This window comes from Diuraphis noxia, unplaced genomic scaffold (assembly GCF_037042655.1).
Source record: "Diuraphis noxia isolate RWA-SAM2 unplaced genomic scaffold, SU_Dnox_SAM2 contig0004, whole genome shotgun sequence".
Taxonomy (NCBI): Eukaryota; Metazoa; Arthropoda; class Insecta; order Hemiptera; family Aphididae; genus Diuraphis; species Diuraphis noxia.
In genome coordinates, this window is record NW_028301714.1 from 72310008 (window position 1) to 72382096 (window position 72089).

A 72089-nucleotide genomic window follows, 5' to 3' on the forward strand; every position below is an offset into this window, starting at 1 on the left:
CATTTTGTAAGTCACTACTCAGTCAAAACTATTTTTTTTTTACTTTTTTTTTATTTTTTAAGTATCTTTCAATTGAAACATAATGGTTTAATATTGTTAATTCACATTATTTTCCACAGGTATAAAAAGTTACATAGTCATTTAAATAATAAATTGAAAAATCTATGTTTTCATCAATTGTTATGAATTTTGTTCTATAATACATTTTAAATAAAACAAAAGGTATATTCCAAATCCATCTGAAATAAATCCAGAAAATATTAAATACCTCAAAACACCTGGTTTTTAAGAAAACAACAAACACATTGTATCTCAAAAAATAAACTACCTACCTTGTAATAATTTAAAAATAATGCCTATGAATAATATTTTTAAATTACAACAAGAAAACTAAAATCGTTATTCTTGGTTTAAATATGACATTTCGTATCAACTTAAAATAATTGTAAAAAATGTTGTTACCTATATAATTTTTAATCTTTTTTGGTTACAGATATAATTACTTATATAACATTTAATGAAAATATAGTTACACTAAAAACAAAAATCGATTTTGTTGAAAACCGATTTTGTGTAAAAATGCTCATGTTTCCAGACGCTTTTGAAAACTACTGGGAATTTTGAATGTTGACTTCCAGAATGTACCAACTAGATTCACTTTTCCACTAAAAAAAATATTGAAGTTGAATATCTAAGTATTATTTTTATTACTTATCGTGTACACAGATACAAAAAATGAAAATAAAAACACACCAAATCGACCAAATCGAAAATAAATTTTTTTTTATGGTTGTAATTCAAAAACTAATCACTGTAAATTCTTGAAATTTTCACCAAATATTTATGTTAGTGTTATCTATATAGAGTTTAATTTTCAAAATGAATTGATATTTTTTGAGATATTTATAGACCACTGAAGTTTCGATTTTTATGAGAATTTTTTTTTGAAATGTCGGTAAAAAAATTTTAGATGACCAAAAAAACTTCAAACTTTAATACAAGCTTCTAAGAGAAAACTCGAAGCATCAATATAGGAAAAATTTTAAGTGCGTTTGTGTTTTAAATTTTTACGAATTAGCGTAACGATAACGATTTATCCTCAAACGATAATAAGCATTTGTTATTATTCAAAAAGTATAAGTCGTAGATACATGAAAATTTTACCAGTTATTTAGATTGGCATTTCCTTTACATGATTTAATTTTAAAAATATTTTGACTTTTTTTGAGATATTTATAGACAACTGAAATTTTCAATATTTCTGAAAAATTTTTTTTGAAGTGTCGATAAAATTTTTTTGGCCCATTTAAAATACTTGAAAATTTAATACACAGTTCCTCATAATTTATTCTTATAATGATTAAAAAATTATAAGAATACATAAGCTTAATTTTTTTTATTAGCATTTTAAGCTCAAATATTGAATAAAATTCGTTAAAACCATGAATATTTTTTTTGTGTCTGTCATCACGTTTTGGGGCAGTAAAAGTGCTTCAATTTTCGACTTCAGTACCTCGTTCGATCAAAAAGTAAATCTAGTTGGTACCTTGGAGGGTCAAAAGTAAAAAATTCTTAATGTTTTTTTAAATAATTGGGATAAACAAACTAAAAATTAAGGGAAAAATGGGAAATTTTACGCACACTCAGTTTTCGGTTTTGATTTTTGATGTAACTTTAAAACAAATGACAATAGATACATGAAATTTTCACCGAATTTTTATGTAAGTATATTTTATCCACCATAAAATTTTCAAAAATTTTGGACTTAAGTTGAACTATTCATAGGCATTTGAAATTTTTGATCATTATTAGTTTTTTTTTAATTAATATCGATAAAAATTTATTTGTTAGGCAGAAATTTAATACAAGGCTCTTAACATATTGTTACAATAGCAATTGAAAATAAAAGAAATTCATAGTCACAATTTTTTTTTTATAAGCATTCAAAATTTGAATTTTGACAAAATACGTAAAAATCACAAAAATTCGCAAATTGTTTTAAGCTAGAAATTCATAAAAAATTTTCTTTTTAAATCTAAGATTTGAAAATTTAATACAAGATTCCATACAAGTTTTTCAATCTTTATCACAAAAAAAAATATCCACCGGAAATTCAAATTATATTATTATTAGCATTTGAATTTCAAATATTGACAAAAATCTGTCAAAACCATGAATATTTGCAAATTATTTTGTAGTTCAAAATTCATAATATTGTTTGTATTTATATTTAAGGTTATACAATTTAACACCAAGTTTTCCGCAAGTTTTGCTTCAAATAGCTATAGAGAAAATTTGAAGCGTCATTATAGGAAAAATGTTTTGAGCGTTTGAGTTTTAAATTTTTATGAAATCGTGTAATGATAACGATTTATCCTCAAACCAGGTATAATTGTATATCTATGATAATATAAGGTATTATGAATTATGATAACTATATGATAACTACACTAATTGATTAACCATGCCGTATGCAAAATGCGTCTTAATTGAAAAATAAAATATTTGTTTCAAAATAGAATATATGACAATATAATATATCCTAGACTGACAAATCATCTCCGATCAGAATCGTTTTTCGTATACAAGGATACCTATCATTGCATGCTAGTACGCTAGCGTCAAAAATTCTGAAATTTTAAGCCACAACACAAAATATTTATTTGGTATTAAACTTAGTTGTCTTTTAAGTTTTAAATGATGAGTTTACCTGATGGGTACCATTTTCAATTATACACACATTGGTTATGTTAGACTTAATCCATTCCGTAGATGCGGAGAGCATAAAAATGACTATCCACTTATACAGTTTACCAACAGCCGGTTTATCGACTAAAAAACCAGTTTTTATTAATATCTATAAAAATAATAGGTATTATACTGTAACTATTGTGACCAAGTGGATGACACAAAAATAGAGTAAACAGCTTAATAGTCAGAATAATCAATCCTATATCGTATTAAATTTTTTAGGTAAATAAAAATTTGTAATTTCGTCATAGATAGATCATAAATTCAGATCATGATGATAAACTTTATTTTCCTATAATTAAACTGCAGGTATGTTGTGAATATGATATAACTTATGATTATATTATAAGTAACAACATAACTTCAACATTATAATATTCAAAACAATAACAATTAAAACTAATAAATAAATTACAATAATCATTTAGGCCTTCGGAATGTTTATCACTGTGGCTAGATGGGTATAGAGCTATCTATATTTAAATACATTTTAAATATTAAAATAGTATCATTGTCTTGGTATCTTTATATTGACCATCCAATAAGAACGACTCTTAGTTTGAATATTCCTAAGGATATTTCTGAAAATGCAAAACCAAATGATTCCGACGACAGTACACACAGCCGTTACTATGTAATAACCGTCCACTTTACAACACAATCCCCTCCATCAATTTTATATTATAATTTCTGGTATTAATCAACTAATTGTATTTGAATTCCTTACATTTATCAGGCTTCGAGTTGAACAATTATTTTTAAGATCCAAAGAACATTCCTTGAACGTTAGGAAATTTATAATTCCAATAGTGACAAGAGCGGTCTAGGATATTTCGGGGCGTGGCCATTTCGGCGTATGGCCGTAAGTCCATTTTAAGAAATTAGGTAGGTCACTATAAAATATAAATATATAAATAATTTAAAATAAGGAGAATGCTATAAAAATTATATTTATTATATTATTATTTTTGTATAAAAACTGTATATAATAATTAGGTATATAAGAGAATGCTATAAAAATTATGAATAAAAATATTCAGGTCATCATACTTAAATTATGTGCTATTCCTCTTAAAAAACTCATAATATTACGATTATCATAATCGCTGACTAATTTTAAAATAAATTTATCAACGTCGAAGTATTTTTTTATTTTATTTTTTTATGGACTTTTGCCTGTTTCTATCTGCAAAAGAAGGTGTTTCGACCACATTGTATTCTCCTTATTAAAATTTTGATTAACTGTGCCATGGTGACTTCTAACTACTGACTACTTGACTGACTATCTTATATTACTCAATTATCGTCTATCGATACATTGTATAGGTTAACTACCTATATCTTTATTACTTATACCGTAATACAGATTATGATGTGTGACAGTATAATATATATATAATATATTATTATTATTATTATATACAGTTCATACGGAACCGACGAAAGTGAGATAAATGCTAACCTTATATTATTTATATTATCTAAACGCGATTAAAATAATTTTATGAAAAAAATGACTATACGCCGAAATTGACCCACGCCAAAACGGCCGTACGCCGAGATGAGATGGCAACGCCGAAATGTCCGGATTTATCACAGCTGTGCTTTAATTGAAATTATGTTAATTTGAATCAACTATTAATTAATTAATAATTATTACTCACATAATATATTGCTATAGTAAATACTAAAAGTGCAAAGTAGTATACTGGAAAATCAGCAGTACCATCCATTGATATAAAGTTTGGTGTATAATATATAAGTACCACAAATGAAATATTCAATACTTAAATCATTTTAAGAGCACGCTACACAACCATTTGTTGTCTCCGTCTTACAAGTGCATAACATAGCGAATTAGCTAACTACCTAACGCTCAGCAGATCACGTTTAGCTCCGTCAGTTTAAAAATTAGAGTGAATCGACCTATTATGAAAATTGATGTTAAGAACATAATCTACGTTTGTGTGTGGATGTTTCTACGATAGTTCGATCTTGTAGCAAGTTTTGCGTGTATAAAAAAGCGTAAATTAAAAATGCTCATAACTCGCTTAAAAACTAAGTTATCGTAAAAAACACACCTACAAACACAGTTCATGTTCTTACCATCGAGTTTTATAATAGGTCAATTTACTCTATAATTTTTAAGCTAACGAAGCTAAACGTGATCTGCTGAGCGTAAATTCGCTATGTTATACGCACTTGTAAGACGGAGACAACAAATATGTGTGTAGCTCTTAAGACATTTTCGTTGACTTTTAAAAGTGTTTAACTCTTCAATGTTCATGACCGAGATTATTTTCTACGTTTTTTTGTAGGCGGTGTTTTGTTTCTTCATTAACGTCTCAAACCATGATTTATTGTGATGACTTTTTTCTTATACCAAAAAACATTATATTTTACAAATATAAGCCACTATGCCACTATACCATAGTCACTACAGTTAGTGCTGGACGAATAATAGTTTCATCATTGAAACCGTTTAAAAAAAATACACGAATTTGACAACGTGCCAAGAAATTGTAATACATTTTCCAGTTTTAAATATTCATAAAAATTCCTGTTAATAATATTCATGACGTAATGACACTTCAAGGGCATCGCCTGGAATTATGAAGGCAGAAGATTTATTAAATTAATTTAAATTGTTTTTACAATTACCTATACCTATTATATTTTTTTTATAAATTACCTATTCAAATTGAATAAACTTGTATTGCTTATTTATGCAATTAGAGAAGCATAATATTATTTATTGAAATTATTATTATTATTACATATCATTTATGATATAATATATTATACATTTATATTAAAATATTTAGATTTCTTTCAGTTGGTAGAATTTAACCTTATGACTATTGATTATATAATATAGTAGGTATATACAAGTTTTTTGGTCTACACCGTCCACCACTTTTTTGCATTCCTAGGTACAACACGGGTACAAGACAAATCCAGGCATTGCAGCACATCAGTCTGACAAACAATATTTTCATCAAGTGCACACAGATAAAAAGATAGGTCGTTTTATTAGCTGCTTTCATCAACTAATAAACTAATATCTTGAATAAATTTATGATAAATAGTGTAAATTTAAATAATACAAATATATTTTTGTTAATTGTCTATATTTAACATAAAGTTGAAACAATTTTTTAAGTCAGTTTTAAAGAGTTCTGTAACAGTAACAGTGCATTTAGTAGTATTTTTTAGACATTTTTCTTGTTACTATTGGAATATAAAAACTTATGCCCTGTTGAGAAATTATATTTCTAGTTTTTATTGCTGAAATGTTGTTTAAAATGTAGGTACTTGGTAATTTAACTATATTTATTTGTTAATTCAAATATGAACATTGACTAAAGGACATAGATCAATAAAGTCTATCTCTATACAGCATACTGTTAAGCTGTTTTTAAAACAATATTATATATTTATATTTAATTAAATTGGTAAGTATCCAACATATTATATATTACCTTAGAGGTGATTATTTTTATAAAATATTCTATTATATTATAACAAATTAACTGGCATGTAGCCATGTAGGTACATACAGCATACTTATATAATATTTACAGTATTAATATTTCAATTAGGTATAAAATATATTATTTTTTTTATTTATTTGTTTTTGAATTCACTAAGAAACAAGTTACAGTATTATAATTTATTTACTAAAGCCTATATCAAAATTTTTGTAGAAGGCTGTTTCGTTTTTCTTTTGTTGACATAAAGTATAGTCCAGTAGTTTGGTAAAAAGTAACAAGTATATTGATTGCATAACTACATTTAAGGAAATTACATATAAACTCAAAAAGATATATTTATATATTTTTTTAATTAACCACCATTAGGTTGATTAATTTGAGTCGGATCTTCAAATACAGGTGGTTGAGGTCTAAACTGTTCTGCTGACATGTGCATAAAAAATAATCCAAACCCTTCAATCATTGCCAATAGTAAACCTCCAAAAACAGCGCTGGCCGTCATGGCTGGTATTCCATTTCGTGCTGCTAATATTCCACCGGTCAAAGCACCACTGGCTATAGAATTCCACGGGTCTTCTTTTTTTCTAATGGCAACTAATGAACAATCAATGGTTGAAAATAATCCTCCCCATATGGCAAAACTACCACCTATGTTGGGAGCTTTGGTTGCTACAGAATGAAAAGCCCCCTAGAAAATACACAAATATGTACAATTAATAAATATAATTAAATTCATAAAAATAAAAATAATATAAAACAAATTGGCTTATTAATAATAATTAGTCAATATACAAATTGAATATCAAACATTTTTATTAAAAAGATTAAGTTTGACACTTGAATTTTATACTAGACACTAGATGTTTAAATAGTTAGAAAAATAGTGTAGATACAGTTCTACTTTTACATCAAAGAAACATTTAAAAATACATAAATTTTAAGCTTTGAGATTGATTTTTGGAAGTAAATTAGATTTAGTAGGTACTTTGAAAAATCAAAAATCAACATTTATAGTGATTGTGAAAATTTTTTAAAAATAATTAGGAAAAAGGAATATTTAAGCAAACATAACATTAATTTTATTATTACTTATTTCTTTGTTACAATTAAAAAATAACAACAACAGTGAGGCTCTTTTTGAACTATTTAATTTTTTTTAATGCTGATAAAAATATTTATGTTTGGTAAAAAACTTGAAAGCTTAATATAAAGTGTTATTTTAACCAGAATTAAAAAAAGAATTAAATCAATATTAATTTTTTATGAAAATTTTTGCTTTTTGTTAGCATTTTGCCAAAAATATGTTTGAGCTTTTTTAGTCTTATAACTAATCTCCAATCTAAAGTTAATTATTATTGAACATTATAATTTATCAGAAGTTTTTTTTTTTATAATTTATTATAAAAATAAGAATCTTAGATCTTACAGCATATTATTTTGTTGCCGATATTAGCAATGAGTCACTGAATTAGGTGTTCGATATTTACATGTGCAATGTATTTTGTCGCATAATTATCTATAGGCCATAAACAAGGTTAAAATATAAGAATATAATATGTAGATAAACAAGCAACAAATTGCATCGCTCATACGCATATCAAACACCTAATTCAGAGATTCTTCACTAATATTGGCAACATTTTTTTGTATTGATATTATACGCTGTGGCTCCATCCATTGTATATGATCTAAGATATGAATGTATGATTATAAGTAAAACAAAATGGAATACCTACTGCTGAATACTATTATAATTTTTCAAAGATGTATAATACAGTATACTTGAAGTTTTAATTCCAAAATAAATTAAGAAAATAAAAAAATACTCATGTGGCGCTTTTGTCTGGGTGTACTAACCTAACCTACACCGGAGGCCTGTTTGACAGAATTTCTAATGGGGCACTAGTAGGTTTCCGGGATGGCGGCACTTGTTCTCCAGACACCATGACTTGCCCAGAGAAAAATGCCGCCCGATGGTCGAGGATCGAACCCGGTCCGGCAGAGCCACAGCCGATGTGTTAGACAACTTGGCCACCTCGTCCCCCAATAAATAAATTATTTGTATTTATAATATAATTGTGACACTAACAAAATATGAATCATTTTATTTTTCCTGAACCTTGTTTCTAAATCTTATGTAATATTTATTATTGACTGGAAGTTTAAATCTGAAATACTTAATATGAATCTTAGATGTAAGATGTAACATATAGGGATAAACTTAATTTATATATCATAATACATTTTACTAATAAGACACATAAAAAATGTTCCAATTCTTTATAATAATTTTATGCTATTTGCAAAAATGAAAAAACTGAACTTACATTAAAACGTCTGTTAACTCCAGTAGGTGCATTACGGAAGCCTTTTATACCTTGAAAAATACCACCACCAATAAGACCCATGGCGAAAGCTCCGCCAAGATCTTCTAATATTCTCATTGGACAGGGTTCTCTTCCAAATTCTTCCATTGTATTTTTATTGCTGTTCTATAAAACACCTGAAATTCTAAATAAATATTGTATTTATTATTAAAATGTCAATGAAAAAAATCCAATTTTTTTTGTAAATCATTAAATGTTTATTAGAAAGCTTTTAACTCTAAAAAGTAAATGATTAATCTTAAACCTGGCTATCACAAATATGAATGTTAATATAATTGTTTGTAATAAACTTCAGTATGATTAAGAAATCAATTTTTAAAACCATCCATCATATTAACTATTTTATTTGTTATTTAGTTTTAGTAACAATTTTGATAAGTCCTTAATAATAATATGGTATTATATATAATTCAGTGAAAATGATACTCATCATTAAACATACCTACTAAATATCAAAACATTAAATGCTTGTTTTTTTTTTTATATATATGTATACAAATTTGATAGTAATACAAAAATTGTTTATGTAGCATTATACTAAATAAATGATAGCACTTAAAAAAATTAAAATAATTAGGTATAAAATTCATTCTCTTTCAGGAGATTCAAGTCTTGGTCTTTTGTTGAATACTTCTTCTACTTTATTTTGAATATTATGATTGAATTTATATTTGTTGGAGAGTTTTAAAATCACTTTTGTATTTTCATTGACATCTTCTTTAAGCGTTCTAGGAGTCCAATTGTTTTCGGTTAAAACATTATATATCTCTTTAGTTGTTTGATTAACAATCACATTAAAATATAATTTTTCTGGATTCAAGAATTTCACAATTTCTCTTAATTCCTTACAACTAGGATGGCTTGAATAACAAACTCTGGTTATATTATTTTTAACAATTACATGACCAGCGGTGTCTATAACATCCTTAGTAAATGCTAAGGCATTAAGCTGTACACATTTTACATTTTTATTTAATTCCATGCAGTTGATATTATCAGTGTCACATTCACTTTTTGAACATGCATGTATTCTATTGTTGGTAAAAATTGGGGTTACATAGTTGTCCAAATCTGATATTGAACTATACAATTCTTCATACTTTTGTTTATGCACATGAATTGCGCATTTGAAATGTTTGGCAACTTCAACAATGGCATATTCTATGCCCACATATCCAGGCATCCACAAGCAAATTTTATTATTAGAGTCTTGGTCTAACCATTCTTCAACGACTTTTATCAAGTTGACACTACTTTCCTTCCTCGTTGGAAATTCATAATACATTTTGGATGCAAAAGTAGTATCTAAATACAATGCAGATATATTCTTTGGACTACAATTACCATCTTTATCTATCAATAGTGCTTTAAATTGTTTGAAGTCTTGTAATTGTACTCGAAAATCTCCAGTGTATAAAATACGATGTGAACCAGCTTCAATCAAAAACATGACTGATCCTGGACAATGTCCAGCTGGTAAGAGGGTCACACATATGTATTCAAAATTTTCTGAATGAACTTTTAATAAATTAGGAAATCCAATTTCAAGAGATATAAGCTTATCTTCCCTGAGATTAATGGTTTTATTTCGCTTTAAATATGTTATTGTCAATGGTGACGCATAAAGCATCATGTTGTTCTTAGTATTATTGAATGCCACTTGAAAAGATTGATCTTGAATACCACGCATGTGGTCTTTATGAAAATGGGACAACATAAAAGTTGAACAACTCAACAAATGTGATTCAAAAGAATCAATGCCAATGAATGCTAATTCCTTTTCTTCTAGTTTTCCACAAAAAGTAGACATTTTCCTGGAATAACAAAATATTTAAGAAAACCCAAGAAATTATAACACTTCATTTTCAATTCAGTATTTACATCCCTAGAAGAATATTTATAGTCAAATTGATAAACTGATACTTAATTTTCAGACATAAGTAAATCTTAAATTATTTATTGTCCATTATAATTTTCATATATTTAATTGGTATTCACTTTTCAATTTTTAGGACTTTCTGTTACACCCTATGTATGATAAATAAGTTTTAATCACCATATTTTCAAATTACTAACAAGTTTTATATAATCAAACAAAACACAAGCCAACACACCTTGAGAATGTTGGATGAGAACATAGCTCTATGAAACCTTAGTAATCTGAATTATTAAAGAATGACAAAACAGTTGAATACTAATTTTACATTTATGATTTTTTATAGGTACAATCTTAGATTATACAAGTTAATTATAATCAATGGTACAATACTATAAAAGTATCTTATTTTACTCCATAAAGAAAATATGTACCTAGTAATATTAATATTTTACTTACGTTTAGATTAGTGTTATTGAAAATTTCATATGACCGAAGAACGTTGAATTGTTGAAACTTTGAAAAGATCCTTTATTTCTATTTTCTATTCTGTTTCTGTATTTCTGTGTGTTGTATTTAATATTTTATCATATTTTATCAATGTTATTGAAGTTTGATGGTTAGGTTAGAAACTTATATTACCATATACCATAAAATGAATATTACCACATATTACCATAGAACAAAGTATTGCTCAAACCGCAACGATTTCAAAGAGATTATAAGAAATAAATAGTTCCCGCCATGAACTTAAAATTATGAGGTAAATTATTAGAATATAATGATTAATGAATATTTAATCCGAAAATATACTTAAGTGTTCACTCGTTTAATTTTGTATATACCTACAAATAGTTTCAAAATGAGGACAACCTAAGTATTCTATAAAAATTAAAAATATACCACACTTAGATTATTATATGTAAATCAATATAAAATGTTGCTGTTAGTTCCCCAAAAAGGTTATAAATTTACAAAGAAAAACTAGTTGTACCAAGTGTAAGTCCAGATAGAACCAATGAGTTGCCAAGTTTAATTCATTGGACCGGATTATATTTTGGTAGATTTTGTATAGGTACAACCAAAAAATTAATGGATTTTAGGACAATTACAAGTTTTAAATCTTGGTAGAGCGATACTTTGCCAATCTGGCACTGTTTTTCAAATATACTTAGTTTTTTCTAATTGTTACAGTATTCCTTTATACAGAGATAAAATTAAATGAATAAATAAGTTTGCATTATCTTTCTCTTTAAGGTTGAACAATTTTTTTTCCATTGATACTATAATTTGTTGTTTCGAGTGAATTAAAAATAAACTAAAAAACAACAATTAAACTAAAAAACATTTTATAATGTACATGTTAGAAAAATTATATATTCAATTTATATATAATATATCTGATATATAAAATATTAAAACAAAAATGTATTTCAAGATAAAAAAAAATCAAGGTAAGTAGTATAATGTATGATACTTCAAATTATTAAATGTTATGTTTCATATATTAAATTGATTTAAATATATAATATATTATATAAATGTTTCTATGTTTGAATGTTAAATAATAGTTACGATACCTTTAAAAAAAATGATATATAAAATGTATTTAATATTTCAATAATCCTTTACTAAAAAAAAAAATCACTCTTATTATATATTTTTATTTTGTCAACTATAGTCTAAACCTTATTGGAATAATGTATTGGAAGATTGTGCTGTTTAGTAGTTACTTACACCAACAATTTTTACGATTTTAAGATATCATCAATATTTGATTTTTGAGTTCAATCTCAGATTTAAATAAAAAATGTTAACAGCTATGTACACAATTAAACATTGCATTCATTTTACTGCAGTATTTTTTAAAAAATGCAGTAGTAATTTAAATTTTTTAAAAAATACAAAAATATTAACAGTGAAAATCTTACATCATTGTAAAACAAGATAAGATAGCTTGACAATTTATGACTTTATATAATATTAAACATAATTGGTAAAATGGTAACAGGTATTCAACATGGTCTAATAGTTTTCAATTAATTTATATAAACTTCAATATTCTTTGAAATAATAAATACAACATTTAAAACATAGTTAATAAATAAATACAACATTTAAAACATAGTTAATAAATAAATACAACATTTAAAACATAGTTAATAAATAAATATTAATATTATTAAACTCTATTTTACGGAAAACTACCTTCAAAATAATTATACTGATTAGGGTATTCAATATTTGAATACACATTTATGTACCGTCCAGTTCTTGCAGATGGAAAATCAGTGTGAAACATTGATAAAACATTCTTGTATTTTCCTTTAGTTAAAAATGGATGTACTGTGTTTGATAGAACTTCAAACATTACTATGTGTGTTGGTAAATTGTTATAACTTTCAACTGAATACAATTCATCAAGCCACTTCATTGGATTTTCAAAAAATACATCAGCTTCATCAGTATAATTTGAAATGCTATTTAGGTTTGGCTCACATGTTAAAATTCTTGCAGTTATATTCAAATGTAGATGACTATAAAGTGGTGTTGAGTGGCATGGCATTAAAAATAATAGTGTTGAATTTTGGGGTATTTTAGCTAAATATGACATAACTCTGGTTGATCCTATTTGATGATACCGCCCCAAATAAATTAATACTGTGATATTTAATATAACTATTAAAGTTCTTAATTTTATAAACTTTTTACAAACTATAGAAATTTGTTGAGATGTAATAAAGAATATCATTGGAAACAACGGTAGTAGAAATCTTTGTTCTTTATGAGCAACCATACTTAAAACAGACACAGACCAAATTATTGTGACTACCAACTTAGAATCAGTATCATAAAGATTGATGTGACTTATTTTTTTAATCAGACAATAAATTAATATAAAAAATATAGGTCCCAAAACTGGTGGTAATCCACTGACAAAGTACCAATACCAATGTTCCACGGAATAGTGAGCATTGACTTTTTTTATAATATTATAATACAAAAAATTCCACTGTGTAACAACAAAAGAACCATGAAAGTATGTATCCATTGTTATAGAAAAAATAAGAGATGTCAAACCAATACTAATATACTTTATTAGGTTACTTAGAGTGTAACGTTTATGAGTAAAAACATCAAACACAATTAATGGTAGCCACACTATTATTGCTGTTGGACGCATAACACAAACAAAAGCAACTATCCATAAAAATGTGACGTCTTTATTCTTCAATGACCAAGGATAATAATACAAGGCAATTGTTGTCAAGTTGGTTTCCAATGTGTTGACTAAGGTGCGTGTCGAACAATATGCCAAAAATGGATTTGACATATAACAAACTACTGGCCAAAATACATTTGAACATTTAGAGTGTTTTTGTACCCAGGCCACAAAACAAAAATCCGAAATTGTTGAAAAAATTGTTTGTAGAAAGCGTGGACTCCATATTAAGAGTTGTAATGAGTCCAGGGAGAAAAATTTTAAAATCTTATAAACCAATACAATCCATGAAATACATATATAACTTCTTATACCTACAATCCATTCCCAAGTGCGATATCCAAAACCAAAAGTAATATAATGAGCAATTTCCAAAGACTGCCAGTATTCATCTGGGACATACCATGAATGAATTATATATAGATGGAACAATCTTATTGTTAATAATGATGTACTAACAGTTAACAACGTTGAATATTTCATGTTTCAACAATAGAACTTCTTGATTTGTCTTTTTTTTTGATCATCAATCTGAAAAACACATATGTTATTTATTAATCAATAATTATAACATGAATAAGTTAAAAGCTAGTTTACTTTAATATTATACAGACGTACAACAATCTGTCTTTGAGAAAATGCAAAATAAAATGTAATTATTTCAAAGATTGTTATATTTCAAACAAATATTTGTTTGGCATTAAGTTGGTTAAAATTATGCAATGATAATATGGCATATTAAACCATTAGTATTCAATAGAATAAAACTATACAGTTTCAAGTATCAGAAATAATAATGAATAATAATCAATTATTGACAATATTTACAATGTTTTTTTTCTCATTCATAATATAATATACCTTTTATTTATTAATAAAATACCTTCAAGTTTAAGGTATGTTCAACACTCAAATTGTTTATAAATTAAGTGTCTGGTTAAGTTTATTAATATATCAATTATATAAAAATGTATAGTACTACCTAATACCCTAATTAGAAAATATAACGCAAATACTACATATAAAAAATCAATAATAAATTTAAACTTTTGAGAGAATTAATGAAACTAATATCAGTGATATCTTAGTCCGTGATATTAATATACCTATTATTAGTTATATCACGATTACCCCATTAACTTACTGATAACAATTAGATATTAGTGTAATATTAGATAACTCCAATCAATTTATCATGAACATTACTATCAATTGGCACGTGGTTTTGGAAACAATAATATTCATTAATCATTATTCAATAGACAATATTTATTATTTTACATTGCATCGAGTACAGCCAAAAGAATTACTGAGTTTCATTCAAGTGAGTTTATGCGTTTATCATTGTACTCAGGTTAATCACTATTTATTGTTTATAATGCGTATTTTCATTTGAACGCAGGTTGGAAAAATGGACGAAGAAACATTAATTGGCTTTAATGATATAGCCCCATTAAAACCTGAGGTCAAACAAAAAACTGGAAAAAGATCTGGAGGTTTCCAAGCCATGGGATTGAGTTTTCCTGTACTCAAAGGAGTACTCAAAAGGGGTTACAAAGTTCCCACTCCTATTCAGAGAAAAGTAAGCCGGTACTTAAAACTATGTTGTTTTTGATATTGTTTAATTGTGTTTTTTAAAATTATTTTACTTTCAGACAATCCCTATTGCTTTGGAAAACCGTGATGTTGTAGCGATGGCTCGAACTGGTAGTGGAAAAACAGCTTGTTTTTTAATACCAATGTTTGAAAAATTGACTCAGCATACAGTAAATGGCCATAGAGGCATACGCGCATTAATTTTATCTCCAACTCGAGAACTTGCTGTTCAGGTATTATTTTATGGAATTATAAATGTTATTTCTTTAAAATATATTATGCTGCTAAGCACTTAACAATCCGACTAAATTCATAGTCTTACAAATGTACGAGCAAATGTATGTGTGAATTTTATGTTTAAATGGACAGGAATAGAAGCCATAAGGTTAACTTGATAGTTTCTGATATTAGCTCAATTATTTAAAATGAGTATAATTTTACTATAGGAACCATTGTTCTATTAAAATTTATACATATTATATAATTAATCAATATTGTCTATTAAATTAATTAATAAATACTTTATTAAATACTAACATTATGCTCTATTGACACAAGTTGAATTAATTCATTAATCTATTTAAAAACCTAATAAATAATGAATTAATATAATATTAAATTTGGCTAAATACCTATTAATATTGTGTCTAAATAAGTTATGTCTTATCTAACTAAGTATTGTAGCCTGTAGAATAATTCTTATGAGTTCAAAATAATATATTTTTGGTATATTGTGTTTGATAGATAAAAAAAACTTAATTTAAGTTATCATTTAGAGAAGTATTGGTTTATACTAATTGTTTTAAGAATATAATTTGATTTCAGACATTGAAGTTTTTAAAAGAAATAGGAAAGTTTACTAATTTGAAATCGGCCGTAATATTAGGAGGTGATCCAATGGAAGCTCAGTTTAGCACAATGCACAGTGCTCCAGATATTATTGTAGCAACTCCTGGACGATTTTTACATTTATGTGTAGAAATGTCTTTAAAGTTGCCATACATTCAATATGTTGTTTTTGATGAAGCAGATAGGTAATTTTTTTTAAATTAAATTGATTAACTTTATTTTAACCAATATAATGTTGTTTTGTAGACTTTTTGAAATGGGTTTTGGTGAACAATTAACAGAAATCATTGCTCGTCTACCAGAGACACGGCAAACATTACTTTTTTCAGCCACTTTGCCAAAAGTTTTAGTTCAGTTTGCTCGAGCTGGTCTTTCTGATCCTGTTCTGATAAGGTTTGATCTTTATGAGTATAATTAAGAAGTGTTACAGTATTACTATTTATTTAATATTTTTAGTGTAATTTTGATGAAAATATAATTTTTTATTCAACCCTTTAACATTTTTACAATAGTTTGTATTTGGTTACATTTATGTTACTCTTGTATATTTAAAATTCTAGATTGGATGTGGAGTCAAAAATACCCGATACACTTGGATTAGGATTTTTGAATGTGCGACCTGAAGAACGAGATGGTGCTTTATTATGTCTCCTGAAGTATGTTGTCAAACCAGATTCTATGACTATCATTTTTGCTCCGACGAAACATCATGTTGATTTTATTCATTTAGTAAGTTCTGAAAATAGTTTAAATATAAATTTTATATCTATTATCTATTGGTTATTTAAAAACCTATGTGGTATATTCTTATAAATAGAAACGCATTTCATATATTAGATTTCATGTCTATGTTTATTTTAGCTTCTAGATTTTCAAGATATACCAAATACATTCATATACTCTGATTTGGACCCAACAGCCAGGAAAATAAATGCTAGTAAATTTCAAACAGGTAGTGTGAAAACTCTCATAACTACTGACATAGCTGCACGTGGTATTGATATTCCACAGTTAGATGTAGTTATCAACTATACATTTCCAGCAAAATCTAAATTGTTTGTGCACAGAGTTGGTAAGTAAACACCAATTAGATACAATGTATATGTTTATTTTTTTATCATACATAACCATTGATTGTTATTATAATTCTTTAGGGCGTTGTGCTCGAGCTGGAAAAGTTGGTCAAGCTTATAGTTTAGTGACACGTGACGAAATGTGTTACTTATTAGATCTACATCTGTTCTTGGGTCGTCCATTTAGCCCTGTACTTGAAACACCAAAGTCTGAAGATGATACTGATGGTCTTTTCGGTATCGTACCTCAGTTGTTGTTGGAAGAAGAACTTGGACAGTTGACAAGTTGGTATACATCATCCATTGATGTGGTAAGTTAAATTTTTTGCATATTTAATCAAAAGACATATTATTTCTTTTATTATATAGATTATAAAATACTTTATGTATTATTCTAGATTAATTCTCTGAAAACTTGTACAAATGGTTATAAAAACTATATCAAGTCTAGGCCCGGAGCATCTGTTGATAGTGTTCGTAGAGCTAAGAAAATTAACTTGACAGTTATTGCAGAGCATCCAATGTTTCAGAAAATAATTGCGGCAGATAAAGGACGTATTGATTTTGTTAGCCGTATTAAAAACTTTCGACCAGAAACTGTAAGTCATTATTTGCAAGTATAGTGCACAATAAAAAGGAATAATTTAAATCAGTTTAAATTCATTCACTACTTTAAAAAAAAAAATTCTTATTTCTAGAATTTTTTTTATTTAAATGATTGTAAAAAATTTTCAAATATCTAAATAATAATATTTCGATGATTTGTTGGCTTGTTCCATTTCATCCATGCATTGTTAATTATCACTGCGACTTGTTTAATATTTAATAGCTTTTTTAAGATAACAAATAATTTTTTTTGTAATAAAAGCTAAGTAGAACATTTGATATACACAAAAGTGTTAATCAAACAATTTTCAAATTTAACTTATTCAGTTATTCCCTTTTCCCAACATACCTTCCAAGTATTTTATGCTACTTATTTTTATAAATTATTAGCAAAAAACTTAAAGCTGAATTAAATTTTAACATTTTTAATATTTTAATAGTTTAAACTGGTTAAAGTAATAATATTATGAATGTTATATTATTTTATAGACAGTTTTTGAAATGGGTCAGTCTACAAACTCAATACCATTACTTCAGATGAAATTGTTAAGAGAACGAAATATGCCTAGCGTTATTAACTATCATCGGAAAAAGCGTGAACAACTCGATGATTCTGAAGGGGTGCATTTGAAAAAAGTAAATTTACCATCAAGTGACCAAACTGAGATAAGTGAAACATTTAACGACATTATCACACAAAGACCCCGTGTAACTGGTCAAAAAAAGAGAAAAAAAGTAAAAAACATAAAACAATCAAAACAACCGAAACAAGCAGTGAAATCTGAGCATTTTATACCATACCAACCAGCTGATTGTTACACAGAAGAAGGGTAAGTGAATGAAAAAGTATACATTTTAAAATTATGTCTAACATTTGGTTTTTACACCTTGTATTCTTTCAGTTTGGCCGTTGATAATTTGAAATCGAGTGAAGGAATATTAGATTTGATGGGTGATTCAGAACAGTCACTAGCTAAACAAAATTCAAATAAACGTAAATGGGATCCAGTGAGTCATAAATACGTAACTGCACAAAGTCTTCAAAAAAATCAAGTGAAAAAAATCAAATCTGAATCTGGTCATTGGATACCAATTACATATAAAAGCGATAGGTATGAAAAATGGCAAGAGAAATCAAAATTGAAGAACTCTGCGGCTGAAGGAAATGATGAAGAAGAAGAAAAGAAAATAGCACCTTGTAAGTACAATAGAAAATGTGTTAATAATATTGTAAACCATAATAATTGATTAACCTATCAGTTTAATATCTTACCCATAATTATTGAGATTTCCTGGTGAAGAATGGTCCATAATCTCATTAGAAAACTTTTTAAGGACACTCTGGCTATAGAAATTTATAAAATTCCATTTATTTTTTATGAATTAATCATGATATAATTTAACACCATTAATTCTGTAAATTTTTCCTTTTGTCTTTTTAGTGTTCCGATTTAAATTAGACACTCGTTGGGGACGTCACAATGCTAAATTGAGAGAAAAACAATCTGAACACCGTCTCAAATTGGATACTAAACACATACTGAAACAGAGAATAATTAAAGATCACCGTAGAAAGAAGAATGGCAGAAAACCCGTTAAAAAAGACAAGATTCGCAAGAAGAGTGCCAAGTTTAATAAAATTTAATTTTGTAAAATCATTGTTGATATATAATTATGTATTATTATAAAAAAAAAATTGAATTTATTTTAAATTATTGTAAACAAATTGTCATTTCAAACCTTCATGATCTGCGGTTATAACTACACTATACATGAATAACTATTTGATGCACAAACAAGATTAACTACTATCTGTATCTAAATAATTAAGTGTGTAGAAATAACTGTAAATTGTTGGTGAAGTGTCTAATATATGTTTTTATTCCAATACAGTTATTTATTACTTTATATTATACATAATAATTAAATATTTTATACAGAGTAAGATGATATCAGACAACTTTTATGACGTAGGAGATGTATCTGTGATGTCTTGTGTGCTGTCTAGATATTGTACCGCTCTATTATAAATCATTATTAAAATAATAAAACTTATAGAGGCAGTGACTGACAAAATATGATGCCAATGTAAAATAGTAAGATCTTTTTGATACAAGTACCTAGGTACTCAGTTTAATTACGCATTATATTTATAAAGTATTAAGTATAAACATTTAATAGTACAAGATTCAACAAATAGTATAATGAGCTTAAAAAGTGTACTAATAATCAATGCATAAATTTAATATAAAATATTAAAAATACAAAATTAATGAAAAATCTAACTAATTATTAACTAATTGCCCTTGAGAGATAGATTAGGTACAAGTCACTAACAAAACTTAAAAAGAACAAAATATCTTGACGATTTGTATACCATGCTTATGTTTTAAAACCTTTTATACAGTAATCAGTTTATTTCACATAATAATAATGCTGTGTTGAAAAAATGATATATTATTGTATACTTAAGCTATATTTATTAATTTTTTTTTTATTTATATTAAGCCTCGGCGTCAAAGGCCATTGGTGTTGGTTTACAATAGTTTACATATATATACAATTATTTACAGGTTATATACTGCTATATTTATTGTACTCATATATTATGTGTATAATTAATTGATATAATTTTTTTAGATTGTAGAATATCTTCGTGAGTTTTTCGGATTGATGTAAAATATGTATGTATTACAATATACATATTATACTATATACTGCACATATTATATGGTATTATAAGTATATATATAATAAAATAAATATTAAATATAAATACACATGTATTATAATCAATGTATAATATATTATACGTTTACTGTATTTGATTGTATGTTAAATAAAATGATTACTGTGCAGTGACGTAATTATGGGAGGGGCGGTGGAGGGTTCCTCTCGGGTTCAATCCTACCCCCGGCCACCCAGAGAACAAAAAAAAAAAATCCCCAATATTTTATGCTACGGGTTTTTTGCTAATTAAACGATATAGATAGGTAGTTGCGTTATTTTGGTATGGGTACGTTTCAAAGTAAGATGAAACGAATAAGATTTATCACAATATGATTTTTTTAAATGTTAAGCCCCTCCCCCAAGAAATTATTGAAAATACGCCACTGTTACTGTGTTATAGCTTTTAAACTATAAGCACAGTATACAATTGTTTTGTAAAAAACTCGGTCCAATATCTTGTTTGGCGGGAAAGAGAAAAGCACATTTTTGGCGGAAAAGGAGCTGATGGTACCTACACTTTTGGACTTTGGGTGTAAACAGACATCACTCGATGGACCTTGTCAATGACGATCCGTTAGTCGTTCATTATTGAATAAGTCGGTTTGTTCATAAGTCATCATAACTACAATATTGTATTATATTGTTTCACCGTTACAATATAAACGTAGGTATAGGTATGTTATTGTTGTAGCTATAATAGCTATATAATACGTACCACTTAAGTACATACATACATATGTTCATCATGTGCGCAAATCCGTAAATTTTGTTGATAAATAAATTAAACGTCTTAAATTTCACCAACATTCATCAACTATAGTTACGCATTTCGATAACTTAAATCGTATTATTTACTACTCAGTACTCGCCCACTGACGCAGCTCAACAATACGTACATGTCATATGAATTGCCTAAATATTACTCCTTAAAATATGCTATGCCGCCCGGGCCCCTTATTAGGACATTCCGCGCTGTATTAAGATTATATTCTGTACAGCCATGCCTTTCACTCCGACAGTAATTTTGAAAACATTTTTAAATTTATTATGAAGTCTCATTTGAATCTTTCGACAACGATCGGACTTGGTGTTACACTCTTGCTTGCTACGCAAAAAAAATTAAGGAGAAATGTCGTGAATAATAAATAATATATAATAATAAATAATATCGTACTTAAACAAATTTCAACATACCGAATTGAGTTTCACATCGATAATAATTTTGAAAATAGATTTTATTTCGTCGTTAAATCAACTGCGTCAAAGCTACATTTTTAATTTATCATTCTTGAAAAGAAAAAAACTAATTTTAAATGTAGAAAAACACCTCGTACTGTTAGAAATTTCAACGGAAAAAAATAGTTTTTAATTTTGAGTCGAAGATTCAAAATAGAATTCAAATATGTTTTCAAAATCAATATTCGAGTAAAACTCAAGTCACAGAGTCTATCAAGTGATAGAAATTTCCAACCTACCATCAGGTAGATGCGCGTCACTGCAATGGAGTGGAGCCACATCAATTTAATATTACAATTGGATTTTTGCCAGACTTCTGAGTTTTGGTAAGTCCAACGTACCTAATTTTAATTTTACTCTATTTCGCAACAATATTCTGTATAATAACATACTTTTTAAGTTATTTATTAGTTACCTATTGACTATAGTTATATTATTTGACTATAATTTATATGTACCAATGTACCTGTAGTATACATGTATATTACTGTATAGAACTCGCACGGCCATACCTTGCATGCAACAAGCACGGTTAGATGTCCGATAAAATATATTATATAACAATGCAATAAATAATATAATTATAATTCAAACTAAATATAGTAAATTTAAATAGCAGGGAGTGACTGCAATAATGATCTGTCTAGATCGGTCGATCACTATTTTTATGTCCTCCCGAATTATTTATCATGTCATTATGCTATACTTATAATTACAATTGATTGAGCAAAAATTACTTTCTTCCATTGATAATATATTAAATTTTTTTAATGCACTTGTTAAATTTCTTATCGCACATAATAAATTTTAGGTACTAACTGAACACGGCAGGTACCTTTATATATATATATATATACGTTCAACGTATAATATAATATAAGATGGTATAATTAATGTTTATATACAAAGAAATATAATATAATATTAAACAAGACGTTTTTAATATCGGTTATAAATTTAAAAATATCAAACAAACTTCTATTATAGAAGTGAATAAATTTATATAAAACATTTAAAATTAAATTAAATACGACTCGTTTAAATTCACAAGTTTTTCCATAAACTATATAAAGGACAATAACGGGATTGACAACAACAATATGTCCCGTTCAATAATATTGTCAATTGTCGTCTATATAAATAAATACCTATATATTATACTTAAATACTTAATGATCTATTAACTTCATCCTCAAATGTTTATTGTTAATTTTTTGTCCTGTACAAACAAACAATATTTAAATGGTACAATTATTCATTTAATATATATTTTTTTTTACATTGAGGCAGAAGTATATAAGTTAAATTCATTTCATTCATAGTTTTTTTTTTTTTTTTTTTTTGAAATTGGTCTTTCAGATTTTATTTGACTGCGGAATTAAATTATTATTCTTCCTCTTCTTCTTCTTCCTCTTCCTCCTCTTCTTCCTCTTCCTCTTCTTCTTCCTCTTCTTCTTCTTCCTCCTCTTCTTCCTCTTCCACCTGTAACAAATCACAAATGATTAGTAAATAATATTTATCAGACCACGACCAATATTGTGATAAGTATCACGGTAATTTACTTCTTCCTCGGCTTCTTCGTCGTCAAGGCCGAACGGTTCTTCGTCTTCCTCGTTCTTCTTGAGCTCTTCCTCTTCGGGTGTTTCTGGGTCGTCCTTCTTCTTGCCTGGACGTTCGCCGAACCATTTCGGTAACCGTCCTGCGAACACGGCACGAAAGAAGGTTTAATTAACACGAACATATTATTACATTACTGGATTTACACGCTCAAAGCAGAGGAACACAAACGTTTTTTTGGGTTTCGTAAAATGAATGGTTTAGATGGGTAGATAGCTTGGTATAGGTAGGCATATTTGTTCATAATATTAAGTAATTGGATAGTAGGTAATAGGTATAAAAAATGGTAAAAAAAAAGCACTAACAGGTGAGTAATTCTAATAAATTCTCGACTGATCGAAAATAAAGGAAGACATGGAAAATTTCAAGCATAATCTTTTACGAATAGCTAAAATATACAACTTACTAGTAAATATACGCTGCTATATATAGTATAAAAGCATAATCATGTTTTTGAGACGTCAAGAATCTACTGCAATAATATTGTTATGGTTTTACCTTGTCGTTGAAAATGGTAAACAGTAAATGTATATGTTGTGTTTGTTTAAACAAATAACATAGGTTACACACATAACTCAAAAGTTTTTAGAATTATTAATGGATCACACGGATCGTAAAAAAGTGTTTGGCTGAAATTTTCTTGAAAAATCTTTTCAACATAAATACCATCTGACTGATTTATAGCAAGGTAAGTATACAACTGGTTGTATATACAACATATGAGTATGATAATAAAATATAAATTATAATATGCGTATAGTCTGATAAGTAATAACTGTAGATGGAAATATATAATGATTTTGAGAATCACCGAACGTTTTAAACTAGGTAGCTGTAAGTCTTTAGAGTTTAGACAAAATATGGTGAGTAATATACATTTAACAGCGTGGATTATAACCAAAATTAATTAATTACAGTGATTTATTAATACCTAATACTTCTAGAGCGAAATATAAGAATGTGTAACTTTAAAATTTGAATAAACGAAATCGATCGTGTACAATCGACGATGAATTTCCTATGAACAGACTTTATACAAGCCGGTGTATTACTTACCCTTAGCACGGCCGCCGAATTGGTCACTCTTTTCTGTCCATTGTTTTTCCATTGATTCTTTAGTGAATTCCATATAACCCTAAAAAAATTCAAACAAAAAAATAGGAAAAGGTATCGTGCATGCGGGTTTGAAAAATCAAAACATGGATTTTTCTGGAACTATAAATATTATAAAATGTAGTTATTGCATACATCTATAATCGGGTACGATATAAGCTATAGTAGGGAAATGAGATAGGATTAACAGATTTTTCATTATCAACTATGGGCGACTACAATATGGCATAGGGTTTTTGGCCGTGAGGGAAAAGCATGCCGAAAATCGCTACATATTTACGTACTTCTACTTCTTTTCATGAATTGTTCGTATTTACGATTCCAGTTAGACTCGGTCTTTTCGCCTATCATCTCTTCCAGACCCTATTTATTTCGTTAACATCTCTGTATAGATCTCTGTATACGTTTATATAATACGTGCACACTTACTCCTTCGAATAGCTTCTTTTTGTCGTCATAGGACCTTGTGTCCACTCGCCTCTCGTACTTGGAAGCGACTTGGATCTTGGGCTAAGCAACGTATAAAAACATGTTAATCCAACGCCACCAAAATAGTAAGATCAATGAAACGTATATAAAAAATATACACAATCATTATTATGTGTTATGGTTCATACTTACTGGGTATTTGCCGGTTAGGGCTTCAGGGTCAAGACCCTTCTTCAGAGCCTTGTGGCGGAGCTGTTGCTTCTGACGTTCTTTCAACTCTTTCAACTAAAACCCAAGCGTTAATTATTGTGTGAGTCCACATTAGATACCAACACATTACGGCCAGCAATATTCGGAAATTTAAATTTTAAAATATGGTTATATAATACAGTTTTGCATAGGTATTACTTACGTCGTAATCTTGTCTCTTCTGCCTTTCCTCCAAATCGTACTTTTCTGTTTCCAGCTTGATAATCTGGTCCCAGAGTTCAGTGGCTTTGAATTGGAGTTTTTGCACAGAGAAACCTTCAATGTTCAATGGTTTGATTCTGAAGCTCAGCGATATTTTCTTTTCTTCTTCGATCTGTTCTCTGGTCTTGTTGCGTTCAAGTTGGGCAGACGTCATACTCAACGCCTATTAGGAAATAAAAAAAAATAAATTGAATTGAATTACAAATGAAAAAAAGCTACTCGACAACGATTGCATTGAACACTTACACCTTCTTTTTTGCTGATGGTGAAGTTGGGTCCTTTTGATTTATTGGTTTGTTCTTTAAGAGCAGCCATCATAGCTTGACGTTTTTTCTCGGCCTCTTCCAGGCGTTTACGTTTTTCTTCGATGTCCTTCTGTTTCTTTTCTTCCACTTCTCTCTGTCTGCGTTCTTCTTCTTGCTTCTTTCTCTCGGCCATCCTCTTTTCTTCTTCCGCTCGCATCACCTTGCGCTTGGCCTGTTTTTCCTTCAACTTCTTTAAGTCGTCTTCTTCCTTTGACCGTTGTTTGCGCCATTCTTGAATGTACTCTTTAAGCTGTTCGTCTAAGGCTGAGGATTTTAATTCTTGCCTCTGATTAAATTCAAAAATCAATGATCAATTGCAAAAATAATTGATCACAACTAAGTGTGATGTATATATTTATGTAATTATAAAATATTAACAGAAAATAGATCAATTACCTTAACGAATTCGGGATCTCCATCTCCACTAAAATTTGCAAAAAAAAAGTAAAAAAAAATATATATATATTAATTTCGATATCAATACATTGTTTTTTATGGGTTGATGACACCGTGATGTTATTTGCCCTGCGGGGGGCTTGTTATTTATAATGCGTGATTAATAAATGGGTCATTTGAATTTTGGCACCAGTTAACTGTAACAAGATATATTGTCAGAATAAAAATAATTTTTAGTAACGATGCCATGTGGCCTATCGCCAGGCAAATAAATAAATAGTAGACACGCAAAATTTATTGTTAAAAAAAATTTGCACACAAAATCAGTTTTATGTATGTTTATACTTCAAAAAAAATTTTTTAATTAGTTAAGAAAAACTTTATTTTTTAATCGTTTTACATCTAAATATACAAAACCTCTTAATATTATTATAGCTAATATTTTAGAATAAACATCTAAATTTCTAATTTGCAATTAACTAATAAAGTTAATACCAGTCTGTCTACATTCTAATTTGTCTACTAAAACAATACTGCATAAACTAAAGGCTTATTGTATGGATTGTCTGCACTAAGCCTTTTCTACTTTCTACTTTAGAATCAACTTAGTACATATATTTTACTTTAACTCCCACTGCAGTAAACTTACTCTTTGCTTTTTTCAGGCTCCGGTTGCCTGCGCCAAAAATTGACGATTTAGAAAAATTCCAAAAATATCACAAACATATAGAGTGTACAGACGTCGATTTGTTTTGATAATTTTTACTTTCTTTCAGTACAATATACAACTAGTATTATTAATTTATGAACTTCTAAATACTTCTAAATAATAATATAGTCTAAGTGAAACATACCAAGTATTCAAAATGTTGTAGAGTTTTTATGCTATTATTATCATAGTAATATGTAGGTAGATATATTTATAATAAAATGTAAAAAGAATTTCTGACACATTACGTTGTACACTCTATTAATAAGGAATAAGCCAAATAAACAATTCGGGTGCTCAATACACAAAATCATTTGGCTTATAACGTATTTACAATTTTGAAAAGCGCGAAAAAATAAGCAAGTTTGAAGCTATGAAATAAAATCAAGTGACTGAAAATCAAAATTAAAATCACTGCAAGTGAATTCCTTGGCAAAAATGTATTAATAATTCGTTAAAACCGCTATAAATTTTAAGTTCATGTCACCGAGTTCATTTCTAGTCCTACATTCATATATATATACAATGCATTTGAAATTATTTTTCCAGACTCTATACTCCCTACAGACATTTTTTTTTGTATCTCCAAAATTTCCCTTTTACTCGCTAATCCTTTTCAAATGCTTTTGCAGTAGCAATTTATAAGCGTAAAAAATAATTTAATATTTTGAAACTTACGTTTCCTCTTCGGAATCACTGAAACACAATATTATTATATTCAATGCACATTTTATAAAATTAATATAATATGTACCTAAACACATTGATGAATGTCAAAAATATTAAAATGTCTATATCTAGACCGGTTATATATTCTATCAGTTCTGACCCGAAGTCCCGAAATATTCAAAAGTAAAATTTATAAAAAAGTTTCGAAAACGTCCGTAATTATAACTTGTTTGATCGTAACCAAAGATTAATTTGAAATTTTGAAGTATGTTCACAAGAAGAATTTTATTAATTTGTCTAGTGAAAAGTAGTTAGGTACTCAGAGATTATAATTTTTTAAAGTTATTTTTCACATGCAAGTAGATAAAAATATATTATATAATACAGTCATAATATAGTTAAGAGGAAACAAATTTCCATAGGTGCTAGATACCTTTAAACAAATAATTAACCTATACACTGAATTAAATCAACGCAATTAGATAATGATGGGAAAATCGATGTAGTATCTATATATTGTTGGTAGTTAATATACTACACAGTCTATTTATAAATATTTTATCATTTTGTTAGTAAAAGGATATCGTGCACAAGTCAATATTAATATTATTTATATATATATATATATATATATATATATATATATATATATATAATATAATATATAATATATATAATATATATATTATATATATATATATAATGAAACTGATTTACTGGCACGTAAACCTTAAGAAGGTCGTGTTCCCCAATAGTAATTTAAAATAAAAATAAAAATATAGAATGGTGATTAAAACATTTAAAACAATATTAAATCAAGGAAGTACGAGAATTTTGGGTATAATATTGATAATTGCAATTTGCAATAATGCATTGAAATAAAACAATATTTATAATCCAAAATAAAGTTTTATTTTACCTATGTGTTTTTATATTTTACGTTGATAGGTAATGGAGATTTCAAGTGCCCATCTACCATTCTATGTATTATACATGTATACATACAATATTATTCCGAATATATTCACGTAGACTATTATGAGTAAATAGTAAATAGTAATAGACGTAACTGTAAGTGTATTCAAAGAAATGTAGTCGGGCACGATGTAACATATTATACGATTTTAAACCTGGTTGAACGTATTCGGGAATGTCATTTATACAATTATAACTAAATATTTCTTATTCCAAAAAAAAAAGTCGACTAGGTGGCCAACCCACCATAATGTAATATAATATTATACAATATATTATTATATGCCACATAGAAAAGTGATTAAATTTTTAAAAATGACTTACGTGTACACTTCTTCTTCGTCAGACATGGTTAAGCGCGGTGTGTCTAGGGCCTAGTCTCTGTAAACAAAAATAATCTAAATTGAACACCGACAGAATCGCGTAAATTCGCGGGTACACGAAATGGGTAGTTATCTCGTCCACCCTATGCCAAGCGATTTTATTTGAAAATGGATTTCTGGTGTAGAATCGACCGGTAGACGTTAATTCTGAAAAAATGTGGGAGGGATCGGCGGCTGTGGATCCCGTTGATATTAATAGCCGCTGTCGGTTCGGGCTGCCAACATTGCCTTTTTACGACCCACAAAATCCTATCGCCGCGTCTATTTATATAAAACGCACATAGTACACCGGTACGTATATAGTATTAAGCGGAGAGACGAATCGTCCGGGATTTCGATGGTAATAATATTATATGGTAAAACATTTACAATATTATGGTCCATTATTGTTGTGTGGTCAAATGCACGAATACTTCGAATCGCGGATCGGTAATCTAAATCGTCGCCGGGAAATCTATTAGATTCCATAAACAAAAACAAAAAATAAATAAATACCCATCATGTAACAGATAACCCAAAGGCCAAAATCCACGAGGGGTATCAGCATTAACGATTTATTTATTTTTTTTGTAACAAAAAGCTATGAATAATATTCCATATTACGTAAATTAACTAGAGAAGACGTGCGCTCGTTGGTATAATTCAAGACGTCTAACAAATAGGTGCGTTGAAATGTAACCATTTTTTGAATGTGCTGAGCACCAATACTATACAATAGTAGCCAGCTGGTTATAGTGCACGTTTTCCGATAAGTAATAATTTAAAGTCAAAATATAAAACGATATTAGGTATTGCAAGTTCATAATTCACGGAAAAAAAGCTCTCAAATACATACTATGTCCAACGGTCTCGACGTCCAAAAGTTTTCTGTCTTTTTTTTTGTTTTTGCGATTATACGCCGGTCTGTACCTACTCTGTTTAGGGCAGGGGCGGAGTGGCCCACCGGGATACCGGGAAAATTCCCGGTGGCCTGGAAGCAAAATGGCCCGTTTACCTAAAGTATAGATAGAAAAAAAATAATGTAGGGTAATGAAAGAGTTTATTTATCTACAGGGTGATTCTTTTAAGTGGGTACACTAATTATCTCGAAAAGTATTGACTTTTTTCGAAATATTTTTTTACATGGTTTCAAGTTGTTAAAAAAACAAACCTTTTTATTAAAAAATTATATTTTTAAATATTTTTTATCCTTATAATTTTTTATGTTTTTTACTTTTTTGAATGATAACATAGAGTTTTAATTTCATTTTTATACTCTTCGTAATATAAAATTTTATGGTTTTATCGTAGTATATAATTTATTATAAAATAGTTTAAAATTATTAACAACATTTACAATTTTGATATATTTTAAACAAAATATTAAAATTCTAGGGCCCCCTTTTGGGCCTTCTAGGCCCCGGGCCCCGGTGCAATGCACACCTATGTAACCATGTAATTACGCCACTGCTTGCGACGTAACGTAGAAAATTATTTTTTCTATTCTAGGTACATACAATTTTAGATTCTGAGCGGAGCGATGAATGTATTGATTTTACCATGATGTGTGTTTTTTTTTTTTTTTTTTTTTTTTTTTTTGTGTCTGTCATCACGTTTTGAGGCAGTAAAAATGCTTCGATTTTTGACTTCAGTACCTCGTTCGATCAGAAAGTGAATCTAGTTGGTACTTTGGGGGGTCAAAAGTAAAAAATTCTTAATACTTTTTTAAATAATTGAGAAAAACAAACTAAAAATTAAGGGAAAAACGGGAAATTTTACGCACAGTCATTTTTCGACAAAATCGATTTTGGTTTTTGATGTAACTTTAAAACAAATGACCATAGATACATGAAATTTTCACCTAATGTTTATATAAGTATATTCTATCTACCATGCAATTTTCAAAAAATTTCGACCTAAGTTGAACTATTCATAGGCATTTCAAATTTTCGATAATTATTAGTTTTTTTTAAATTAATATCGATAAAAATTTATTTGTTAGGCAGAAAAGCTTGAAAATTTAATACAAGGCTCTTAACATATTGTTACAATAGCAGTTGAAAAATAAAAGAAATTCATAGTCACAATTTTTTTTATAAGCATTCAAAGTTTGAATTTTGACAAAATACGTAAAAATCACGAAAATTCACAAATTATTTTAAGCTAGAAATTCATAAAAAATTTTCTTTTTAAATCTAAGATTTTAAAATTTAATACAAGATTCCTTACTAGTTTTTCAATCTTTATCACAAAATAAAAATTCCACCGGAAATTCAAAATAAATTTTTATGAGGATTTGAAATTTAAATTTTTACAACATTGGATTTTCACTTTTAGCGATTTCCTTATTTTGGTGTAACTCTAAAACAAATTACCGCAGATACTTGAAATTTTGACTGAATGTTTATATAGGCGTTTTATATATTTGATAAAATTTTCAAAATATTTAGATTTGTTTTGAGCTGTTTACTGACATTTTAATTTTTCAACTTTTTTAGTTTTTTTTTCTATAAATATCGATAAAAATTTATTTGTTCGGTAGAAAAGCTTGAAAATTTAATACAAGGCTTCTAACACATTGTAACAATAGAAGTTAAAAAATATTAAAAATTCGTAGGCACGATTTTTTTTTATAAGCATTTAAAGTTCAAATTTTGACTAAATACGTAAAAATTACGGCAATGTTCAAATTATCTTAGATAGAAATTCATAAAAGTTTTTCTTTTTAATTCTAAGATTTGAAAATTTAATACAAGGCTCCTAACATATTTTTACAATAGAAGTTGAAAAATAAAATAAATACATAGTCACATAAATTATTTAAAATATGCATTTGTAAACAAAATAAAATTTTTCAATACTAGCTTTGTGAAAGCATGAAATGTATTTGTTTCGTACTTGTGAAAGATCATTTTCAACCCTGAAGTATTTGAAAAATAGGTTAAGAAATTCAATGACCAATGAAAACCTTGAGTCTTTTATGCTAATGACCATTGAGAATAAAATTCTGATGGAAATAGATAATAATATTATAATAAATGCAGTTGGTGAAAAATCTAAGCTATTATCAAAATTATTATTATAAATGTAGGTATATCTTTATTATTATATAATTATTAATAATTTGTTATAGTTATTGTTTATAAGTCATAATTAATAAAATACTTCTTTATTATAAATATATTTGTTACTTATTAACTAAACCTGAACCATTAAAACACAATATATAATTATTCATATTGCTATTAAACTATATTGATTAAATATTTTCTGGTATTTAGTGGTACCTATATAAATACAGCACATTAGAAGTTAAACGAAATAGCAATTGTGATTGAAATACTTTTATAATATTGAGAGTATAAATAATATTATAAATAAAATGAAATGTATTTATTTAATTGTATTGAAATCGGTTAATAGAAGTATATAATTTGAGCGTAGCGAGAAAAATTTTTTTGGTAATTTAATTGGTAAATGGTGGGTGGCCTGGATAAATTTCAATCTCCCGGCCTGAATTTTGTTCCCACTCCGCCCCTGGTTTAGGGTACAGGAGAAAAATTAAAGACCAGCTAATATAAAAAGGGCATAATATGTTAATTTGGTAGGTACCCAATGTTATGATTGAAAGACGTCGTCTTAGACAAAACAGAAAAAACTCCACTACGGTTCCACTCGCTCTTGCACTTAATACGAAACGCGCATATTATTATTCCAAATAATCCGGCGTGACCGGAACCAGGATAAACGCACGATAGTTTATCGATTTTGTCGGAATTCGGAAAATCTTATATGTTAATTTCCGGCTGTCATCCAGAAGTTTTTCACCGCCTACACACGATCGAATCCCGGATACGTCGGCGTGATTTAGACAGGCACCCATCATCATCATACAGTCACAAAATCTCGAGTTGTTCGTAACGATACATGTTATACAACGAAATAGCAGGTAGGTAGATTTTCATTTTCATAGGGATGTGGCGGACGCGATTTTTACGACGATACAGTAACGAAATGTAGAGTACAATGCAATTGTGTTATGATTAATATAATATTATATGGTTGGTGTACTTACAATAATAAAGATAATATATGAATACCGCGACGGAAGTCCCACTAACGTCTGCGGACGACTGATCGCCGTTGGAGTACGAGATCGGCGGTTAAGCTCGTCCCCACCAAACCGGGGCTCGCGGACAGGAAATCTATCCGGGATATTTTTGGCATTTTCCAGTTGTATCGTACAAACACATATCATCATGTTTTGCGTATGGAAAATGTGGTGGAAAAAAACGATAATAATAACAGTATAATAACGAGAAGACGACGAAAAAGACCATTTGATCCTAACTGACGGGTCGGTGGTGGGGGAGGGGGGAGAGAATCTCAAAAGTGTGTCAAAAATATTAACGCACTAGCCGCTGCCCGCCATAGGAATTTATTATTACGTTGGGAGTATATCTGTGGTTTTTTTTTAGAACTCCCAGCGTACATGACCGTATTATTATCCGTCTTTTCGAGTGCCACGAGTCTTAAAATTCTTCAGTGTTAGATGATTAATAATTAACACCTTAAATTACATTTTAATATTTGATATCATTCATCTTTTAGACGGATACATTATATATGTATGGCGACCTTTGGGCTCTTGATAAGAACCTAACATTATGAGATCACACATTTTTATGTATATATATAATAATATATTATATATTATAGTGCACATCTACTATATAGAATAATCATAAATAAAAATCTAGACAATCTAGTTATATTCAGAGTTTACAAATGCCATACATTTATACAATAATTATACAATATACAAAGCTTGGTACATACATTTAATATTTAAAAAATTAGTATTCTTTTACTAACACAATTAAATACAAAAATAAACCTGAATAACAAGTAGGTATTATTTTATTTTTTTATTTTTAAATGCCTGCATAATTTGATAAAACAAAGAAATATTTGAACACAGATTTAGATAATTTTCTACTGTGCAATAGTTCAACAACAAGTATGTATAAATATATTTTGCACTAGGCAGATAACCACAAGGTATAATAATCATAAATACAATAGATTTGTACATAAATAAAAAAATTTAAGCAAGTATTAATAAATCCTGAACTTTAAAATGCCCTCCTTCTTCGCAGTTGTATAATAAGTAAATTCATAAAATTATATAATTTATTGGCTAATGTAATATATGTAGTATTTTATCCAACAATAAAAAACACCTATACTATTATGGAATGAAGTGAGCATTAATGGTAGAAATGGATATCTTTGATCAAACCTTAAAACCATCCATCCGACCTCAGTCAACAACAACAAAGGCCCTAGACTTATTAAATACAATTTTTCTATAACATTCAACGATTTAAATTTACCAGTATTATATAAAAACGAAACATTAACTAAAAGTAATAGTGATTTAGTAATAAATTCAAATGGCTTAAACAACAATGGAAAAACAGAAAATGTAGAGATAGTTGATAACATTGTAAACACGGAACAGTCTTTTGTAGAGGTAAATACTAATAATCTGTAAAAAAAAAATAAATATATGCATAATTAAGCATTAGATGAAAAGAAAGATTTAATTGCTTACGTTAATGGTATAACTGCTAACAACAATGCTTTCTCATGAACATGCCAACCAAACATAAATGAAGTCAAACCACATAATACAAGGCATCGAACAAAATCAATAGGATTTCTATCCGATTTCCAAAGTTTATATAAACATGGCTGAAAATAACAAAAAAATATTTTAATTAAGAAAACAGTCATAGTAATAATTAAATGTAATGATTTTTAGTATTATATAATATAAATATTATGTTCTATAAATATGTATCTCTGAACAGTTTTAGGGCTATTAATACATTTTACATGAAACAAAATTAATGATGTATTTATATACACATTTTCTGCTATGCAGTCACGTGAGTTAAAAATATATAAATGTAATAAACTAATAAGTGTAAAAGACACGAGTATAATAAAACAAATAGTAGGCATATTGTCTAATAGAAATGTCAATAACTCCAAATGTGATCTAGGTTAAAATAATAAATCTGAAAAGGCCACAAAAAAAAACACTCTGTAACTTATTACTTATTTATTAGGTATTATTTAAAGACTATATTTAAGATATTAGAATCTAAATCATCCTTTTATTGTAAACAACATACTATTATAGCATTTAATCATTGTCTATAATAATTTGATATTAAAATATTAGAAATCTAATTTAAATCTAAGTATTCCAACTATATTATCATTAGAAAAATTCTTAATATCTTAATTACCTATAAAACAAACAATTAGATAATGCAAAACTTACCAACATAAAGATTATTGTTAAAATAAAAGTAATCTGAGGAGTAATTGATGGCAGAACAGTGTGTTCAAATTCTTGAACTAAGCCTCTCGTCATTGATGCTGAATTATTATTTTTTATTAAATCATTGTCTCTATCTGAAAAAATTTTATCAGAACATAAATAAAAGAATTCAAATAAATAAAAAGATTATAGAAATCTATAAATACATGACATTTTAGCACCAATATCAGCTGAATTATACAAGGCCCAAAAGTTTGGTGCCCAATAGGCATGAGATAAACCTCGTTTGAATGGAAAAAGCTGTTTAAAAACCTGAGAAAAAAAATTAAATTAGTATACTCTATTCACAAAAAGAAATGTACTGGGCAGCGACCAGTTTTTGTCAGCGGCAATCAGATGATTCTCCACCAACACTAGAGCACAAGATAAATCTTCAGAATGAAGCCATGTGTACAAGAACAATTTGGCTGCCCAGTACCTTTTGTATTCTGAATAGATTATAGAACTAAGATTTATATTCTAATAAGTAGTACCTGTACAATTTGACCATTAAACACAAAAGGTCCAAATGACAAACTAAATATACTGATAACAATCAAACCTAATTTTAAGAGTCTTTTCATTGCAAATTGTAAATTTTTTCTGAAACAAAAATGTTTTAAGAAATATACAAAATATGCTGGAGCCAAATATAAATAAATATGCTTGAAATTCAACAAGATCGTAAACCAAAATGCACCTCGATAATTTTCACCCTGGAAAAATAAACTAAATTAGCAAAAATAACATGGTTTATAAAAAATATATTGAAACTATATTTTAACTATATATTTAAAAGCAATATTGTTTACCTTTAAAATGTGTGATATTGATACAAGTAGGATACCGAAAAGAAAGCCATTGTACTGAAAGTGTATTTGGTCAATAAGCAATAATGTCACATTCGCTATTAACAAAAGTTCAATGACAAAAACAGAAATTTTACTTTCATCCATATGTTTTTTCTTTTTAGCTTTTGGTGGTTTTATAAGTAATGCAATTGACTGAGCACATCTAAAAATAATGTAATGTCATACTGATCAAATAATAATATAATAAAATATATTAGAAAGATTCAAAAATGTATCTATTACATTACAACTGTTTATTATTACTATCACTTAATTTATCATTATCTTATTTATTATTACCCTATTCTTTCTCTTACTATTAAATACTTATTTTTATTTTTATTTTTTCTCTCTTTCTATTTTTATTAGAGACTCGTGTCTATCAAAACAAAGATATCTACCTAAGTAATGAACGTTGCAGTTTAATCACAAAATATGTAATCAACTTACTTAGTAAATATAAATACTGCTAAATAAATTATATACTATATACTATTATAATACCGCTAGTTAAAAACTATTAAGAGGATATATCAGCACAATATTTGTCTCTTTTAGACCCATGTGCAAAGTATATAAAACAATTTCATCTAAAATTGTTTCTTATGATCTTTAAGAAAAATTACCTATGGAGAAAAAATTAAATATAGAGGCTAAAATTTTTGAGAGTATGACATATCGGTTTCAAATTTTTATTGTTAATTGACCATCAAAATAAAATTGTAAATGTAAATGATGTTTAAATTGTTTTGAGACAATATTTAGACGAATTGAAAGTTATTCCTCGAAAATATTGTTCTATATTGGTTTAATAATGAGTAATTTTACCTTAAGATTTCTCAAAAATATAAAAAACAAATAATTTGTTGTGAATGCATTTAGCTTATATTGAGCATGAGTCAGAGAAATAAAACAAACAGTGCACTGACATTCTCCTAAATAATTTTATAAGTAATGTTATTATTTACATTTCTAAAGTTGATAGCTTTTACTCTTAATGCCAGTATACCTAACTGCATTATATGGGAAATTGTTCCATTTAATGAAGTTACAGGTGATGTAAGAATTTAAGTTTTTAAAATAGAAAAGTAAATAGTAAAAATACAAATCAATATTCATAAATTAATTAACGAAAGAATTATTATTAAAGACAACAATAAAATATATAATCATTTTAAAAGTAAACATAATCTTCCATAGTTTATAGGTATGTAACTATTAGCAATATCTTATAATTATTGAATAATAATTTAACATTCAGAATTATATTTGTTCTGTGTAAGTACAATATAATATTTTATAACTTAATTTTAAACATTAAAAAAATTAGACTTGGCAAAACTGATATAAGATAGGCAAAGAAGGGGGAAATATGTTGGCAAAATATTCAAATAACATTGCTCATTTTAGAATAGTTATTAACGGTTTTGAAGTTAATTTGGCAGTCCTCCGTTTAATTTATTACTAAATATTAATTAACCCTGTGTTTTCATTTCAGTGGCATACAATTAAATAATGTCTAAACATACAATAGATGTATAACAACATAGAACAATGTTATTCAGCATAAATTATATTTACTTTCGAGATCCATAATAAAACACAAAATCAGTAATGATGACACTAAGTCGCTGAAAGAATACGGTAGCATTTGACGAGTAATTATGATTGTGTATTGACAACATGTCAATATCGACAAAGGCAGCAATTTGAGCCAAGAAGTATTCAAACCACGCAAAAAGTGGCGGATAGTCGATGGTCCATTCCGAATGATTAGCCGAATACCACTGGGATACAGGTAGACTGTACGTCGTGGCAAGCCAGTTGCGATGCACCTCGAAATCGGTCGAAAAACTGTCGAAACAGAATGAGACAACAATTTAGTGAGCACGATTGTGGATATTGCGGAGAAAAAGATTAAATAACTGTTGAGATCTAAGACGGCGAATAACAATTATAACGACGATCCTACTTTGGACCTTCACTCACTAGGACGGCAACAGGAGCAACTTCACGCACGTTATGACAACGTGTAGGGAACTCGTCATTTTCAATTCAACAAGTTTTGGTCAAAGCATTGTTGAAAAATCCCTGGCCGGCGTGAAATTCAAATCGTTTCGTCGGACTTGTTGTATTCAATTTCAACAATAATAATAAGTGTAACGTGCCCAAACGTGGTTAGAAAACGTCTTCAAAAGCGACGGCGTGTAACCATTTCAGAATTTCAGATCCACGACGATGGTATTATTACGATCTCCCATAATAACGTCTTATTGTGAATTATTATGATTTGATGTATATAGGTAATGTATTTATGTATTGAGTACTTGGCCACGAAACGTCATTATTTAGACGTAGTCGGCAAGTCCATACATTACCGGTATAACGATGTGTATGAAAAAAAAGTTAACTGTTATCAGTGTTATCACTCATCCGATTATCAACTCTGTTCACGGTTTGTTAGAACAATATTTTTTTTAGAATCCAACATCGGCAACATCCAACGATTCCAACGTCGAACATCATTTGGCTATGGTGAATGGTGATTTGGATTGAAGTTATTATGCTGTACGTTATTCTAGTTCTAGACTATAGTTTTTTTTAAAATTGAAATATCGTAAAAAAGCCTTTAATACAAACACAGATAATGTTCCCAACTTTAAATTTCAACATAGGCAGAAATGGGGGGGGGGGCTTAGCCCCCTTGAAATTTTTTATGGATTTCCGCCTATGAATTTCAAAATGGTGGATTAAGAATTAAGTCATTATGTATGTATTAACGTAAAGCCATTTATAAAGGCGGGTTGAACTTAAATTTACCCTGACACATGGTTGATGGGTCAATGAAATAAAACTAAAGAAAACAAATAGTATGTCACATCATCTGTAGTAATAAGTATTTATTTCATTTTGTTTATTTTTATTTTTAGATCATAAAACAATCAAACTAATTTACAATTAAATTGTGATCAATGATCAAAATTTTGTAATTGTACTGTAACTTTATATTTTTATTCAGTTTAAAGTTAATACTACTTTGCATGGTCGTGGTAATAAGCTGTTTTTAAATCACTGAAGAGAAAATAAAGAACAAGTAGAATATCATAAAACATTTAATGAACTTACGTCTACTCGAAGCATACAAATAATATATACTATATAGTAAATGATAATAAATTATGCACATCATCATTAAGTGTGTACCTAGAAATTGATTGATGATGTATGAACACCAGCTATAGCCATCAATCAAATTTTGAGTTTGAAATGAAAAAACAATGTTAATGGTGTAATTTTTAGGATTATACTCACGGTTTTGGTGTTTTTAAATAAAATTCTTAAATTAATAATGATTCATATATTTAGTATGAATAACAATACTTAAAAATTCTTTGATTAATACCAAATAATAATAATTAGTAACCATAAAATAAATCATCTTTAAAATATTTCAAAATTCAGTACACGTTAATTTCTGTATAATATAAAATGTGTATTATACCTATCTATTTATTAAAATAAACTTAGTTTAACAATACTTGAGCTTTTAAGCTTTAGAACTATATTGAACATTTCAGTCAGGATTAATATTCTAAAATAATAAATATTACATATTTATATATCATTACAACAATAGTAAAATGTGCAATAATAAATAACAATTGTTAATGCTTAATACCTATATTGTTCATATGAATTTACTAAAGATTCAAGTGTTAAAACAATGATCATACATTTAAAAAATACAAAATAAAAAGTCAAAAGAATTACAATTTAATAATTAATAAGCTAACATGTTTATGAATGTATTTTATATGCATACATAATATACAGAGTATTTTAATTTTAAAATGTTTGGCCCATCAAAAATGACTGCTATATAAAATATGATATTATATTTTATAATTATCATGACTGTAAGTTATATGTTATACCTATTAGACATAGTCATATAACACTAGCTGCTAAATAACAATGATTTTTAATCACATTGAAGTATTAAACTGTAGACTAATGTAACGAATATAATCGTTATCAATATATATTATAATAAATTATAATATTATATTGAACCTACAGAAATAAAATGTGATTCTACAATGTTCTAGATTCTAATTTGGTCACAGTTTATGTTCCATAAAACAAACATAAAATAAATCAATGATTAAAAAAATTTTTTTTGTTAAAAAGTTAGTATAGGATGAGTTAATAAAAGATAATATTGATTTTTAGTAAACAAGATTTGAGAGATTATCAATTACTTTGATTCAGAATATTTTTCAATATTTCATCATAAAACACGGTGAAAACTTTTCTGTTATATGTTATAAGATGCAAAAAACTGCCAGTGACAGCTGCTAATTCATCTTTGAATGCAGACAAACCAAGTGGGCATTGCTGGGGAACTGCATTGTCAGAACTGATGACAGCAGTAATAAACTCCTTGAAACGCTTCTCTGAAATAAGAACCAGATGAAATTAAAATTAAAAAATTAAAAAACTATAATTTATATTTTATCAAAATAATGATATTACCAACTAGAGTTCTTATTTTGTTTTCAGGATTTTGGATTGATAAAACTTGAGTTTCAAGTGCATTGACAATTTCTGGGGAAATAGTTGGTCCTTCTGGATTAATTCTACTCAAACACTTATTACAGTAATGAACTATCTGTTCTACAATATTTGGTAAGACATTTCTACAAATAAAAAAATTTTAAGCATAATACACTACTGTTTAAAAATTATCACAGTAAATATTATAATAAATACTTGTTGGAATCATTATCTTTAAGTATGGATAAAATAAAAATCTTTAAATCGTTTTTAAATTTCATGTCATTTGGAATAATGGAATTAGTTGTTGATATTGTCACAATAAATGTAGATGCTGCGAGTATCAAAAGATTTAGCATTTTATTTGTAGCCAAAAATCGATCTTTATCCAATGATAATGACTGGAAATAATAATCAGTTATTTTAAAACATTGCTTTGACAATATTATTTTAACCTTAATACCTCTGGGAATGTAACAGTTTCGTTCCAATCAAATATTTCCATATAAGCTCTTGCAACTATATCGTGATAAGATTCTGTGGTATTTTCAAAATTAATGTGGCGTTTTAACCATTCGGCAGTCAAGTTTAATGCATCTGTTAATAATTTTTGATTAGTGAATACTAAATAAACATTATTTAATTGCATATTGCATAAAAAATTGGGATTTACCTGGTTTAACTTTTAAATACTCTGCAAATTTTTCTCTTTCATAATCTGCACTACAAGCGTTTAATGCTCGTCGTTGTGCAGTTATTGTGAAATTTGCCATGTCAAGTTTCATTAAGCTTAAAGTCTAAAAATAAATACCATTGATATCCAAGATATATTTTTTAATTTTTCAAATATCAATACTTAAATTAATTAATAAATTCTTTAAAATGAATAACTAATAACTATTATTGTAAATAACAGCCAACTAAAGCACTAAAACATATTTAATTTTTAAGACAGATATCTAAAAATCAGCGTAATGTTTTATAATAACATAATCTGTGTGGACAAATAGTACATGCTTATTTCAAAATAGAAAAATACATAAAATATTCATTTTACACTAAGTACTCATTAAACTGTTTAATAATAACTTATAAATTTTTATTTATCATAAATAAATAAATTGCTTAATAATTTTAAGTTTTGAGTAAATACTAAATTGTGCTTAAACATCTAAATGATTTTAATGTATAAATAGGTACTTTGCAAGTATACTTATTCTATTATTTGTTTTTAATATTATTGGTCATTTTATCGAAAGTTCTGTGGTGAATTATCCTACTGCCTTCATCCTTATGCCATAACATTTTTTTTTCAGTTTTTATTACCCTTTGATAAATTAATTATTTTTCCTATAGTTCATTCGCAGACATTTTGGAAATTTTAATTACAATCAATATTGAAAAAACAAAATTACAACAAGTGTTTTCACCACATTACTATTTGACCAGAGAATCCTCCTATAAAATTAAAATAAATCTCACAGCATTAAAGTGCTACAAGGCTAAACTGACATTTAAAACCCAAATTAACAAAAATTAATAAAATAAGCCACAATGCATTAAACAAACTTTTTAAAAAGTGATATTTGACATACAAGACTAATTTTATATTTAAATTTTAAAACAATTGTTAATTTGCTATAATTTCAAAATAATAAAGAAAAATTTACCTTCTATATTTATATGTTATATAATATCTTCTATCTTCATATACAATATAACAATTTTCACCTAATTTATTTTTAGATTATAGCATTGAACAATCTATATTATAGAAAATTTGTCAATGACAATTTTTTATAGGTTAAATAATATTATATTTAAAAAAATATTTTCAACAGTAGAACTAATGCTGATCAAAATTATTTTTCAATTTATTTAATATTATAATTTTCAGTTTTACAAAACTATGTTACTAATATTAATATCATCATTATTCTGTGGTTGGTGCAAAAGAACATTTAAATAAGTTATTCAAAATATCATATAGGCACTTTAAACACTTTACTTAATAGATTAATTATTATTATGATATTAAAATGATTGACATTTAAATAAAAATATATTATATTAACAAGTCAATATTACTTTATTAGTCGCAAATTTCCGAGTAATTATTTGAATCATAATTAAGTGATTTACCTCTATTATTCCTTTAAATATATCAACAGGATCCTTTAATAGTGTAAGTGCACGAATCGAATCATCTCTTACTGGAGCACATATTTTTGACATCAAATTCAGTATAAAATTGGTATAATACTATTGAAAAAAATAAATTAATTAATTAAGACAAGCAATATTTACAATTTCATTGGTTATGTTATTTTATAGTTACTTCAAAATCCAAAGAGTCATTGGCTATCTGATTTTTTATAGACTCTACATCTAAAACTTGAGCAATATCTTCTTTTAATTTAGTATGTTGGTCTAACAGCAAACTTGATAAGCTCTATAACAATTTTATTTTTCTTAAAATTAATGGTGTTATTATAGTAAAATAACAACAGTGTTACATACTAAAATGTTTACATACTATTTGAATTTCTGATAAAAGTATCATTGCTTGAGAGTACTCAGGAGGATCACTGTTTAATTGTTCACGTAACAACTCCCAAAATGCTTTATGCATAGTGTCTTTGACTTGTTTCATTAAGCTGACAGAATAAAACATATCCACAAAATAAACTTGTATTAAATAAATATTCAAGATACACAGATTTTATATTTATAATACTATATTAAATTAATTAATAGTTTTACCTGTTATTTGGATGTTCTTGAGGCTCCAACTTGAAATTTTCATTGACTGCTATTTCATGAACAAGAGCAATATCTTCCAATTTTTTAGCAGCTACCATAATTTCAGGTAATGACAAGAACCTCGGAGGTGACGCAGCAGTTATATTTAACCTAAAGATTGTAATAGAATAGATACAATATAATCAACAGCAAAAATAGAATTATGTTGAACTATCACATTTCTTGACGAGCTCCAGGAATTGGTTTATTTGGAGTTGATTTATTCTCTTGTTCATCATTATTGAATTTATCTTCTGAACTCATTTTAAAGAATTTTGTTATAATATCTAATAACTGCAAAATAAAAATAAAATAAATGAATATATTACAAAAATGTTTCAGTAAACACTATATTATATTATTGAAAATAAGTAGACTTAGAACTTTTCAAAGTAAAACTTATAACTTAATCGGCTGAATCTATTAGAAATCACCCATATCTATGCATATGGTTTGGACAATGGCTTTTTTCTGATTATTAGAGATATTATTGTTCTACACTATAAGATCCAATATGTGATGATGAATACTGGACTATACATATTTTTGTAGATTCTATACTTGAACTATAATTGTTGTAGACAATTTTGAATTTAATTACAGACATTTTATACTCTGAAAATTTTAAATGAGACTTTATCTTTGGGAAGAATTTTTTTATGTTAACTAGGTTAGGTATATTCATTCAATAACAAATAGTAATGTCTATTATGGTACAATAAGTGTCATAACAAAGGTTAACCAATCAAATACTATAAATAATAATATAATAGACATGATATAATATTTAGAAATCATTAATCATAATACACCATTGTCCAAACAATATTGATGTATGAAATATAAAATATGTAAAACCAAAACATTATTTTATAATTTCCAAGCTGTTAAATAAAAATTATTAACAAATCGCAATCAGATCCAATACCAAACATGAGAAAAATAAACATATACTTTTTATTTCAAAAATTAATAAAATAGTAAAATTACTTTTGATTTATTACTATCTAGGAATTATTTATTGATTCAAGTAAATTTAAAGTGATGAGTAGTATTGTTCACACAGAGTATTCTCTGCTTTAGGTTAAATAGGATAAAAAGTATAGTTATTACAATTCAGAAAATTAATACACTAAATACTTACATAGTAAGTAAATTAAATTCAGAAAAATAATAACGGCAAAAAATGTTGACAAGTTATATTAAAAAAATAGATATTACATAGATCGCAGATTTCGTAAAAACCCGAAGAGAAAATTAATAAAATTAAACTCAAGTGTCACACGACTGAATGGAAATATGTACAAAGTACAAGGTATGACGACTATGACGATAACCAAATGCGATCGTAATAACAGGGAATTGACCAAGGACTGGAATTTAATGAATCAGGACTCTCGAGTTTCGATAAGACGATGATATTATTATAAGTAAATATACCTTTTACGGTCATCGGCCTTGCGACGAACATCTTAACAATGCTCATACGCGGAAATCATCAAATACATCGGCTACTAGCCCGCGTATTTTTACAGAAAAAACAAAGCCATCAAAAATAACATATTATTTACAGTAACGATTGAACAAATTTTTATGTGACCCCTAGTGATACACACATTTGGATACAGATCATGAGTTCGTCTTTGAATGTAAGACATAGATTTTTTTCGTCAGGACTTGGGTATATAAATAACACAATATCAAGTGAAAAGTGTATAACTTCAAACCAAATTTCATAGTCGTCAGTCGATTGCGTCTTCGCAAAAACGGTCATTAAGGTATATGATGGCGATGGGATTAAGTGGTAAGACTCACCTTTTACTTTCTAAGCAGTAAATTTCCTGGAAAACTACCAGGTGAAATTGAAGTCTAACGTACCTATTTCGTTCGTATTTGGTCGTAATGAATAAAACAATCAAATTCAATGAAATTTTTCCCAATTTATCGAACTATAATAGTAAGAAAATAGGTTCTTTAACTAGCTAGTAAGTAGAATTTTTAATTTATAAAAATAATAATCGTTTTTTTACCTTTTATAATATTAGGTGTATTACTATAATGTATTTCTAAACTTCGTCTATGCCTTATATCGTAGTTAGACAGTAAGTACTAAGTTTACGACGATGTTATTGTTGTTATTGTTCACAGGTACAGCTGTTAATACAATAATAATAATAATATTATTGTTATTATGTATTCACCAATCACTATGATTGAATGATTCACAAACGTTTCTTCATTCTCATTATCGAGTTATCTTAAATCATGGTTGATACCAGAAGATGGATTATTTACCAACGGCACATGTTTTCCGGACAGTGTTGCCAGTCGTAGTTTTATATCTAACACATTTGAACGCCATAATTGAGGCGACAGTTGTACCTGTTGGACACATTGTTTTTGTTAAAATCACAAATTAAGAGGACGTGATACCCGCATGTGTTGTCTCTGTCTTACAAGTGCATTATATGGTAAATTTTACGTTCAGTAGAACACGTGTAGCTCCGTTTGCTTAAAAATTAGAGCGAATTGACCTCTTATAAAATTTAAAGGTATGATTGTTATCTAGTCAACCTCATATGCTTTTTAATATATTTAAATTTTAAAGGAAGTTATGAGTATTTTAAGATGCACAAAAAATTCACAATTTTAAAATAACTCGCTTTAAATTTGATATAAAATAAAAAGCATATGAGGTTGTCTAGATAATAATCTTACCTTTAAATTTTATACGAGGTCAGTTCACTCTAATTTTTAAGTTAACAGAGCTACACGTGTTCTGCTGAGCGAGAAATGTACCATGTTACGCATTTGTAAGACGGAGACAACACATGCGGGTATCACGTCCTCTTAAGATATAATCCTATTATATTAAGAAATCTTAATTATCCGTGGTTAAAGTATTATTATTATTTGTTTTGATTTAAAAATTTAAAGGACTCGTATTTAAAATATTATAGTTTATAAATATTAATTGTTTTTATTTCAACTTCTAGTAAAAACTACCATAGTTCGACAATATTAAAACATTAAAATTACATAGTGTCATAGTTCAATAATTAATGTATATAATAGTATTTAAACATACAACAAAATAGGTAAGAATAATAATCGACATTTGTATAGTCATACTAGTCATAGGAACCTAAAGCCTAAAGAAACCGATTAAGACAAAAACAGAAAATTAAATTGATATATTATTTGATACAATAACCTAAATGGAGATATTAATTATTAATTAAGTTATGCGATTAACAAAAATAGATGGTTGAACTATGGAGTGAAACAATTTTGCAATACATCAGTGAGAAGGAATATTAGTGGCCCAGTTACGGAATTTAATTTGGTGATAAAATGAGATAACACATAACACTGTTGTGACGATATCTAAATATCTAATGTAGGATTATTATTAACGGCCGCTTCAGCATACGATCTTGCTTGGGGCTCGGGTTGAGCGTCCGGGATCACGGTTGGAGGCGCCTTTGGAGAAGTATTGAGTTTATTTTTATTTATCTTATTATAAGATGGGCAACCTTTATGATCTGCGTTGTGCTCACCTGAACATGAAGCACATCTAGCTGAAGAGTCCTTTGATTTATTGCATGATACCGAGAGATGTTCATCCTCACATTTTACATAACATGGCGAGTAGTAGCAATAACTCCGGATAGATTTGGATGCATGTTTTCGAAAATCAAGTTTTAGAATGACAAGATTTAGAAAATCTATATTTTAGAATATGAAACTTTTAGAAAATCTGTGTTTTAGAAAATAAAATAAAACAAATAAAATATACAGTTTTTAAATAAAATGCTCTCTTATTTTTTGATAGAATTTACGATACAGAATGTAGAAATTATGATACTTTTCCAAATTTGTAATTATATAGTTTATGTTTGATCGAGAAGATTGGTAATATCGAAATGCAAAATATTTATAAACATAATGCTTTGTTTTCAAGAGAAAAAAATACGATGAAACACGGAACAAAACTTATTGCAAATAATATGTAAACGAATAATTAATTATTCTAATTCTAATTTAGATAAATTTATGAGAGCTATTGCTAATAAGTATTAACAATTATTATATTTATTTTTATTATGAAAGAATTATTATAAAGCATTTTATATACGAGTAAACAGTAAAAAAAAATTTTCTAAAAATTGAAATTCTATAAGTTTTATTTTCTAAAACATAGTGTATCTAAAACTTAGGTTATGTTAGGTTAGGTTACCTAACCTAACCTTATATTCTAAAACTCAGTATTCTAAAATATGACTTTCTAAAACCTGCCTCAATACCCTCCGGATATGCCAAATATGACAATATTAATAATTGTTATATTAATTAACATTCTATAAGTATTATGTACTTATTATTTAGTGTTTAATATACTGTGTACTACAAAACATTTTTTGAATAGGTTTTAACTTATTACCTACAATTTAAATATTTAATTCCTTTTGATTTTTTTATTGTTGTTTAAGTAGCCAGTAGGAGTAGACTAACCTATGCCATGTGCAATGTGAGTGTCTAATATCTATATTGTGTTTGTGACATGTATTGAAACTTCCTATATAGATGATAAGATCACCGACAGCTGAATGCATTACGCATAAATTATAAATATTATACCTACACAATTCCATACTCATTATAGCCATATTACTTATATAATATATTACAGGCTACTGTCATAGGTATATAATTTTTTGACTTTTTAGTTGTTTTACCTTTGTTGTGTCTCTTTGCTTCTCGCCGTTTAAAATTCAAGGTACGAACATACAAGCGCTGAAGTACGAATTTGGAATAATTCTGAAATGTAGTGGTGGGGGGAGGGGCAGTACTTGAATTGAGATAGAAGCGGTAGGGACAAAGTCCCTTTTATTTAAAAAAAAATATTTATGCGTGTAACCCTTTTAATCATACCCTATTCAAAAACTCATTTATTTGTTTATTAATTTATATTCATGACTCGGGTATACTATTCTTTACACTTTTGCACCTCCCATCTAATCTTTCCCAATACAAGCACTGGTCAGAGAGAGCGGGAGGGGTGATCTGCATTTTTTACAGAAAAAATATTAATACTCAATTTTTTAGTAGATATAATTTTTATATGTCATAAATACATAATATTATAAATATTTATAATATGTTCAAATAGTGGGGCCCTTTAAATTCCCTTAAGCCCCCTGAATCCACCCATCTAAACATATAATAATATGACCTATAGAATAAACTAATACAAATTATAAATGCGTATTTCAGTACACCGTTAACGAGCATCTATAATCCTATACGGCTATATATACATAAGTTTCAATAATTTCATCTAGGTATATTGTACATATTTATATATACATTTGTGTGTAATGTTAATGTATAATAACAAGTAACAACTGTACTCTGTAGTGCAGCTGGCGACCGGCTAAAATATAAGAAATGTTTTTTGCTTACAACCTGCAGCCTTCGTATTGCCGGAACAAAAGAATATTGAAGAATATAATATGATAAACGACAGTAGGACTTGACTACATGTCGTCCGTTAACGTACAATTGCACGACGACAATTCGCTTTCATTGTGCCTAAACATTGAATACTCTGCACAGAATCTGTGTATAAACCTATACTTTGTGGCCTTGTCTTGTGTCTCCAAAAAAATATTGTTTGAAAACGTTTCAATGGTGAAGGCGGGAAAGGGGGGAATTGAACCCTCCAAAATTACTATTATTTACATTCCTACGCTATACGCAGTATATTATGATTTATGTTATAAAAACTAATAACATACTCAACAAAATAAATTCTAGTCCTAACCTATCTTTGATGAGTCACCTATATGTTACTATACCATGGGTAGATCAAATTTTAATTACCTTCATAATCAAGACCGGATCAACAAAATATAGAGGTTAAAGAGACTAGCCCAGGGCCCTGATGGTTTTCATGAACGTGAAATGAGGACATTAGTTTTTTCAGTTATAATTCAGGGATGGGCAACTCACAGTTACTATAGGGCCAATTTTTAGAAATTTAAAATATAGCGGGCCAGAGTATAGAAAGCAAAAAAAAAAAAAGGTTTCAAAATATACATTTTAAATAGCATTTATTTTGTTTAGAGAAAGTTGTATTTTGTTTTGTATTTTGTGTTTTGGAAGTATTTTGTTTAAGAAACTGATATAATTAAATAGATCGGTCGGTACAAACAGCTATGGTTAAAATCTATACGTATCCATACGTGTGTATATACCTACTATAACTATATTGTGACATTTATACATTTAATAATGTTCAATACCAGATAACAATTATTATATCGATAAGATAGAGTATACACTGTACTAGACATTATAGATTATAGAGTATAGACGATAAAGTTTAAAATTGTATACCTATACCTAATGCAATTTGAAAATGTAGCGCGGGCCAGATAAAAAAAGGCTCGCGGGCCGCCAGTTGCCCACCCCTGAGTTATATTATACTTATTTAGGCACCTATGACTTATAGCAAAATAAATATTCAGGATATACCATCATAAAATAAATTACGGATTTGAAATAGTGCAAAAATATTAATTCTATTAATATTTTAATTGAAAATGTAACTATAATATACTTATAATATATGGTCAAAACCCTTAATCCAGCTCTGATAATATAATTACATTACCCATGTCATCTTGCCGTCTTGGAAATTATTACATATTTTATTAAGTGGCACGTACTGCAGTATACAAGAAGAACTGCATAATGCTTTGAACGAGTGTTTCATTTGTACCCAAAATTAAAAATAATGTTTTGATTAAAATTCCTGAAATTATACGACTATACGAGTCGCAATTTATTATTGTTACAACCATATAGACTTGCTTATACTTATAAGAATAAGGTCTATGGTTACAACCCACTAATTACACTATCACGTTGATAAAATTTGATATAATACCCAATAGTTTATTTTTAGAAACATTTTAGTTTTTAGTTACTGAATATCTCTGAGATATAACTAAATTTCAATACAAAATACATAATTGATGCAATTACATGCTGAACACAATACATTGAAAAAACATAATACAGTCGTCACGATAATTCAAAGTCAAAGGGGGATAAAAATTCGATTCGTGATACCTAACTAATTAATAGGGAAATAATTTTTAAGGGGAATAAAAAAAAATTCGAGTTGTCAAGTTTTTCGAGTTATCGTGTATCTAGTTGTTGTGACTCGACTGTATATTAGAGTATTTCTAATAACTATTAGGTAACTGAAAATAAATATTATTTATTACATATTAAGAGTGTTGCAACAATATTCCTATCTATTTATTTTGCCAGTCGTTATTAGCGTCCATCTCAACGTTTTTTTTTCTGTACAATATTATTTGTGGATTTTTTAAAAAAGTTTGTGATGTGATGAAGTTTGAAGTATAGAAAAATTATAACAACGCTCTTTTACATATCTTGTAAAATTATTTTTTTTCAATATAATATTTTTCAATTGATTTTTCTAATTCGTCGGAATACGTTGAAAATCTTATATACTTTTTGAAATTATTAAAAAGCTGTTATTTTTATAAGATAAAGCTTAAGCTAGGCTACTAGGTCACACACTTACCAAAAATCATTGGTACTACTCTGGTAACCTGTGGTGCTCTCGACGCATCCATACAAATCTATTGATTTTATTTTATAGGTAGTAAAGGAACACCAATAGGATATACACAAGAATTAAGGAGGTTTTAAACAGATGAATGTAAGAGCCTGCACTGCAGTCTCAAATAACATTTTGAGGTTACATTCTCGACGATGAATATGATACTATTATATACCTAACCTGACAGTATATAGGTACGTATAGTATGTATGATATAAAGGAATAAGGATAAGCACTTATAACAGATCAAAATAAGTTCTGGATGAGATATACATACATAATATTGATAGTTAGGACCTAACCTAACTGTTAGGTACCTACTTATTATAATTCAATTATCGACAAATAGAAAATCAGGGTATGCCGGGTATGGTCTTTATAAATGCGGAATACTGGTACGATTCTCAATAGTTAGGTTTCCCAAACTTTTATGAAAAAAAAGAATAAAATATGAACGATTATTGAATTATTCCAACAAGATGAAGTGACAATGTGGATAGAAAGAACTCGTATTGAATAAAATATACACAATACCTTAATGCCTAAAAGCTAAAAAAAAAAATACTTAAATACTTTGTAAGACAAACCACACAACAAATGTGAGAGCTACTTAAATAAAAAAATTAAAATAAGACAATGTTTAAATAATGTAGCAAATTGTATAAATATAGTTATTATTGTTTATAAATTATATATTATATTTATTTTATATTTATTTGACATACCTGCTATTTACCTATTATACTTTACATACACGTTGTACTCGTATATGTACTTGTTTTTTGTTTTGATTGCAACTTAATTGTTTTGTTTTTGATGTATTATTTAAATTTAACTGTTGACGATGTTAATTTACTAAAATTATATAAACATTTTAAATATTTTAGGATCCCTTAAAATTAAATTTCGAAGAGTACTAATATCCTGCGTTTTTTATTTCTTTTGTTATTCATTTTAAGGACCGTATACCAATATTCCGATAATTTCAATCACTGTATGTCACTATGTGAACATCAGTGACGTAATTTGATCATGTTTGTATAAGGGAATTGAAACATTTATCCTCTCAGCCTGCTAAAAAATAATGTTAGTTTATATAATATAAGCACCTCTCAGTACAACCATTGTGATCCATATAAGTACATGTTAAATGATAGTCCGACCGACAAATTCTGATTTCATATCACTGTTATTAAGAGGCCGTCGTGGTAAAAGTGAAAAACATACAACGCTCAAGAGATGGCGTTGTATTCCGTATTCGGTGAAATACATACAGGTTCCCAAAAAAATTTCCAAAGTTCAGTTGGGGAACTAAACTTCATTGTTTGCCGTAGGTATTTCAATATATTTATGCAGACAGTGAATATAATGTTTATTTTGAGGTGATGTAGTAAAACTAAGGGGGTCGGGTTTTTAAGTATTATTTCTATAAAATATATTATAATTTACTCAATACCCATAAATAATAATATTTGTAGGAAGTTAAACATGGTTTGTCACTTGTAAAAAAAAGTTACCGTGGATAGGTATGACATCCAAATCTCCCCCTCCCTTCCCAGTAATTATACCACTGATAAGGTAGTAATTATACCTATTGACTATTATTAATTAATCATTGGACTTATTGCTTGTAGCTTTAAATATTACTATACATATATTTCGTGAAATAAGACTAGATATTAGACCGCGCCAAGATAGTTACCAATCTAAAATTTTGTAGTTTTTGGTAAGAACAAACACTAATCAACTAGTTACTTTTTACTTTATTAGTAATTATCATTTCTGTAGTTGTATAATATATGATTTGTTAAAATTTAATTTAAAAAAATTGTTTTTAATTTTTACTCAAAGTTTTTTGTAGAATATGCTTAATAGGTAACCAGCTATACTAGTTTAACTTTCGGTGAAGTTTATTTTTTTATGAATCATTTTAAACCATTAAAATTTAAAACTATCATATTATGTACTTTTATTACTCTCTTATGATTATTTTACGTTCGGGAGTAAAAATAAAATAATGTATTAATTTGCTGTGCTTCAATGTATTTTGATTTTTAAGTAAGCGTTACATTTTAATATCGGTACTTGTGAACATTATTATTTATTATTTTATCTTCTAGTAAGTTGTGAACAATAATAATTATAAATGTTAACATAAATAACTGCTCCTACCAAGAAAGCCTGTCTCTGCAGTAATGTTGTTGGATTTATTGTTTTACTACCTACTGCCCTCTCAAAGCATTTTTCCCCTGCGTCCAGTAGACATGGCATTTTATTCTGATTTGGAGCGGTATCTATAAAAAAAACAACTTATGATATATATGTTAGGGTGTAAAGACATCAGGCATAGGAAATAAGTAATCGTGCGTGCGTGTCTTTAATATATACGTCTATAATACATTATAGTGAAATATCTCGTATATAATGTATGATATAAATTATCATTGATGATATTATTTTATAATATTATAATATGTTATTATTGTGCGCAGGATCAACTCTATAATATTATAATACCTACGTATATGTTATATTATATGTCTCACGTGCGCGCGTGTGCTTGACAAACCCGTAAAAATATTTTTATCGGTCCGAAATTAGTCATTATCCAATTAAAGTATTAAACCACTCGTGGAGCAAACGTGTACATGCGTATAATATAATATATATCATATTATAGCTGTGTCGTGTGTCCGAAAATATGGTTTTAATATAATAATATCACGGAATCGTAATACACATAACACCGAGTAGGTAATAAATTATTTCAACGGCGATTTTCTTGATACAAAAAAAAAAAAGTGACCGAAACCAGTTTATAAGCGCATAAATAACCGAGACGTTTTAAAGGAAACGCATATTGTCTTTATTATATTCGATAGGCACGTATTATACACGTAACATACACACTTATAATAACATGTATATACGAAATATTTATATTTATGCGATATACATATACAATATGTATAGTGTATATACAATAATCCATATTTTACGATATAATAATAGACGTTCGTGTAGAGTTTCTGACCAAAATAGACATGTATAGGTGTTTATAGACTATATTTCGCTATACATTCGGTCGTGTAATAATAATTAAAATTTAAAAGTCTTCGGCCGAACACGTCTGCACTTCGACATTGAATTATCAGGCTTGCTGCAGCGCTGTGATTAAGTGATTAAAATGTTACACGATTTCGCTTAGATTGTATGTTTACGATCTAAGCGATCGCTGAACTAGTTTGTTCTATTATTTATTTGTTATTTTGTTCCGAAATCGAGGCGCCGACGCTCGAGGTCACGTCCGACTAATGCTTCAAAAGCTTTATTTACCAACTGCAAATTATCATTCGACACAGTTGTACCGATCAAAAGGTAGGTGATTTTTTTTAGAAATACCCTAAATATTTTATTAAACAATTGAATTGCGACGATGTGTCCAACCGGCAACCAGTAGATTTTCGTTGTGGTTGGGGGGGGGGGGGGGAGTGTCGACAAAATAAACCATCTTAATTTGTATATAAATGATATATGTATATGTTTTTACTAATAATACTATTATACGTGCAAAGAGGGGGAGGGGCTCGGTCACAGAGTCCACCACCCCGGCATCACTGGACTATAGTGTGCTATACATGATGAGAGATAGTCTCTTACCTTCATGTCTATGATAGTATGATCGTGTAGTCTATATTATACAGTGTGATCATGATAAGTGGAAACACTCAAGTACTATGTGTAGGCTTCATATATTTCAATTCTGCTTTTTGGCTAATTAATAAACATTATTATACACATTTTCAAATAATAAGACTATTTTTCGACAGTTAATTTTGCGCATGCGCACAACAATTTTTTTTTAAAAATAGCATGATCCATTTTTGACCACAAATTATTTTTTTTTTGGTATTTTTTAATGAATTTTAGTAGTTGAATTTCTTTTCTAAGTCAAAAAATGACCGAGTTATACCAATTTGGTTTTATGTTATTTGCACGGGTATAATAACAGATTATAAAATATATAGTTATTATTACACTGTATATTATAGGGCCGTGGCCATTTTCCTCCAAAAATAAGATACCGTTTTCCTCCGACCTCCGTTATCCACTTTCTTCCAATAAATAATTAATAAAACAATAAAATAGTCGTCATTATAAATGAATAAATGATTTATACACAAAAAAATAAAATAGATTATAAAATTATATTTTTGATGATTATAGGGCATTTCAGCAAAAAATGAATATCTATACCTATTCAAAGAAGAGAAAAATTAGATAAAATTAGTTTACGTTTTGTAATTGCTCGGACCAGCATTTTTCGTTAGCTGATATAGATAATCGATACCAGAATGTAATCATCAACCAATAAGCGGAAACTGTGATCTTAGCCTTATTCTATCTTTATAATACGGAACGTAATACTACAACACTGGTTAAAATATTGGAGGAAAATAGTCATAATTTTAGTCGAAAATAACGTGGAGGAAAATGGAAATCAACCTTTTTTTTGTGGAAGAAATTAAAACCGCCCATTTATAAACAATAGACTTATAGTATTTAGTATTTACGTATAATAATAAGCACGTGCTGCACTGTGAGTTCATAAAAAAACGACGTCGTGGAAGCGTTGCTGCAGCTGTATATTATTTGATAATAAGCGTGGCGAATTTTTCGCGAATTTTTCGCGAATTTTGCATGTCTTTTTTAGACTCGTTTATAATACGTTTTAAAATACACTATATTATAATATTAGTTATGTATAATTCACACACACGCGCGCGCCGAGTGTCCATTAATTGCACTCGAATTATATTTTATATATATAGTTGTTATATTAAGTAAAACATTTATGGGTCATAAAATACCGGTGACCGCCACGACCGTGTAAATAATATTATAATAGTCAACTACATTACGTCTTTAATATACTTATAAATTATGCATAGTAATGATAATCGCGTACGACTAGAATTACTTATAATTAGAGGTATATATACACGTAAAATTAGTGACCAATAAATAATTGTATATCATATACCTACATAACGGACCACCCTAAATATTCAATACATATCATTAAAATATTATATATAGGTACTACATACACGAGTATACGCGATTTGCATGTACATAATATATATATATATATATATTTATGTATGTATATGCATATTAAATGATTACCTATATCATATTATCTATAGAGACGTATGAAAAATAGAATGAGTTATAAAACACTATAATGCTCAGCCATGTATACGGTACGCGTATTGCGAAATAATAATATAAACGGTTATCATTTAAGAGGACGCTACTCATCGGACATTTGTTGTCTCAGTCTTACATATTGTGCAAGTGCGTGATAAGCAAATTTTACGATCAGCAGATCACGTTTAGCTCCGCGCTTTGGTTTAAAAATTAGAGTATTGACCTCTTATACAATTTAAAACCTTATAAGTAATATTATCATCTAGAGCTTCTCCGTGGGCTATCGCTATTCATTACATTATAATAATTTAATAGTGATATATGAGTATTTTAAGACGTGCGTACAAAAAATTTACAATTTTAAAATACTCATGGCTCGCTTTGAAATTAAAATAGCGTCCTCGTGTTAAATTTACAAATTAAATACCATCGATATTTAACTTGGGTCCCAGTAACATTATAACGAGGGAACGGATTTGAATGAAAATTGCATTTTTTTCTGAATGTCCTAAAACATTGGTTTCCAAGCAAAAAGTTCATTTCATACATCAGAGATGAATTAAAAAATGTAACTTTTATTTTGCATTTTTTTAAGACTTTAATGCATTTTTATAGCATTTTTTGCATTTTTAATGCATTTTGTGGTTTTTAAGTCATTTTTTCAACATTTTTTCCACATTCATTCTAAAAAAAAATTAAAATACCTAAATATGTATTATGTTACGAAATTACGAAATTATTGTTGACACGTGTAGACACAAAATATATACATACAAGTTACAACAGATTATTACCCACATTAAGGTAAAGATAAGAGATAAGATACGATAAACTATTTATCTAAAGTTAATTAATTAAGGTTGTATTGTATTTAAATATTTTTTATTAGATTTTTCATAATAATGTGTTTTTTTATAAGTTTTAAATACAAAATTTTGTTTTTATTGAATATAAACCCATTTTTAAAGTTTTTTAGGGCATTTTTTTTATGTTAAAGCATTTTTTTAAGGCATTTTTCTTGTTTTTTAGAGCATTTAAATCCGTTCCCTAATTATAACGCATAAACGATAGGTATATTATACTCGTATCATTTTATTACGTTCATACGAGATATCCGATAGGAATCCGAACAAGGAATCTCCATTATTATAATAGGTAGGTACACATCATTATCGTCCACTGTCCAAATTTTAACAGGGACAGAAATTAACTTCACATCCCAAACAATCAATACGCATTGGACAATTTTAAGATTTCATAAGTGAATAGAGTATAACCTAACTGCGCTAATTGATTTAAATGCACTTGTAATCTCTTACGTCTCAGCGCGTGACTTGTAGTAAACGGATCCCACGAGAAGAACCGTCTTGCAGCGTGGAGCAAAATTATATGTAAGCATCATAATATCCTTATTTATATTTTATTACTATTTACTAGTTATCAAATTCCTAGGATTTAATACATTGTTATTTTAAATTATAACAAGTATAGTTAGTGGATTGACAAAAAATAAAAACAAATGCAATTATGCAATATGAAACGCTTCACGTCCGGTGATACGCAGCTAGTGTGGGCTGTAATGGTAGTATATATTGTTATTGACAATATTATTTTATTAAACTTACTTTTAAAGGATTTATTCAACTATATGCAGCTCAACTCCGAGGGAACGTGCTCTATAACGTTTCAAAATATTACAGTAGCCTAGCTGCAGTGTCGTATCAAAACCTATTAAATATTGGCATAAAATAGGACAAAAATAAAAATCTATAAAATACTACGTACGTCACAACTAACAGCGTGTTATACCATATATCTCGGGCCTGACGGGCCTCGAATTATATAACTAATAAATATAATACTATATGTGTGTATACGTATATTATATATTTTATTATGTATACAAGCATGCCCGCAGGATAAAATCCCACCCGGGGCAAGAATCTTGCCGCAAGATCAAAATTCTAAAACCAAATCAAAAAGATTATTTTAAATTTTAATATATTTTTAGTGTCATCGTTCTAAAATAGCATAACCTAAATATAGAAAAAAAACAACATTATATGTCATCACATAAGTCCCTTATATGTGTAGGTTTACAATACATTATTAATATTTTTTGAATACATGTTAATGTAGATGTTACAAATTAATTATATTTATATTAATTATCAAATAAAAGTTGTATGCGTCTTGGTTGTAAAAAAATGATTGTATAACGTCTTCAATCATTTTTTGTTTTTGCTTTTTAACAATGTCTTTAATATGCGTGTCATTAAATTAACAATAATTTTAAAATATTTCCAGTAGGGGCAATGGCCCCTTTGGCCCCCTTGTATGTATATGAATGTAGGCGGATATTGATTGATCAAAAATCTCTAACATATCTTTTTCGATCGAAAACCGCCTATAACGATGAAAGGTATACAGGGTGATTATTTTAAGTGGGTACACTAATTATCTCGAAAAGTATTAACTCTTTTTTAATTTTTTTTTTTTTAACTTCTAGGTTAAGTTTTTCTAAAACCGTATGATATTTTAATTTTTTTCACCCTTATATTTATTGGTGAAATTACTATCAACTTTTGATTTTCAAATAGTAACACATAATAAAAATATCATGAATTAATAAAACCATTTTTATAATAAATTATTTACCTAATTAGCGGTATAAGTCAGAATTAGATAAAAAGCCACTCCACTGCAGCCTAGAGTATACTTCTGTAATTCGCATTGTCCATGTCAGCAAATGTATATTGAACAAAAATATTTCACACACTCATTGCATAATTTAAATAAATCATATTAAGTAATTATGTAATAATTAAATATAAATTTTAACGTTATACCTTTATAAATAATCTACATTGTACTTAATATTCATAATGTTATCTAGCACCTAATTTAATGTTTACATTGTACAATATGCCAATAACCTTAGTTGTTGCGGCTTTAATAAAAAAAAAAAAAAAATTAAATATAATTTTATTTAACTCTCAAATGGCTATTGTTTCCTAACTGACTGCAAGCTAAGTTACTCCCTATATATCGCAATAACAAATACTAATATCAATAATCAAGATAAAAATGTTTTTAACATTTGTAATTTTGTATTATTTTATTTCTCAACATTTTACTGAACAATGATATAATTATAAATTTAGTCCATAACAATTTCCAATAATACTAAGATATATAACGATTGTTTTGAATTCAACATATTAAAAAAAAAACGACAAAACAAATTCATATTGAACGAAAAAATAAAAAGGAAATATTCGATTAATTTCACCAGATAGCAAAGATAGTTTTAAGGAACCACAAGAAAAAAAAAATCTTTTAATTTTTTTTTAAATGCTACATAATTGTAACTACCTATATTAAATTATAAGAATAATGTGAGTAGAAACGTAAAATCATTATTTTTAAAATATTTAACATAGCTATAGTAAATTTAACATTTAAAAAAATTTAAAGAATTTTTGTTGTGTAATGTGCTCTTTTAAACTAACTTTGCCGTCTGTCAAAAATAAATAAATAAATCATAAAATGTATTAAATTTTATGATTTGGTTGGAGGTGTCCAATTTAATTTTTTTGGGTTGATATGAACCTTTTTTAACTTTATTTTTCTCTGCATATGAGCATCTACAATATCCCAGTTAATACATATTGTAGTTGTGTTAAATATTTCCACAACAAATTTCAGAGAATTTAAGGTATTGATGATGTCTTGTGCCATTAAACCTGAATTAAATGTGTTACTATTTTATAATTATCTCACGAAATACAGATGAAAAAGTTTTAAATTACCTGTTTTACTGATAACATGATTGATACATGTATTGGCATTATTTGTGTATTTATCTAAATATTCCAATATAACACTTTTCCAATATGAATTGTACAACTTTTGACCAAAGTCGGTAAGGGGTGTTTCTGGTGTTCCAGGCTGTTTTTCGATTTTAGATAAGAGATAACCTAAAAAGATTGATAACACGTGATATCTGTTTAAACAACTGCCTGGTTTCGTATAGTTTTCACTTACTGAATTCAATTAGAAGTCGCCCGTACCCTTTTCTTTGATATTGTGGCATGACCATGATGCAAGCCACGTTAAAATTGTTCTCCCTATGTTTCGATTTTGAAAAATAACCAACTAAATGGCTACCCTTAACATTTTTAATGAAAAATTGTTACAATAGTATAGGTATAACTTTATAAAATACAATACAAAATAAATATATATACTTACGGCAAAATCATTTTTTGTCAGAATATAAAAACGGAACGGTTCAACGCCATAATCCAGAGTTTTAACATCCAAAAATAGTTTTCCAATTCGACATAATGTTTCGCAATATATTTTGTGATTACTTCCATCAACCTGTAGGAAAAAAATGTGAACAACTTTATAGTTTACCTCTTATGAATTGTTTAAAAAATATTGATTAACTTCAAAAATGCTTAGACATTCGTTTCGGTAGATTTCAGTTCCTGGCGGTGTTCTCCAATTACAATATCGCATATGTCTTCTCATAACCGATTGGCACTGAGTATATTTCAAACAATATTCACAAAAAATCAATTTTATAGCATCATGGACCTGTGGAAATTGGGTCGAAAACCAAGTCTTCACATTGAATTTCCCAAAATGTATGAAAGCTGGAAATCTTATTGGAGATTGAGTTGCTCTCTACAATGTCAAATGTCAATTAGAGATTACAAATATAAGACATATTATAATAAAATAATAAATCATTTAAAACCTGCATTCTTTAACGGTGTTTTTGTCTTTTCAAAGATTTTTACACTGTTGCCAGATGATAAGTTTGATACTGGGTGGTTCATATTTTCCAGAACTGAAATTCGTATTTAATATTTATCATCAAGACTGGTTATTAAATAAAAAAAATTAAATGCGACATAAATAAACACTAATATAAACTGTTAAATATCATGGTGGACTATATAATATCGATACTGTTAAGCTTTATCTGTAGATGCTAACCTATAGCAGAGATTTCCTTTAACGGTTTTTACTTTGTTCAGTATCAAAATGGGATAAGAACGTTTGAACTTACAACAAACAATTTTTGCACCCCACGACCCACACACACACACACACACACACACACACACACACGAGTTTCTTCAGTGAAACCCCGTATTTTATATATGGACATGAAATAAAATAAATCAATAAATAATAGTTAATTGAAATAATTTAGCCGACAAGATTTTTGTCAAACCAACATATGTGAAATTGTAATTATGATGAGATGATAATTAAAAATAATTCTGGTTATATTGACAATAATTCTTGTTTGTTTGACAATCATCTTTTTGTTATTTAATAGAAAAAATTCTTGTCAAATTAACAGTATATTTTACTATAGTTATGATAATATGATATTTATAGCTATTGATAAACTAATTATCAATACAACAATGAAGTTTGTCAATATGCAGCATAGAGTAATACTCTTTACTATTACTCCAAGTTACAATACCGACCAACATGCCCCCCCCCCCCGCACATTTGGCATGCATATCTATACATATCTATACCATTATATTATATTAAATTAGATAATTATAATTATCGTTGTTTAAACGGTTAAGGCTATCTGATATACTCTCAACAAATAAATGCAATATTGCGGTATGATATTATATTAAATCAGCTACTATCTAAAATCTACACACTAGGTATATTAAATTGATAGAAAAACAGAAATAAAAACATACAGCATGCAATGGATTAAAATTCAGCACATCTAACCCTCTCCACATTCTAATCTCGCACATTTAACGTAGAACTTTGTTTAAATAGTTTTGTTTTCTCCATGGCGATGGGAAATCGTATAATACCGCTAATCAGGACAGTCAAGGGGGGGGGGGGTGGTCGAAGAGTCAAGAAAGGAGACTTACCGTTTTTCGTGACATTACGTACATATTTCAAACCCACAATGGATGGTTCTACACATTTTTTCTGTTTAAATTTCAATGAATTAATAAATACTGAAATAAATAATAATCCGTCTTTATTACTTTTTTCAATTGTGTGACGCTATCCTCAGCAGTCAGTTTTCTTTTTTTCTCGTTTTTAGAAAGTGTAGGTTGGTTTTTTCTATTTTATTCGATTCAAGCAATCGTGATTTCCTTCCAGAACTATATTTTTCTAATTCTGGTCCTCCATTCAATGATTTGATATCTGGTCGACGCTGACCTATTACTCTACGCACTGATTGTGCTTTAGTTTGAACAATATTTGGCATCGACTCTAGACACACAATCCAGTTTCCAGGCCCCTGTTTCTGTCTTTAACAAAATATCTTGATAGTACAATAATATCATAAAATATATTGGGATATTTGGTAATACAAATAATATTGTATAGACTGACAGTTGACTGGCCGTCTTCACTCAGATCGTTTTTCGTATAATCAATCATTTTATTTGAGTATATATAATTTTATAACATATTTCATTTAAATTCATATAATTAAAAAAACATTTTTATCCATAACTTTAGTGTTTTTTAGTAAATTATATCAAGTATGTACTTAAAAGAGCAATATTTACTATATGAAAAAACAAAAATATTTACGTAAAACTAATTTTTTTTTTATATTTAAAAACGAATAGATATTTGTGGTGATTTGATATTATTTTCTCCATTTAAATTCTTAAGTTTTTATTAAACTATTATAGAATCCTCAAAAGTTTACTAGTCATACTCGAATTTTGTAAAAATTTATCAAAATTGTAAATGTATACTAAAAATAAATCGTGTTGCATCTTATACAGTAAGAAATTACTAAAATATATATAACGATTTAATTTATTATTAAATTAAAATTGCGTACATCCGTTACAGACTACAGGGCCTATCCAATCTTGAGGTGTACACTTATATTAGGCTATAGCCCACATTAAAGTACTATAATATATCACACCAAATTCCTCGTTTTCTCTTCTTATTATTATTTAAATAATTGATAAAATGAATGATTGTAATATTCACCGTGATGATGATAGTATATTGAAATTTACACCAAAACATAAGTATGTAATTCATATTATTAGTTGGTGTTTATATCAATACTGAATACTGATAAACCTTGGGATAATGTCTGTGTAAATAAGTTATCTAGTGAATTAAGAAACTAAAATAGAATATTCTGTGTAATTAGTTTATGAAAACTTTCAGCTTCTAAACCGTAAATAGCTTATAGATAGGTACTCGCTGTACTCCATTACCGAAACGTGAACATATTATCGAAGGAATAATCAATTAAAATGATGGTACTAATTACAATTCGTATTTTTTAGAAGTATATTATTAGGACCCAATTCTCCAGAGAACCACTGAACTAGTCAATAGATTATTATTTCATTTATAAACATATACCTTCTTATTTTGAAAGCCGATTTTTCTCCACCATGTCGCTCATTTAATGGTTCTGTCCCAATAGAAACTACGGTGCCGTGGTTATCTATGCAAAATGGACATCTCCATAGCGATTTTTGTTTATCCGAGTCAGTTGGAGATTGAAGGCATTCAAAATGGTATTTTTTATTACATTTATTGCACTTTAATAGACATGTCATCTATATGTATACAACAAATTTTATCTTTATTTGAAACGTATAAATATATTATATATATTTACACGTCCTGCAGATACTGAGCATGGCGGTTCCGATGCACATGTCCCACAATCGTAACAGAACCACTGAGAACCAACTTTTAGCAATTCAGCCCTAGATCCATAAAAAGCTGTCAAGCATGAACGATGTAACGAAACCCCACAATGGCCTGCACATTGATACAGTGGTTCCAGGTCACCCGACAAGTTTTTGGCCGACGTAGACATGCAGTTCTCGCAGAGGTCTCCGATAGCCTGCAATTAAAATCGCAATACGTAATATTTATTTTGGAAACACCGCAAGAAATGGGTAACAACGAACCTTTATCATCATGTTTAAATTTTTCCCTCGGCACTTATTATCCTTGCGTGACGGTGGCCTTTTTCTTTTTCTCCCAGATCCTTGGAGCGAAAGCGAGATTGTTGCATTTTCAAACGAATCCGATTTAATCATTTCGGTAATTGTTTCTTGTATGCTTAGCCCGCTAAAAAACAAATAAAGTTTTATCGTATGATACTGATCAACATTAATTTGTTTGCTTTGCGTGTCTAGTTTCTATGACATTTAAACAATTACTCATATTATAATAGTTTATAAGTTACTTTACATACGAAATAAAAAATAACAAAATTTGGTAGTAACAAAAGTATTTTTAGATACTTCAACAATATTATAAACTATAATAGACGTGTTCGCAGTGTATTATCCAAACAGATTTTATTTTCTAATCAATAAAATTAACTTAACTTTTAAATGAAGTACTAAAATTGAACAGTTGGTAAGAATTTTTATGGCGCAAACCGATTCCTAAATACATTAAAAAAATATATTTCATAAATAGAACCTATTGAATTAAAAATGATAACTTGTTCACCGCAGTAAGTACTTATTATAATAAGTTTATTTTAACTTTGAAAGTAAGCAAATAAATTGTAATAACAATTAAAACTATTGATACATTTAATTTTGGTATTCGAACAAGGTAAGAACATCAATTAATAATATCATATATACGAAACGAAATTAAACGTGTGTGTGACTTGTCCTTATGCACAAACAATATATTATATATAAAAATAACTATAACTTAGTCAGTTTATCACATAACAGAGATAACACGTTGTTGGACTTGGGCCGTTTCTCAAAACACAAATTATTTCTGTTATGACTTGAATCAAAACGCATATTATGACAATAGATTGATAACAAATGATGGATGCATTACAATTTGACCAATTGATGCGGCACAAAATGTCCTTCAAAGTTCAAAATCGACTATTTGCATTAAAATGATCAAAAATGGACTTAAACCCTTTCTCCCAAACACCTTCCAAATCTATGTTCCTGTCTTTCGTCGGTCGTGTTTTAAGGAGAAAAATATAGGCAAATTGATATTACAGTATTTTGATGTGACTAGTCAAAGTAATACATTTAGATAAACTTAAGCGCGTGTGAGAGTCTAATCTGAAAATGTTACCACCCATTTTTATACACAGTTTATTCTCTCCACTCAAAGCAATATAAAACTATAAAATAGCATCTTAGAAATCTTTTGTCATAGGTACAATTAATCTCATAGAACTCAACAAGTGATCGTAAAAAAATATCTTTTCGGATCCGTTCAAAGTTGCGTCGTGACTTGGGAATACTACAGGGTGGTCATCTTTCAACTCTTTTATTCTCTTTTTGCAAAATAAATGATATTTTAATTCTTGAATGCTAAATGTTTATTATTTGAAGATCTTTTTCAATCATATAATAATGCATTATTCTATTAACATGTATGAGAACTGTCAAATGCGCTACAAATCGCCATTGATAGATTCTACTCGTTTGGTGATACGCTATAATATGCTTGAAATTAATATCAATAAATGCTGTCAGATGTCATTATTACTCGAAGGAAAAAACGTATAATAATAAATGTGAAATGGTACAGTATTACATAATAACAATAATAATTATGTATAACCATCGATAATTTATTTAGAAGTAATGTCATCATAATAACCGCTTTTTTTAATGACCACATGGACGTGATTTGCAAGAAAGGTAAACATAAACGTCAGGATTTCTAATGCGAAAGATTTACTGTTGAGAATTTTCCAGTACAATATATCAATCGAGTTCCACTTTAGGTACTGATTTTTAGTCTGTTCTGTATTAAAGTACAATATTAATATATTTTATTTATTTCATATAGCTTTTAACACAAATCAAATCTAACTAATACAATACATATAGCATTATATAAATGTAAAGATAATATAATGTATAACTTTATAACTTTAAAGTTTAAATAGAACGATAACTATTCAAAAATCACAAATATTATAAGTGAGTCATTCTTGCGATGTGAGTTCATAGACAGAGGTTCATAAATCATAATCCAGGTGATTGCTGCAGGTGTCACTGCGTGCAGACCTTCGAAACATTGATTGAAACCTAACCTACAAAAGTAATTAATATATTAAAATACTATTAAATATCACTATTATCACTATTCACTGTTGAGTGAATAATCTGAGACCTCTCGAAAGAGCATGGAATGAAAAATTTTTAAAGTATTCAAAAATAATATTTAAGATTTATGGCACACATACAACTCTACGCGCGGTAATTCAACCGTGACATTCGCATCTTACGTGCCTTTGACAATATATTATACAGTTAAATAACTGTTTTTAATTAATTACTTATAATTTATTCATGAATTACTTACATTCCTGATAATATAATGTGGATATGGACCAGAAAGACTTCCTAAAATAAATTATTCAATTTTCGTTTCCACTTACTCGTTGTCACCATTTACTTTCCACGGGAATAATATAATACCGACGTTATACATACTGCCTTAATGTACCGAATAATCGAATATGTGATCTTAATTAAATCTGAAAAAAATTTGATTTATTTCAGCTTAATTGCTTAATAGTATTATTAGTATCTTCATTATACACAAAAATATTATACGTCTTGCAATTCACAAATATTTTATCTGTTTATTTTATAGCTTATCCTCATTCCTCGTTCAAAATTGTGTTTAATTTGATTTATTTACTTCGCTATATATAATTTCTGTAAAATTATCGAAATATGAAGTGAAAATCGTCAAAATATGCTTGAAAACATGCAGCTAATTTTTTATTTTGTTTTTAAAAGACACATAAAGTATATTATTATTTATTAATTACTATTATAAAATAAAAATCTAAAAATTAGGTAGGTACTTAGTGTATTAAAAATAATTTTTATACAGGTTACTCATCTGTATCGTCTTCATATTCATGTCATCAGAAATATTAAATAATGTAAGTGTGAATGTGTGATGATATGATTAACGAGACGAATATGTATTGACCAAAAATCTCTAACATCATATCGTTTTCGATCGAAACCCGCCTATAACGATGAAATGTATAGAACCAGAAAAATAAATAATTTAAAAAAAACACCATCAGCTGCAGCTGTCCTCCTGGTTCAAATATTCGAGACGGCTTCTCTTTGCGTACAACGGCAACGGCGGAGGATACATCGTCGAGTACGCGACCGTGCTTAGTTCTTCTAGTTATTAAATATATATATATATATATATATATATATATATATATATATATATATAAATGTTATTATACACTTTTATATCATATTATACAATGTCTGCAGGTAATTCGTTATAATAACAATATTACATTATATTATGACCATTATACTGCACAGTCGAAATAACACAATTTTTCCATTTAAATTGAGCCTAACCGTATAGGCTGTATACTACTACCTATACCTACGCAGGTATACATAATACATTGTTATGTGATGTGGAAAAAAATGGATTAATTTGATAATATACAATAGGCCGTGATATTATAATACTTACTGAGACCGATCGCAAAAATGAACTGAAAGTACCTATATATATCACGATACCTATAATTAATAAGTAGGGGCGTATAGGGCACATATTAAATTATGTACCCTTATTTTTTTGTATAAAAATTATTCATTCGCCTCTATATTATAATATATAATATATTAGTGTGAGATAATGCGTTAGATGTAGTGCGGTACTGCAGTAACCTTATCTATTCGGTAGATTCAATATTTTAGCATATAGGTACATCTGGTACCTATATTTATTATGAATTCATTAATATCTCCTTTATAAAACAAAATGTATGTGACAAGCGATAATAACGTATGGGCCTTTAGTTTTTAATTTATTATTACTTTATATATTATGTATTTCTAATAAATCTTAACATATTGTAAAAGATCTCAAACATAACTTTTTTTTTAGAATTTTTACCTATTACTTATTATTCTATAACACTCTATCAATATTAATATTCGCAGTATTTTTTTGTTTATATATTATGTATGTTGTATATGTTACGCTTATGATTTACTGTGTAGTCAATACAGTCATCATCATGCAATTTTATTTTAACTTTTTTCTTTGTGTATAAAAAATTTCAGGGGGTGCACTGTTTAGGTATAGATTATCTGCCTTACTTAAAAGCTACTCATGTACAAGACATTAGTGGGTACTTATATAGTTTTTTAGTGCAATGTGCAATGTGCCATGTGTAGCCGTGCATGATACACAGTAGGAGCAATGGTTTAACCTGCCAAACCATCATCTTCAGCAGAATGACTAAAACAAATAAAAAAATAGTTTTAAGTGCCTATTGGTAATTATACCTATAACCTGCCTATATAGTATATACTACACTGCAACGTCGGCGAAATAATTGGAATGAGAGTTCTGAGATGCCGCGTGCCGGTACAAAGCGCATCTTCATATACCTAAGTAGTACCTATAAAAACTTGGACGGCGCGAGACGAGATTTTCTAATGGAAAAGTGTACAAAATCGTACAAAATAAATTTTATTGTAAATTTGTAAAGGTATACACTGTAAAAAATGTTATTAAATTTCAACCAATGTCGCTATCTAAATTTACACATGTTATGTAAGTTAATTAATTTTGTATATAAAAGTAGGTAGGTAAGTTTTTTACAAGTATTGAAGTATATACTATTCATACTCATTTCTGTGTATTAAACTTCAACCGAAAGTGTTATGTAAATATACAGGGGTTATCAAAATTAATTCATTTTGTGCTAAAATGTGGGTACATTTTTACAATTACATAGGTAAACAATAAACATATATACTTATTATGCCAACAGGTGTAGATTGTATATTTTTAAATAAAGAAAAGAAAACATTTTTACAATTTATTATATAGGTATGTAAATGAAACTTGTATACATTTTTGTGTAAATTTCAACTAAAATTACCATTAAATATACACAATAAGTAATAAATGTCTATTAATTTATACGTAAAAACATTACCTATTAAATTTATAACAACATTAATAACCATAGGTAAATAATATTTACATACACTTCTGTGTAAATTTTAATTAAATATATTACTATTTATTTCTACATTATATGTAGGTACGAGTAGAAATACACTAATTTATAAATGTTATTTTGAATACAAATATAGGTTTACCAACGATTAATCAGTTAGTTTCTACTATATCAATGTTTATAAATTATTATTATTTTTCATTTATGATATTTATGTAGTATATAAGTAATTTAGGTCATACATTATCGAATAAAATCCAATTGCAAATTATCATCAGTTGCTTTTATCAAATTCAGGTTTAAAGCCAAAATTAAAATATATATATATATATATTTATTATTTTTAATTTAAATAAATAAGCCTCGACGTCTATGGCCATTGGTGCCACAAGGAGTTTAAGGCTAACAATTTTAAAGGATGCAATATTTATATATTATACAAACAAGAACAGATTATAAACTATTAATAATATTGGTTTTAATTAAAAAGGTCATCATGTGACTTATAGTATCTGGATGGAGAGCTTAAGGCATGGTATTTGTAACTTTATGCCTCATTGACGTCAGGTGCATTAAACAGCTTTTAAACATACTAATATACTAAATTAATATTCTTATTATTTTTTTTTTATATAATATATACCATAATAGTTGTATACCTACTTACCTATAATAATGTTTTTGTTAATTTTAAATTAATAAATGTAGGAATGTATTTAATAACATGTGAAATAAAATATATTACTACTGTCTACTGACAAAGTAATGTATAAAAATGTTGATTTGTGCTACCTACCATAAGAAGAAGCGTTGGCTGAAAATCAAACTACAAAAATAATAGAATTTTTAAGTACCATTAATACTATCAAAAAATTGTAACCCTGTATAATCCAATAAATGTAATTTGTATTACAATATATAACACTAATCTTAAGAAAATATCATGTAATATTATTATTTTGAAAGATATTAAGTATGTAAATAAAGTCAAGAACTTTGCATTATTTTATAAAAAGCAAATAAAGATATTTTTTTCTATAAATTATGTGACAGTTAGGGCCCTGTACACCACTCAAATACCCACTATTTAAGGAATCTGCAGGTAGAGGGTTCAAATCTCTCTAACAGCAGAAACGTGATCAACTACCGTCCACCATAATTATTTTTTTGCGTGTCTAATATGTTTTTAACATTAGTACATTACATTACACAGTTCTGTCTTCTGTGGTTGTCTTAATTTCAACCAAATATGTTGATTGTTAAATTTACAAACAGTATGGATAAGTAAATTTCAACTATAATTTACTGATAATTTCACGCATCAAATAGGTTAATAAATTTCAACATTAAAAAAATGTAAATTTACAAGTTGTACCTATGTTGTAAATGTGTACACACATGGTTACACACCGCGACTGCATAATATGTGCATTACTGCACTTATTTTATTATTTATGCCGTACAAATCACATAGAAGTTTTAGTGCTAAAATGCATGTATATAATATTTGGTATTGTAGTAATTTTACATGTAATATTATACAATGATACAGAAAACATTTTTCGTGGAGGGAAGAGATCTCGTTCATATTTATTATTTAACATACATTGCTGCAATAGGTAACCTTTATATTATACCACAGACAAAAATTTAAATTTGTATTTTTTATTACAGGTATCATTAAGATTCATATAAGGGCATGTATTGAGGGGACGGAGTGATCATTCACCGTAAAAATATGTCTCAGTGTAGTATAAAAAATATAAATACATGCAGTTCTGCAGGGCTGACGAAGAATAAAATAAAATATAGTTTATTGTACTCCAACGCGTAACGGTCGTTATTATAATTATATACGGTGACAAACCCGCGAATAATAGTTTTAACCTTCATCAGTACAGATCTCACGGAATAAAAAATGTAAACCGTTGTAATAAGATAGCATAGAGATTGTTTGAATAAAGTTGTACACACACACACACACTCGCTCGAGCGCACATTTATTATATTCAACTACATAGATAATATTCTGTACAAAAAAAAAATAAAGTGATTTAATTATTAAGATGTTTTTAGGTATCGTATAACTATATTATTATAAACGAGATTAAATTTAAATTTTCACCCATTTTCTGTATACCTAATTTACTTTTAAGTTTGAATGTATAGGTATCACTGTATCATATAAACGTACATTATTGAATATTATGATATAATATAGTCTGAGGTGTTTAAATATTATTATAATATACAGGAAAAACGATGGGACATTTGTATATTATACACGATACGCTTTTAGTACATATATCATAATACGTTTTCCAAGGTTTTAATAATATCAGTGCCGCTCCCCCCTGGGAAAGATTGCTATTAGGTCCGAAATCAATTTCCAACTTCGTGCCTTCTCACCCCCACTCCCCTGATACGCGGTGGTTGTTGATGAGTTTTTTTTTCACAAAATAATATATTATATTCGAAACGCCGACGTGCGCTTTTTCTGGAGCACGGCATATTCACACGGTAGACACTGCCAAACTACATTATTATTATATACATATACATGGTATATATTATCACACAATGCGTGTATAATATATATAATGTATTTATTATACACGCCTAGCCGAGTCAGCAAAAATCCGCGGCGTCCGATGTATTATAAATATCGTTATTATATTATCCGTATACATATAATA

At 27.8% G+C, this 72089-nt stretch overlaps 8 protein-coding genes across 15 annotated transcripts; 1 reads left to right on the forward strand and 7 right to left on the reverse strand.

The window, feature by feature from the left end:
- Positions 1 to 6505: 6505 nt before the first annotated feature.
- Positions 6506 to 11106, reverse strand: Tim17b (Translocase of the inner mitochondrial membrane 17b). Its single transcript, XM_015510250.2, has 3 exons — positions 10968 to 11106; positions 8573 to 8756; positions 6506 to 6933 (listed from the first exon to the last, which is right to left on the reverse strand). The coding sequence occupies exons 2-3, from the start codon at positions 8717 to 8719 to the stop codon at positions 6598 to 6600; spliced, it is 483 nt and encodes a 160-aa protein (XP_015365736.1). The 5' UTR covers positions 8720 to 8756; positions 10968 to 11106; the 3' UTR covers positions 6506 to 6597.
- Positions 8961 to 11089, reverse strand: Snm1 (DNA cross-link repair protein snm1). The gene is made up of 2 exons (XM_015510247.2): positions 10968 to 11089; positions 8961 to 10446 (listed from the first exon to the last, which is right to left on the reverse strand). The coding sequence occupies exon 2, from the start codon at positions 10440 to 10442 to the stop codon at positions 9219 to 9221; it is 1224 nt and encodes a 407-aa protein (XP_015365733.1). The 5' UTR covers positions 10443 to 10446; positions 10968 to 11089; the 3' UTR covers positions 8961 to 9218.
- Positions 11107 to 12465: 1359 nt separating the features above from the next.
- PIG-B (phosphatidylinositol glycan anchor biosynthesis class B) lies at positions 12466 to 14807 on the reverse strand. Of its 3 annotated transcripts, XM_089227626.1 has the most exons (3): positions 14593 to 14807; positions 12655 to 14262; positions 12466 to 12592 (listed from the first exon to the last, which is right to left on the reverse strand). In XM_089227626.1, the coding sequence occupies exon 2, from the start codon at positions 14212 to 14214 to the stop codon at positions 12703 to 12705; it is 1512 nt and encodes a 503-aa protein (XP_089083752.1). In that variant the 5' UTR covers positions 14215 to 14262; positions 14593 to 14807; the 3' UTR covers positions 12466 to 12592; positions 12655 to 12702. The 3 variants fall into 3 exon arrangements, with proteins under 3 accessions (XP_089083752.1, XP_015365722.2, XP_089083753.1); XM_015510236.2 differs by having other exon boundaries at positions 12466 to 14262; positions 14615 to 14807; XM_089227627.1 differs by lacking the exon at positions 14593 to 14807 and adding an exon at positions 14329 to 14465 and having other exon boundaries at positions 12466 to 14262.
- A 101-nt stretch (positions 14808 to 14908) lies between these two features.
- On the forward strand, positions 14909 to 19743 carry LOC107163035 (ATP-dependent RNA helicase DDX54). The gene is made up of 12 exons (XM_015510246.2): positions 14909 to 15055; positions 15134 to 15313; positions 15387 to 15560; positions 16153 to 16361; positions 16423 to 16569; positions 16737 to 16905; positions 17038 to 17248; positions 17331 to 17560; positions 17648 to 17848; positions 18345 to 18685; positions 18758 to 19053; positions 19298 to 19743. The coding sequence occupies exons 1-12, from the start codon at positions 14927 to 14929 to the stop codon at positions 19498 to 19500; spliced, it is 2490 nt and encodes an 829-aa protein (XP_015365732.2). The 5' UTR covers positions 14909 to 14926; the 3' UTR covers positions 19501 to 19743.
- A 3315-nt stretch (positions 19744 to 23058) lies between these two features.
- On the reverse strand, positions 23059 to 33098 carry up (Troponin T, skeletal muscle). 4 transcript variants are annotated; one of them, XM_015510265.2, is made up of 12 exons: positions 32943 to 33098; positions 28830 to 28886; positions 27540 to 27557; positions 26802 to 26828; positions 26153 to 26180; positions 25698 to 26042; positions 25393 to 25614; positions 25173 to 25265; positions 24981 to 25061; positions 24836 to 24914; positions 23384 to 23520; positions 23059 to 23303 (listed from the first exon to the last, which is right to left on the reverse strand). In XM_015510265.2, the coding sequence occupies exons 2-12, from the start codon at positions 28853 to 28855 to the stop codon at positions 23208 to 23210; spliced, it is 1152 nt and encodes a 383-aa protein (XP_015365751.1). In that variant the 5' UTR covers positions 28856 to 28886; positions 32943 to 33098; the 3' UTR covers positions 23059 to 23207. The 4 variants fall into 4 exon arrangements, with proteins under 4 accessions (XP_015365751.1, XP_015365749.1, XP_015365752.1 ...); XM_015510263.2 differs by lacking the exon at positions 24836 to 24914 and adding an exon at positions 24495 to 24573 and having other exon boundaries at positions 32943 to 33097; XM_015510266.2 differs by lacking the exons at positions 24836 to 24914; positions 26802 to 26828 and adding an exon at positions 24495 to 24573 and having other exon boundaries at positions 32943 to 33096.
- Positions 33099 to 33616: 518 nt separating this feature from the next.
- On the reverse strand, positions 33617 to 38517 carry xit (ALG6/ALG8 family glucosyltransferase xit). The gene is made up of 8 exons (XM_015510262.2): positions 38102 to 38517; positions 37694 to 37966; positions 36074 to 36275; positions 35756 to 35977; positions 35429 to 35534; positions 35223 to 35356; positions 34485 to 34624; positions 33617 to 34418 (listed from the first exon to the last, which is right to left on the reverse strand). The coding sequence occupies exons 1-8, from the start codon at positions 38158 to 38160 to the stop codon at positions 34061 to 34063; spliced, it is 1494 nt and encodes a 497-aa protein (XP_015365748.2). The 5' UTR covers positions 38161 to 38517; the 3' UTR covers positions 33617 to 34060.
- Positions 38518 to 39207: 690 nt separating this feature from the next.
- Positions 39208 to 45694, reverse strand: LOC107163039 (T-complex protein 11-like protein 1). Of its 3 annotated transcripts, none has more exons than XM_015510255.2 (12): positions 45502 to 45694; positions 45350 to 45420; positions 43650 to 43765; positions 43433 to 43582; positions 43206 to 43326; positions 43008 to 43121; positions 42812 to 42931; positions 41343 to 41466; positions 41133 to 41266; positions 40886 to 41070; positions 40649 to 40812; positions 39208 to 40569 (listed from the first exon to the last, which is right to left on the reverse strand). In XM_015510255.2, the coding sequence occupies exons 3-12, from the start codon at positions 43733 to 43735 to the stop codon at positions 40367 to 40369; spliced, it is 1401 nt and encodes a 466-aa protein (XP_015365741.2). In that variant the 5' UTR covers positions 43736 to 43765; positions 45350 to 45420; positions 45502 to 45694; the 3' UTR covers positions 39208 to 40366. The 3 variants fall into 3 exon arrangements, with proteins under 3 accessions (XP_015365741.2, XP_015365739.2, XP_015365740.2); XM_015510253.2 differs by having other exon boundaries at positions 45287 to 45420; XM_015510254.2 differs by lacking the exon at positions 45350 to 45420.
- A 14103-nt stretch (positions 45695 to 59797) lies between these two features.
- On the reverse strand, positions 59798 to 62467 carry LOC107163024 (histone acetyltransferase KAT7-like). The gene is made up of 8 exons (XM_089226372.1): positions 62402 to 62467; positions 62282 to 62342; positions 61121 to 61209; positions 60804 to 61043; positions 60603 to 60734; positions 60396 to 60519; positions 60161 to 60328; positions 59798 to 60094 (listed from the first exon to the last, which is right to left on the reverse strand). Exons 3-8 carry the CDS (start codon positions 61196 to 61198, stop codon positions 59910 to 59912), a joined length of 927 nt encoding a protein of 308 aa, XP_089082498.1. The 5' UTR covers positions 61199 to 61209; positions 62282 to 62342; positions 62402 to 62467; the 3' UTR covers positions 59798 to 59909.
- Positions 62468 to 72089: the final 9622 nt, after the last annotated feature.

Bases quoted from the DNA above. Each gene is read 5' to 3' on its own strand.
- Tim17b (XM_015510250.2), bottom strand. From the start codon at position 8,719: ATGGAAGAATTTGGAAGAGAACCCTGTCCAATGAGAATATTAGAAGAT. The intron at 6,934-8,572 runs GTAAGTTCAGTT...TGTATTTTCTAG, and splicing joins GAGTTAACAGACGTTTTAAT to GGGGCTTTTCATTCTGTAGC.
- Snm1 (XM_015510247.2), bottom strand. From the start codon at position 10,442: ATGTCTACTTTTTGTGGAAAACTAGAAGAAAAGGAATTAGCATTCATT.
- PIG-B (XM_015510236.2), bottom strand. From the start codon at position 14,214: ATGAAATATTCAACGTTGTTAACTGTTAGTACATCATTATTAACAATA.
- LOC107163035 (XM_015510246.2), top strand. From the start codon at position 14,927: ATGAACATTACTATCAATTGGCACGTGGTTTTGGAAACAATAATATTC. The intron at 15,314-15,386 runs GTAAGCCGGTAC...TTTTACTTTCAG, and splicing joins CCACTCCTATTCAGAGAAAA to ACAATCCCTATTGCTTTGGA. The intron at 16,362-16,422 runs GTAATTTTTTTT...GTTGTTTTGTAG, and splicing joins GTTTTTGATGAAGCAGATAG to ACTTTTTGAAATGGGTTTTG.
- up (XM_015510265.2), bottom strand. From the start codon at position 28,855: ATGTCTGACGAAGAAGAAGTGTACAC. The intron at 26,043-26,152 runs GTAATTGATCTA...GAATTTAATCAG, and splicing joins GAGATCCCGAATTCGTTAAG to AGGCAAGAATTAAAATCCTC. The intron at 25,062-25,172 runs GTAAGTATGAAC...TACGTTGCTTAG, and splicing joins CCCTAACCGGCAAATACCCA to CCCAAGATCCAAGTCGCTTC.
- xit (XM_015510262.2), bottom strand. From the start codon at position 38,160: ATGACGAGTTCCCTACACGTTGTCATAACGTGCGTGAAGTTGCTCCTG. The intron at 35,357-35,428 runs GTATTTATAGAT...AAATTTTTTCAG, and splicing joins TATTGGTGCTAAAATGTCAT to ATAGAGACAATGATTTAATA. The intron at 34,419-34,484 runs GTAAGCAATTAA...TTTTTTTTACAG, and splicing joins TTAGCAGTTATACCATTAAC to ATTATTAGTATTTACCTCTA.
- LOC107163039 (XM_015510254.2), bottom strand. From the start codon at position 43,735: ATGAGTTCAGAAGATAAATTCAATAATGATGAACAAGAGAATAAATCA. The intron at 43,122-43,205 runs GTATGTAAACAT...AAATTGTTATAG, and splicing joins TTTTATCAGAAATTCAAATA to AGCTTATCAAGTTTGCTGTT. The intron at 41,071-41,132 runs GTATTAAGGTTA...TATTATTTCCAG, and splicing joins AAACTGTTACATTCCCAGAG to TCATTATCATTGGATAAAGA.
- LOC107163024 (XM_089226372.1), bottom strand. From the start codon at position 61,198: ATGAACCACCCAGTATCAAACTTATCATCTGGCAACAGTGTAAAAATC. The intron at 60,735-60,803 runs GTTAATCAATAT...TTTTTCCTACAG, and splicing joins AATGTCTAAGCATTTTTGAA to GTTGATGGAAGTAATCACAA. The intron at 60,329-60,395 runs GTAAGTGAAAAC...CAATCTTTTTAG, and splicing joins GCGACTTCTAATTGAATTCA to GTTATCTCTTATCTAAAATC.